Genomic DNA, 70,276 nt, shown 5'->3' with positions numbered 1-70,276 from the left:
AGAGAGACACCATTATTGGAATTTAAAGACTTCACAGTTAACATCTATAACGAAAAGTCCCTGACTTGACCACACCCATGCTTTTCCAAACAAACTAGAAAGGTGCAGTCAGGAGAGTGCAGATCTCCGCCAGGTGTGTCTGCGACTACCACTGCTGTAAGCAAAAAACACACTTCATACAAACTCCAAAACAAGCAGAGATGTAAGCAGGTAATCAACTTGTGTACATCATATAAGACATTTCATGCAATCTTGCCAAAACAAAGTTGTGCGCGAGGAGTCAGCAGGCAGTCAATTGCACTACAAAACAGACACTAAAAGCTGTTTTGAGAAAGTGTGAGTCGCCCTAACCATTAGAGGTTCTTGAGCATGCAGCCTAACTGGCTACCCAAAATATTGTTTTAGTTTGATGCAGCAGAGTGCTTGTAAGCCGTGGACAGACAGAGAGGTACACACTCCATCATGGATGTGACCGATCACATGATCGTCCTGGCGGAGATCATGATGTCAAAGCATGCTTGCACATGACGGCAAGCTTGTCTTCAGTAGCCTTGAAGGGAAACTGGTGAACCGCCTCAGCAAATATTTGCACTGTGCTGCATGTGGTGATGATTTTGGGGGAATTCATGAATGAATGTCCTCTTGATTAGCTTTGTTGTGCTGATAACCACTTCCCTTTTCCTTATGAGAGTGACGCAGTCAGGAATTTTTATTTTTTTATTTGTACGTTTGGTTTTAGCCTTATTTGGGCAGTGGCATTCCTTTCTACTGGCCACATGCAACTGGTTAACTGTTGATGTTGCACACCGCCTTGTTTTTATACTCCCACTTGGATGTTGCCATGGTGACTTTCACTTTTTACTTATCAACCTCGTCTCTCTTTGGGCGCCGAAACCGATCAGCCCAACAAAAGAAGACAGGTGAAAGAGGCAGAATAAGCATGTTGTTGGCTGCTCTCTAAAAATGACTCTTCACCCAAACTTTGACCCAACAGGCTCAGGTGATAATTTGACTTGTGTGATTTGGCTTTAACACACACCTCAACGATCGGTAGTGCTTGAGATCCTAACATTTGTTCCACTCTTCTCGCCCACAGCCCTTCACAGTCTTGTGGAAACTACTGTTGTTGATATGAGGAAGCGTTTTCAAAAAGCAGTTCTGTCTGTAATGGACGCAGGACCAAAAGATGAAACTACTGCTTTTCCATAATGTTGTATATATATTTTTATTTTCCATTCCTTTTTTTTTTTATGAAAGCACTGCTATCCATTTGCTGCCATACTGTTGCACTGTAAAGAGTAACTGTTAGGAATAGATAAGAGGGTTTAGAAAGCTCATAATCTCAGTCAGATGAGTATGCTTGTGTGTATGCATGAGGAAAATATTTTCACAAATATTTGCTGTTGTAGCCCATTTGGATGCCTGTATTTATTATCTGATTTGTAAACGGACCTCATGGTGGCTGGGCCACGCTGGAGAGTTGGAACATTCAGTTTCTTTCTTTAATTTTCAGAGGTTTATCAAAGGACAGGTAGAGGTGGCAACGCAAAAAGCGATATGTTCATTGTTTTATTCTGAGAAATACTCATTCTCTGAGTTTCTTTCAGGGTTAGAGATTGCTGTCTTGTAATAAACTTGAAATGAGTAGAGTACACTGGATCTTACATTGTACACTCACACTTGCTTAGGAATTTTGCATTGATTTCAACTGGTTTTTTTTATACTTATTTAGATTTGAACCATATAGAATTTTAATAAACTATGAACTTCCTAATCTGCCTTCTGAAGTCATGTTCATTATTTGTTTTACTTCTGTTATTAGGCGGCTTGATGCTATACATACTAAGCTCAGTGGTTGCAACAGGATTCATATTTTTATATTTTCTTTTCATGTCTTGTGACCAAGAATTGTACTTGGAAGTAACTAAATCACACCGCAAACACACATGTGGGCCAGGTTTTATACAGTTGGCAGTATTCTCAAACCTGCAGCCTCCTGTATGTACATCAATACCTGTTTGGTTCATTGTACTGCTGTTTTTCTCCCCGCACAGTTTGTATTTCACACAGTGTCTTGTTATGACAGAAAATGTTTTCTTTTAAGTTTTTGGTTGTGTCACCCATCATCTTGGCAGAAATGATCTTGTTCATCTAGAGATCTTAATAGTTTAATGTTTTTTTTTTTTTTTTTTTTTTTTTTTTTTTTAAACTCGAATATCGGACCTCTTAGAGCTGACACATGCTACTAAATGGCATTCAACCTGATGCAACCCTTTTGTAGCAGCGTTTGTGATTCAGTGTTGAAAGCTGTTTAAAGTTCTCTCTCCTTATTCAAGTAGAGATAATGTTCTATAAAGGGTTCCTCTCGTAGGGGAACGTGGATGAGTGCAGCGCTTATTGCCAGATTACGCTGGTTGTCAGTTGTGCTAATGATCAGAGTAGAGTTATCGTTCTTTTTCTTCACCGGCTTTGTTGTCCCTCAGTATTGTCGTATGTCGTCCAAATTTCAGAACCAGGCTCCATTGAAATTACCTTTGCAAATAGTGACAGAGCAGCTGCAGTATGAGTATTGAATGCATGGCCCCTGATCCTTGGGGTGATCATCACGTGCACACCGTTCATCACTACTTACTGTCATTCTGAATCAAAAGGTAAAGTGTGTCGAGCGACCCAGCAGGCCTGGATTTATCAATACATGTCATTATTTGTTCTCGATGTACATCTTATGATTCACTAACAACAGAATGTGGTGGTGATGTTAAGTCAAGCAAAAGTCTGTGTAAATTGGTGTCAAATGCGTGCTATTTGTCATACTATTTATGATTTAAAAAAAGAACATATTTTGTGTTGGTACCAGGCAGCACGGATTTCCTGATAGATATAGTCACAATTGTAATATCTTATTATTTACGGCCATAAAACTGCTGGTACAGATTTAATTATGCGATTCGATATTGTCACAGTGCTCATCTGTTCCTCTTTAAATGTTTCTGTAGTAAATCCTGTGTGAGATCCACATCTGTATAGATCAGTTTTTGTTTTCCCAGCTCTGCAGAATGCTGTGTGGTATGTAAGACATACTGGGATGCAGTATATTATGTGACCAGCAGGCTGTGCTTGTGGACTGGTTGAATGTGACTTTAAAATGTGTTTCCTTTTGGGATTCTTGTAATTGGACTTCTTCTATGATGATACTGTACATATGTAACATGAAAGTAATGGATCCATCGTTTGTATGTATTCCGAGTCATACATATTTTAGGCTATTTTTCTGTATAACATCACTGGGAAGGCAGAAAGTTGGAGCAGTTTTTGTTTGTTTTTTTTCTTCTTTTTTAGGAACTGCCTGATATGTCTTTACTACTTTTAAGGGAAGTTCATCAGTCTTTTTTTTCCTGCATTTTTCAGAATAAACAATGAGAAATAAATGTTAAATGTTGAAGTTTGACCAACTGTGTGTTCCATGTTTTCACTTCGATCCAAAACTCCCACATCTATTGGGTGAAAGGGGGCATGGTTGTGCTCATTCTGGAGGAAAGCACTAACAATTAATACCAAGAATTGAAAAAAGATTCTTGTCAATATTAAGCGGTAGAAGAAGTGCACAGATAATTTACTTAACTAAAATTACAAAACAATACAACAATGTAGAAATACTCCACAACAAGTGAAAGTCCTGTGTTCAAAATCCTACTTCGATACTAAAGAATCAAAAGTAAAATCACCCCTGTGCTGAAAAGTGGCTCTATTATTGCAGTCACAGGGCTAGTCTTACAACGTATTTAAAGTAAAGCGCTCACAAACATTTTTTGTTTTATTTAATTACTTTAATGTGTGCTGTGAAAAAAAAAATCGTTCTTAAAATGTTTAAACGCATTACAGTTTGGCTTCTTTCCATTAATCATATCAGTTGACGGCAGTATAATAATGACTGAGTGAGCTTTGGTCTGACGCTGCTGGTTATACAGTTTATTGGAGTAATCCACACGGCCACCATCTGAAGCCCTCGGGTCATAAACACGATACGTATAAAGACTCACGACAAGGTCATGTGCTTTACTTGCTTTTACTATATTCACGGCTATTTTAACAATACAAACGGGTTGTACAATATCACACAAAACAAACTGCACCATGTGCTGCATGAAAATATACAACATTTAGTATATATTTTAGAAGACTTAAAAATTGCTCTAACTAAAAGCTGTTCTGCACTAACTTGTATGTTAAATATCCAGTAAAACGAACAAAAGGAAGAGCAATAACTGATCCTGCACGACAGGGAAATGAGATCTGTTTACTCTGAGCTTGGTGTCATGTCGGTGAGTTTGAGGCATTGAACCATAGAGAACCCAAGTGATGATGCCAGAGAGAAAGCTTGGCTTGGAACAGGAGCTTCATCTCGGCATGCTCAACAGAGAGGAGGGTCCACCGACTGACTGACGTCCGCCCGGCCTCTCTCGTTTCCCTTCTTCAGTGGTCAGCAGACAGACGGCCAGAAGAAACCAGCTGACGGTCAGCAAGAAAGCCTGAAGGAAAACCAGCTTGTAATCGAATGTTGTGGTGACAGTAACACAAAGAGACGCAGGAGGAGTCATCGGTGTTTGCTAGTGCATGGGCCAATCGGAGAGCTCCTTGATGTAGTTTGGACCAAACGGATCACTGCCGGTCTCTGTGTGCAGAGAGTACAGGTTGTCTTCACCAGCGCCTGAGGAGCAGAAAGAACGTGTGAAGCTGAAGAAACACATGCGAAGACAGGAAATCTTAAGCTATTTTAATTAAGCGTTATAGGATTTTATTTAATTTAATATTCTTTTCCAACTGCAGCATTCATTATCACATACACACAGACACTTGGCCGACGCATCTAACTTACTTATGTAGGTTTCGATGGGTGGATCTTTGTGGCTGAAATATCTGCTTTTACTTCCTCTACGTTGGTCTTTCTCACAGAAATACTCCCCCTAAAATCCGCATTTGGTCGGCACTATATCTTTGTTGCCGGACTGCATTCCTTTGTGAACACGACATTAACCTGCTACTGATGCAATCTGCCACCATTGTTTTTAAAGAAATCACAAAACTATATGAAGACTTTAGAAGTTATATATGGTGTCGTACAGTGCCAGTTGTCCCACAGTGTGTGAGTTCTCCATCCTCTCTGCTCCCCAGTCTGGTTCCAGACGTCAGTGTTGCTTAAGTGGTCCATCAACTACAGGAGACAAGACACCTCCAGTCAGTCAGACAGACACCTAGAGCACCACCTACAGAACCCAAACTACATCCCAGGAATAAGTCAAATAGACTGAGAACTCTACTCCTTGTCTTTAGATTTCAGTCATTCTGCCATTGAGAGTCTCTACAATAGTGTCACTCAGTCAGTCTGTACATGAAAGGTCTGATACCTTAAACACAGCCTCATTCTGCTCCTGGTCCTCTGATTTGGCCTCCCAGGTCCCTGAACAACAACAACAACAACAATAACTTATCAGGCTACAGAGGCACCGTCTTGAATCATCACAGAACAACAACACACTTTGACAACAAGCGTCTCACCGTGCGTTTGCATGTTGCCAATCGTGTCTTCTGCAGGGCTCTCCGCCTTCTGCGGTGGGTCTGAACCGGGTCTTGTCGTGGGTTGCCGAGCATGCGCGGCGTGTGTATCATCACCTAAACTCGCCTGTCTTTCCCGAGGCCTGTCGAACAGCCGCAACCCTGAGAAAGGGGAGGACAGGACAGTACTGTCACATGAGGCCTGTCTGAGAACATTTCCCCCTTTGAGGAGACCCATGCATTTTGAGCTGTCTCGCCTCTCCTGCGTCTGTGTGCTTGTGTGCTGGCCAGCATCCTGTAGACTCTATAGGCGTTGCTGCCTCTCTTCTTGCTGTGCTCCTGCAGCTCACAGATGTCGGGCAGGGAATTCAAGGCACAGCGGAAGTTTGCCTTCCATGTCTTGGGATCTGGCTTGTCTTTGCCCGGACGATATCGTCCTGTAAACAAGTACAAGCATTGGTCTAACACAACGGAATATGACATTTGTACACACTACTGAAAAAAAAGGATTTTGATACATGAATGCATTTCATGTCGGAAGCCCTGAAGATGAATTAATAAAGAAGGAACCACCAAGTGGCCTCTCTCAGACACATCAGCCTACCTGAAAGAGTGTGTTTCAGCTCTGACCACACCCATCATCCCTGATGGCTGTGATTTGGTGTGGTCAGAGGAGTACTTTGTTGCACCTGTCGCCACATCCAGCAGTGGAGCCACGATGTCTTGGACTGAACCTGTGCATCGCTGCATCAAGTTTACCCACTGGAGGTCAGCAGAAACCTACAGGAGAGGTCCTGTGTATTTAAACCTAGTTTATTACCTATACATGTGGTCATTATGACCCGGTTATATGATACGTTGTTTGCACTCGCCACCTCCGTCGTGGAGACTTGCAGAAACTCTGCAGACTCATGAAAAATTGTTTGTTCAAGCATAACTGTAACAACTTGAACTGTGTTGCAATCATCAAGTAGGTGACAGTCCTCTGAATATAGCTACCAGTCAAAGTAATAAAGTCAATGGAGCTTCCAAACATCCACAATGGATCATTTACAGTCGACAAGGGCTAACAAGAAGAAAAGGAGCGCATGGAGCAGCAGCTATATTACACACAGGTTGCAACCACCCACTGTCACTGATGACTTAAGGAGCCATTGATTGTTCAGTCATATAATCTGTGTACTTTTTATGTTGTAATGTTTTTGTTATTTATGTATTATAAACCCTTGAATATTGAGCTAAATTTGAGAAGATACTCATTTACTTTTATTCAACTGTTGAATATGCTTTCTTAGATTTGTGAAGAGCAGTTCTGTTGTACAGCGATACGATCACCTGCACCTCCACAGCCCCTGAACTGGAGCTTTCCCATGATGTGTGTGTGTGTGTGTGTGTGTGTGTGTGCGCGCGGCAACTTTACTCAACTCATTACTCAGAACATACAGAAATGAGTTTACAGATAGATAGAAAAAACATGTGGTTATGACATTATGAATATACAAATACTAATGAGATATTCGTAATAAATTAGGTGTATACGTTTTCTTATTCTGTGGATTCTGGACATTTATGTTATTAGTTATTCATGTCCTGATTTTGATGAGAAAATGCCAAATAAATGAACTGAAAGGTTAAATAATAATTGTTACTTGATTGTTACTTTTATATCTTGTGAACTTCAAATGCATCAACAGGGAGAACCACGTTGGAAATGTTTTAGATGCTAATAGAAACAGGAACCGATCAATTATCTGTATACAAGTTTGTTCCTATGAATTGAGTTTATATATTTATTTTGGCATACACTGGCACTATCTAACATTCCTGTGCGATTATCATCACTTGGAAATGGAGGGTAATGCAAATCTGGTAAATTTAGAAAGAAGTGGACTGAATAATACAACTGGCTATTGTGCTGGAAAGACTAGAGCAGGAAAATGTCTTCAGGATAGTGGCAATAATCACCAAAGTTCAGTGAAAATGACCAATTTTTTTATTTAGATAACATTTAGAGAGTTCATTTTTACCAAAACCTTATGTAAATTCAACAAATTATACTCTGTTTCAATGATTATTCTTTGGACTTTCCTCATGAATGAAGTCATCCAGTAAAAACAATCTATTTTGTTTTAATTGACTGGAACAGTATTGAACCAGGAATGCAATGAATACCAGGACACCCTTTAAAAGTGAAAAAGTAATGCTGAACACTAAGTGAGGCAAGAGTTTAAAAAGTATGTCCTGCAATTTCTGTTTTACACATTTGAACAAAGTTAATTACATTTAGCATTGATTAATACATTTGACACACGTATTTTGGCTCCTACCAGTGTGCATGGCCCAACTCCTGAACAGTGTGGCATCTCGGTCAATACTCCATCCGTGACGAGCGGCGTGTATCCACGGGATTTGGAAGATTCGTGCTGACTGTGGAATAAAATAAGATGCCATGATACATTGTTGCCAAGAGTATTTCACGACACATTATTATTCTCTGTCGGCTTCCCAAAGTGATTCGATCTACAGGAAAACCTTTTTGCACCCAGGCATGCATGTGTTTGTGTGGGATGAGGAGGAGATGGAGAGGTCTACCTGGTCTAGCCAGCTGACTCCTGGATACCTCCCAGACTGAATCTGCTCCTCCAGCCACGGCCTCAGCCTCAGCCGGCCTGCTTGTTGCATCCTGCAGACCAAGCTCCAGGTGTGCAGAAAGGTGGAGAGGCGTCACAGGAGCTTCAGCAATGACAGAAACATTCTCAGGAGCTCAGATTTAAACTCAGGTGACTCCGCCCCTTCCCCCCTTTCTCCTCCGCTGCATTCTTCCAACCAAAGACCTCAAACCCCTGTAACCCTCCAATCACTTTCTTCACTGCTTAAGTGGCTCCTCTAATTACAGGAAGTACTGTACTGTATGTTGTTCTCTTCGTGGCAGACACTGAGGTGGAGTATGATTCATGATTGATGATCATACCTTGTGGATTAGCCACTGTGAACACTCGTTCAAAGCCACATAGTGGGTGCTAAAAGTTTGGCAATCCTATGGTTTTTCATGTGGTTACTTGTGTGGTTACTAATGTGGTTACTAATGTGGTTACTAATGTGGTTACTAATGTGGTTACTAATGTGGTTACTAATGTGGCTGTGTGCCGTGTGTATTCAAGTAAAACTACCAGGTGGCAGCAGAGTTCATCGAGTATGTGACACATGAGCAGCTTTGCATGTTGCAACAGTACTTTTGAAGTTCATAGTAAATAATAATAATAATGTTAAACTTGTAAGCCTCTTGTAAACACAGTTGCAGTTTTGATACAAAGTCATATAGTGCACATTAACAAATGAGCATTGAAAATGACTATGTACTCTATATTATAGTACGTTCTTTGTACATAACTCACAACACTGTCTGTCATGTCCAGGAAACTGTCATGTTAAATTAATCAGTTTTGTGTCCATGTTGTCTCGTGATTTCTTGTTATTATTGTTATGTTTCTTATTTTGAAGGTCAACTCTCCTCTTGTTTCAGGCAACTTGTTCCTTCCCCTGTGTGTTTCTCCTCTGGTCTGATTGTCTGCCTCGCTCCTGATTGTTTCCACCTGTGCCCTCACCCTGTGTCTATATTGTCTGTGTCTCCCTTTGTCCAGGGCCAGTTCGTCTTGTCTTTTGTGCCAGAGAACCAGCGTAATCCATGAAATTCACCAGTCACCTGGTCATGATATTTTGTTACTTTGTTCATGTAGATTTTCTGTTTGTTTGTTTACAGTTAATTAAAACTGCGATTTTGTTGTTGTTACTTTGCCTTGAGTCGTCTAGTCCTTGTTCGGTCGTGACACTGTCTTTATTTTAGTGGCATTAAAACAGTATTCTGTATTAAATCATTCTCATGGTAAAACTGTACATATACACTTGAGACTCTATAATGAAAGGACACAACGCTTACTATTTCATATTATATCAATATGAATGGATTGATTGATTAATTATATTATATAAAACATTGGTTAATTATACTAAAATAATATGATAATGAATATTTACATTTAATGATATAGTAAACAATATAATCTGATCTTTATATATTATGAATTATACAATTCTAGTTTTATAATTATATTAACCATTACTCATGTAATTAATAAAATAGCGTTAGTGGTCAAGTCAACTTATCTGTACTTCCTAACCAACTGACAGCTCATCTACCTGACAGTAAGAAGTCCCATCTCTCTGTCTGCCCCAAACTGTACCCAGTTTCATCAAAAGATACATCAAATTAAGGAAGGACATGTTTGGTAGTTTCCATGCCATGTTCCTACCGATGAAGCTTCATGTTGTATTTTAATATGACGACATTGTTTTGTGTTTAGAAAGATGGGACCCGATAACAAAAAATCTAACTCCTACGAGTCAATTTATCCAAATCACACACACAAACTCTATATCTAGCCATAAGGTTAGTTTGACTGTAATGGGCAGATCTATCTGCCTTAACCATTATTAAAAATGTAACAATCAGCAGCATTGTCCCTTTGAAGCAAACACAACTCAAGATAATATGGACAACTTTTATTTGAATGATTTTCTTCAAAAGAAATGTGCCATTTGCAATGTGCATTGCATTTTACTAAAGATATATAGTGCTGATTAAAGACAAGAATACCACCAGTTCTTTGCATATAGTGAATGCAATATGAAATAGTAGGATGTATTTACGTTTCACATTTTTGTTGGAACTAATATGGCCTGAAGTGAGCCGTGTTTCTTTGGAAGTGACTCAACAGTTCCAGAGAAGAGCAACGAGGAAGTCATTTCACAACCCTGAACAGGACGAGCTCATTAGGACAGCTGTGTTTCCGAAACAGCTTGGATGGATTTTTCCTTGATGGGCAAGGAGGGATTTAAATAATCTACCATAAATGACGTTTCTGTTCACTCATATTTCACCAAAGTCTTATTAATATTACAGCATTTTACAGCATATTACAGTTGAGATAGTTAGATTTACAGTGAGTCCTCTATGCTTTATACAACATTTGTCCTTTTAATACATTTGAACTTACACGTAACATAGTTGGATATGACACGTGATTTACGGATATGAGAGCTGCCTGTAGCTCAAAACAAGTGCATTCTGTTTATGACAGAAGAAATGTAGTCATACAAAGTTGCAACACATTCACAACTCAAAGTCCATTTCGTAAGTGTTCTGAAACTTTCGTCGTATCACATGATCTTCATCTGCAGATATCCATGACAAAGGTTTTAAAAATTAGGAACACCATTCACAGTCCGTTACAGCCACCTCAACCTCCCTCTCATCTTCTACATTTCTCAGCAATGTTTCTCAGTGGTTAAATTAAAATGCATAAATTACATACAATAAAAAAATGTATACAAATTCAGCCCTACACACTCTTATAGCCGATGTCTGAGATCGGTGGCATAGACTGGTCAGCAGGTATCAAATGGAGAAAAGGTCTTTGAAGCTCAGAGAGACACTGGCTTTCCTGGACATTGTTATTGAAACATGGGATGCTTTGATCCATCTTGGTGAATAATTCCTCTGGATACATATTGAAATGTTCCTCTTTCTCATCAGTTCTCTTCTCGGAAAACCAAATATCAGACTGCCCCACCAGATTCTGAAATGGCTGGTAGTCGTCATCCATTGGAGGAAAGATGTATAAGCTTGCAGGTTTTTCATCCATCACAGTTGCCCCTTCAGGTTTTCCATGTTGCTTTGTCGCACCACAAACCGCCTCCTCAGAGCTCTGAAACCTGGCCTCAACTCTAGATACAGGATCAGATGACGCCATTGTGTTGGTGCCACTGAAGACGCAGGACAAACTGGAGTTTTCTGCAGATGAAAATCCAACAGAATCTGCATTGCACGGCTGATATGACATGTCCGTTGTCATAAGGGTTAGAACCCCTGGTGGGGAATTAACAAGTGGACAAGCTGGTGCCTGTGGGTCAACACAGGTCACAATGGCACCCGCAATGGGATGGTACGCAGACTCACAAAGCATTTCAGCCTGCGTCTGGACCTCAGAGCTGTCCGTCACAATCTCATGTGGGCAGCTGGGAATGAGGATGGAATAAGTTTTGTTGACAAAGTCGGATGATTCACAACTCATTCCACTGTCATCAGCGAGGTTTGCAGGGAGAGGAGAGCAGGGAAAGGAGAGCAAACCACTGTCTTTGTTTAATTTTTTAGTGGTCAAATGTGACAACGTGCCGGCAAACACTTTATCAAGGGCATCCTCAACACAGGCTTTAATGTCAGCAGGTTCTGCATTAGCATAACTGAAACAAGAAGAGCTCAAACTGATTCCACTGCTTTGCTGAAGGCTTCCACTGCTCGTGTGTCCTGGTGAGCCCTTCGACCTGAATAGAGAGGAACAGATTATTTAAACTCCCAACAGCACCACATATAAATCCTGAGGGGAATATTCTAGTGCAGCCACACTAACCATAGTTTACTGTCATCTGGGACAATAGGCTCAATGTAGACAATGGAGAAGTTGGTTGTTCCAGGTTTCAAGACCTGCAACAAGGAGAATAAGAACAATTTAAACTACATATTTGAAACATTTTGGTTAAATGGGTCAATTTGGATTACTATTTTCTAACAGATTGTACATTCATTATTTAGTAGTACTTGTTTGACACATTTCTGAAAATATGTGGAGAGGTTTAAAGTTATCATTAAGATCTAGGTCTTGCCATTTGCCACAAATACAACACACAAACAACTGGTATATATTGTTTACAGTGCAGCCATACAAACTCTACTGTATGGAAACATTTCAATAAAAGAGAAAGTAACTGATACTTGTAACTACCGACGAATTTAACAGCAGGATTTGTTTTATAAAATGAATTATTTATCATATATTACATGCTGTATTGTTTCCTATTAAATGCAGAATGTAAAGGCATTGAATAGCATTTATTGAAAAATACCCAAACTAAACAGCATGGTTTTGTGAAATTGCAACTTGTTCTTTTTTTTAAGGCAACATCGAGTTTACATTACTAACGTTAGGCGTCTCACCTTTTGCTCGCTTGGATGAATAACAAAAAGTTTGGGATTTGTCCATTTGGCAGCTGTGTCCCACCACTTGGTTTTTATTCTAAAATCAGATAAATACAATCCCAAACATGTCACATAAACACAACATAGGAGTTACAGTGTTTAATGGAAAAGCCTATCATATTATTCACTAACAGAGAAATGCAAAAACAATATTGTATCTGCTTTACTTACTTTACAAAACAGACAAAAATAACACCGGTGATGATGACTGCAGCAATACTGAGGCTGATGATGATAGCCAAGCGCACGGCATCAGGGGACGCAGCTGTAATGTAACATGTGGAAAATGTATCATAAATGAAAAAGCCCAACATGTTCCTTGTGAGGCATAAGGTGAAATAAAACTATATATATAAGATTATACTTACTGCTTGTGAATTCCCATTCTTTGCTACTGTCACTGTACATGCCACTAAAGGATGTGGAGCTTTTCACGCTGACAGCATATGTTGTGCTTGGCTCCAAGTTTCGACCAAGTATTTCATAGCTATTCAGACCATCAATTATTGTTGGTTTGAAAGATGCAGTTACCTGGTATGGAGAAACAAGAATTGTAAAAAACAAAGAAGCTGGTCCAGCAAATAGTCTCTTTAAAACTGACATAATCAATTGTCAAATGATCTCAGTGTTGTACCGCTTCATATGAAATTGCTCCCACCTTTTCTGTGTCTCCTTTTTTATAGTAAGTCACATTAGCTCTCAATCTATTCCTGAACCAGACTTTCATGTTTGGATCCCACTTGACTAGAAAATTGCCATTGGATTCTTTCACTGAGACGATTGTTGGGGGTTTAGGCTTTACTGTAGAAGAAGAGAGATACAAAAGGTGTGATAACCCCATTCCATGTTGATCTGGATCAGTCTATATCTGGCAGCTCCAGGTTAATGTAGGGACTTGCAAGTCAACTCACTGCTTTCTTGGACGCTGATGATTTTGGACTCCATGCTTTTGGCTCCTTTCCAAACTGTGGCATTATACATCTCCCCCAAGATCAGGGACATTTCTTCAACAGAGCAACAGCACTGTCCCACGTCACACTGTGTGAAAGTGCCTTTCCTCTCGCTGTGCAATACAAGATGGCAAACATGCTGTTGTAAATAGCCTATTTATACATTTATATTTCAGTTGATATGTATTATTACATAAGAAAAACAATGCCTGAATCGACACAGAAATCCAAAACCAAGCAATAAATGTACAATTTTAACAGAGTAAATTCACCGGTTCTGCAGTGAAACACAACATATGACAACAACAAAGTCCCTTACTTATACCAGTTATTGCACCGCAGAGTCAAATTGTATTCAGTGCAGTTTTGCGCTTCAAAGTGGCAAATGAATGTCTCGCAACAGTCGTTGGTACAGTGAAGATTTTTGCCTGAAAAATACATTACACGGGAAGATTAATTATAATAATGAGTTATTACATAGACTATAAAACATGTATATATGTCCACTATAGGCCTACGTACCGGAGAGAGTTGTTGCGATATTCCCAAGAATGAGCAGGACAAAAGATATCCTGTCACGGACGCGCCTGAAAGCAAACACAATAGCAGATATTTTCTTCACTTTAATGCGACATATTGGAGGATTTAAGTAACACAGACACTTTCCAAGACTCCAGATCACCTTTTTAACTCCATGCTGAAACAACAATCCAAGTCGTTTTGTGCGTGCTTACACGTCTCACATTCTTCCAGATATGGAAAGCTCTTACAGGAAATGTTGCGCCTCTAACTCAATGGAAGGGCCTCCCACGCCCATTTCCTCTAAGAGTGAAAGGAAGACAACACACTCCCCTCTGCCGACAGCATATAGCGATAAAAGTGTAATAGCTGTGGCCAATTTAAAGTGGTGATATAATGTGTGTGTATCTATCTATCTATCTATCTATCTATCTATCTATCTATCTATCTATCTATCTATCTATCTATCTATCTATCTATCTATCTATCTATCTATCTATCTATCTATCTATCTATCTATCTATCTATCTATCTATCTATCTATCTATCTATCTATGATATATTTATCTGACTGTGAACAATAACGTGACTCGCAAAAGTCTACAGTTCAACATGTGTGTTTTGTAATTTTATATAAATTATTTACAGACTAGCAGCATTTGGTTTTGACATTATAACTATTAGGATGAATGTACACAAGGTTCTCATGTTGTTTATGTAAATTATAAAATAAGTGGACGTTTCATATTGTGAGTGCAGCTAGTGCATTGACAACATGAAGTTATTGTGACAGACGTGAGACCAGCAGGTGGAAGCAGAGTGATGTAACAAATAAGTTGCTTCACATGTTGCTTTTATTTCTGGAGTTCACATGGCGTTGTTTAACTATTTAACAGCATCTTCATACATGTCCGTACTTTTTGTGAACAGTGTTCGCAGTATTACTTTTCAAAACCAGAAGAGGTGGATTTCACAATAATTGTATTTATATTGCAAAGGCTGTTCTATGGAATAATGTACACACATATTGCTTAATTGTGTCCGATGATTAAAGTACACCTCGTACTACACTGTAGGCTACCACACTGATCTACAACTGCACTGTATACTAAACAGACATTGTTTAAATTGATAAATGTGTGAAGATGCAAATCTTTTATACGTCAAAGCTTTAAACACTGAACACAAAATGTCTCCTGGATATGTATATGTTCCATGATCTTCCTTGATAGCTTTGTAACGTTAGATGCTCAAAAGCTGTCTAAAATTGAAGAGCCATGTAAAACACTAATGTGGACAAACTATCTTACAATCTCAAACACCGTCTGTATGTTTCATGAATATAAATTAGACTCACTGTTACACAACACAACACATGATGAGACATCTGTTTCTACAATAACAATGGCACTAAAAACCCACGTGACAGGCGGAGCTATAGCCTCCACTTTACTAAGGAGGAAACGCACCATATGGACAATAATGCAGAATTACATTCAAACATTTGTCTATAAAAACTGACCTGTCTTGGGTACCCAAAGTTACTTTAAATATGTTGTGCAGTTATCAGCCTATATCTGACTACACTAGGCACATAATGAATATATTAGATGGTTAAAGACTTATGTTGAAGGTCCCTAACCGGAAGTCGCACGTCGGCTTTACTCTCGTGTCTCGAGCTGCTGTTTGGATGATTAAAATGTCTAACGTCATTTTTCACAAATCACCGCGTGCAGCAAAGCCTTGGATCGCTCTGAGACGACTTGACAAAAACGGTTCGTAGGTTTCTGCAAGTATTATGACTTTACAACCAGTTATTTATTATGTTTCAGCCGCTGCTCTCTGTTTGTGTCCGTCTGCTTCAGTCTCCATGGCAACCAGCCTCATTGAAGACTTATTAAGCGCTCATAATGTTGTCATAGACATGGTCTGAGTCCAATATACTCCCGTTATTCATACATTGGTTTCGTCCTTTGTTTTCCCTTCAGCAAAGGGTTCAGGTGTTGCTAGTGAGGCTCACAGAGGAGAGCAGCTGTGTGTGACTGTTATCAGCGGCCCACATCTCAGGGTCACTCACCCAAACAGGGAATTAAACACATATGTCATCTGAATCTGGGATTACTGTAGCCTACAACGAAATGATTGGATGGTGATGGCGTTTTATTATCTGATATGTTTTTCCACAAAAGAGAACATTCTGAAAAGTACATCTAGTCCTGCGCCCTTAATTGAAAAAGCCAGAATATATGAAGCTGCGAATATGTTCTTAATGTGAAAAGTGTACATACTGGACACAACATGTCTCCACTCTCTAAAGTCCATTCTTTATGGAAGTTTTACAGTTTCCCATCCCACTTGTATTAGATGTAAGTGGCATACTGGAGCATGATTGGCTTCCAGTAGCTGTGATGTCACAAAATTATATTTGTATGTTTACATCTGAAGCAGACAGATTTAGGAGATACTTTACTCCTCGAGAAGATTAGTGAGAAAACAACCTTTAAGTATCAAACATATATTATTTGGCAGAGCGAAGTTCAAACATCCAAAGTATGGCGTGATAAGACACATTTATCAGTAGAAGGGGACTCTAAAAAAGTGGTTGTTGTCCATGAGGTCAGGTTTATAGGAGTGATTTAAGTTGTTCTTAACAATGGCTTACAAATTCACATGAGCGTATTACCATGAATATTCCTGTTACATTATTGAGTAATTGATCTTTACACAAGAAAACTAAATAGATAATCACAATAAAGCAAATAAAATGTTGATGCAGATATAATCGATCAGAAATATTTACTGCAAAGCTTCTAACACCTCTTACTGTATGGCAACACTCAGCATATTTTGCAGCTAATCCGGCACATTGATTTTTTGCCTCACATATATATATATATATATATATATATATATATATATATATATATATATATATATATATATATATATATATATATATATATATTATTATTATTTTTTTTTTTTCAAAAGAACACTTTTAAGGTATTACAGTAAGAGGTGAGATTCTGTCTCTTTTGTGCCTAAATGAACCCGTCATGGCTTCCATGTGTAATCTGATCTCCCTGTGACGGACAGGCTGTGTTCACTTGGCCTGTACTCAACTTTATCTTTAGTTTTCTACCAGTCACAGTGGTCAGGTACTCTATTGTCTACTCTCTTTACTTTATGATTTACTGGTTTTGTTCCAATATTTGAAATAATTTCCTTTTTGTTTTGAGATGTCTTGGTTGGGCCACATTGTTTTGTGTCATTCTATTGTACCATTAGTTGCAAACATGTTTTAAAGGTCGGCACATTAGAAGGTGGTAGCATCTCATGTTGTATCCGTTGCAGATGACAGAGTGGTGGCTCTTCGAGAAGTGTCCATTCCTCCAGCAGCTGAGGCCACCATGATCTTCCAGGTGTGACAGTGAACGCCACCTGTTGTTTTTATTATTGTACCTACATAGTATGTTCTTGTTCACTTATTAAGATAATTGTTAAGATAATTAACAAAATGATAAAGAAAATAACTAAAGCTCTGTGTTTAAAAATAATAAAATGTATGCCGTATAATTTCACGTGAAATCTTTTTTTTCAGATTATCACCAATACCTTTGGGCTGAACTCCTCCGATGTCATATTCAAGGTACAACAGCTCTTTTGCTCTAATGTTAGAGATGCAGCCCTACTACTAAAATGATTGTGTCTGCAGAATATTGTTAAAAATAAATACAAATCAGTTTTTGGTTGTAGCTGAAATTATCAAATGATCACTTTTGCTTTGGTCTGTTTGTAGTTAAGGAACCACCGCGGCTGTCTGATCCCTCTGAACAGCTCCATCCCTGCTAACAGCAAGCACATGTAAGGAGTCTGTACACAGTTTAGTCTATACATCTATTCAGTGCATACTCTTATTAATTACTTATTCATGCTGACATGTGTTTTTCACCACAGCCCTTATGTGCTCGAGGTAGCCAAGATCTTTCAGCATGGTAAGAATGGAGTTTTATTTCTTCTTCTTGACAGTGTTTTCTTAAAGATCTGGACAGGGGCCTGTCATTGGGGCTTCTACATTATACAACGCTGTTCCTAGACTAGCAAAACGTAACAAGCATCTTAAAAGCGTGCTAATAATATATTTAATCTTGTATGTTTACTCCATTAATTTGTCGTTTTCTATTTACATTTTTGTCCAGATTAAACAAACAAGATATGACATAATCCGTTATTTTTAGAGATGCTGATGGGCAGATTGTAATACATTTGCCCAGACCTAGGCTCTCTGTTTGTCTAGTCTGACTACTAAGCTAAAATAGCTGGCTGTAGGCACCTGTATAAACAGATAATAAATGACAATATATCAAAACACAGTTGTAGTGAAAACATGTTCTCACAGGAGAAGTTATAATTGTTGACAAATACTATATGTTAACGGTTGTGATGTCTCTGTCCCCAGTGCGTCCCAAGACCAGAACTATTCCCATGACTGTGATCAACAAGAGCATGAAGACCAGGCTCCAGATTATTGACAGGAGGGTATGTTTATGAATGGTTCATTCAGATTCATTCAGCAGTGCTGCTCCAACATAAAATGACCTTTGAAATAGCTCAACAGTGTTTTTCTTAAACTATCAAAGAGGAGATCATCTAATGCAGAAAACACTGCTAGAACAATACACAAAGCATTTGATCTGGTAAGGGGGAAGTCCTTTCCCTTCAGACAAATGAGAAATTAACAAAGTATTAGCGTTAATCATTTTTTGTTAAGTTTTTAAGATTCATCATTTTGAATTTTGAATAGAGGCAAAAAAATAAAGTCTCACAAAAAAAAACATCTGAAGTCTGAGTGTTCACATCGAAAGATTAATAGTGCAAGAGATTGTGTGTCTCAAGTTTGCCTGTTTTATTGTAAATATATGAATTTTTATAATTTACAATTTATTCATGTCATTTTTTGTCTGTCTTGATCTTAAAACTGTATTACTTTCCAAAACTTACATTCAATGTTTTAAAACTTTTATTACAGATTCAGAGACTGGAGGAACTTCTGCCGCAGATCAAACTCAGATGCAACGAGAAACTGAATCAGGTATTTTAACTTTTCTCTGGGCCCTCAAAACAGTGAACACAATGATAACCATAACATATTAATGCATATGAGTGAAACCCTGGCCACTTAGTCATAGAAAAGGTTATTTTATTCATTTTTTTGGTACAAAATGTGACAATATCAAGTGATAGTGTATCTCCACATCCACTTGACCGTCTAACACTTTCGTGTCTGTCTTGTCGCAGGAGATTGAATGTCTCAACCAGAAGTTGAGGTTTCTTCATAAGAGAATGCAGGTGAGTCATTCTGATCATGACCTTGTTGAAGGTGTTGAGGGAGTTTGGACTTCTTGAGTCTTTCTGATCAAATATAGAAAACATAAATTAATCCAATTAACGTTTAAACCTTACACATTGCCACAGTCTCCGAAACACTCTCTAGATAATGTTTTTATGTATTCTCCAAGTCTCTACATTGTTTCTGCAGTCGTTGTGTTTCTTACTGCATGCCATTATGTTTTAATTTCATTTTTGCACACATCTTTTTGCTCTGTTTAAGGTGGCAGATTCTCGCAGCTGGAAGGGGGTGCTGACCAGGGCCCCGCTGTGGTAACAAACACCCACATTTCTGGCTGTTTTATGAAGCACAAACCATCGGTTGGACTATGGTTACACTCACCATTCACTGCAGAATGTATTATGTCACCATGTATTGATGGATGATCTGTATTTTTACAACTTATTTGTATAGTCCTATATCATCTTTCCTCCAAAGTATTTTCAGTGCCAGGAAATGTAGTCACTTTAGTATACACGAGGAACAACATATTTGTCACACTTTTGTGCTGTGCGTTATTAGAATTACTATGGAACCTATGGTTTGACCAAATGTCTGAATGTAACCTGTGATATAACCGTATGTTGTATCAATTAAATAAAGGAGATAGTGTGATTGTCTTTTTGTTCTTTTCTCAAATGCTATTGTATTGTAATATAAATATTGAATCAGTTATTACTTTATTATCTTGGATCTCTACAGTATCAGATGGTACAGCCACTCATAAAGCTGAATGTTTGCATAATTCTTTGCCAGACTTTACAGGACTAATTCAATTTGCATTTTGAAAAAAATGTATTAGAGAAATGTAACATATATGCTTTTAGTATGTTTAACGTGAACACATATATGTATACAAAAATACACAAACATAGATAAAAAAAACACTGCCTGTTTTTTATCTTGTTTTTATCTTGTTCGTATCTCTCAATAAATAAGTGAAATACATATGAATACAAAATAAGTCTCTTTTTAAATTCCCTCCAGATTATTTTTTTACTGCCAATCGTGTGATCAAAGTCCAACCCGATAGGGGGCGACAATGCCCCTCTAAGCCGGCTCTCCCACCGCCAGGAAACCAAAACAAGCAGAAGAAGTAGCTCACGTATTGGAGAGACCTTACGAATTAGAAATGGACCTAATTTGTGGGTGTTTGTGTTTTTTTTATAGCTCTGTGATGGGCCGTTTGTCTTGTTCTATCTTTATGAACAATTGTTAATGTTAAAGTTGCTGTGGTTACAATCCGCGTTACGTTAACGTGTCGCGTCGTGAGCAGTTTCAGTTGTCGTAAAGTTATCCCGCCAGCCGCAGCGTCCATGCTGCAGAGCGACGGAGAGACGTCGACTCAATGCCCGCGAGACGGGCGCTGGTGGACTGCGCCGTGTTGTCTCTGCAAGGTGCCGCTGTGTTTTATCCGTGCTGTAAAGACTGCTTCTCAAGGGCGGACGTTGAGCAGCACGACCCCACCAGGTACAAACACGCTTAACAACCAACGAAGAAGATGTATTTCAGTTCCAGTGGGGAGACAGTGGGCTTACGAATTGTATTTCCAAAACTGTACTGTAACTAATTAGTCTTAAAAGTTGTCCGACGTTATTACCAGCGCTTTAATTGCCTCACTGTGTCTGAATGAGCTTAACACAGGAAATGAATTCATTCATGCAGTGTAAATTAGCTCTATAAAACACACACACACACACACACACACATACATACATAACGCTACATACATACATACATACATACATACATACATACATACATACATACATACATACATACATACATACATACATACATACATACATACATACATACATACATACATACATACATACATACATACATACATACATACATACATACATACATACATACATACATACATACATACATACATGCACACACACATACACACACAAACACGTCACAATTTCTCCTGTGTTTTCTGCCTGTCCATCACAGATGCAGATGCTCCAAGTGCGGTTCCAGCTGTCTGAGGGAGCAAGTGGATTACAGGTATCGTCTCTCACTGAGGGTGTCCCGGGACAGCTGCATATTTGGAGTAACAGTATTTGGAACCTGCCTGAACCCATTCTTTGGCATTCATGCAAAGGGTTTACACAGGTGAGCTCAGGAAATTATCTTTCAACCAACTCACCATGTCTGCACTTATTACTCCACATACGTATCCATATTAAGTATGAACATCTTTTATTTAGGTAAGATTTAGACTTTAGACACAAAGTTGCAGTCTACGCAGCCACATAACACAGATTAGTCTCAGTGTGGTTTGCTCACTTGAAACCTCCTGGTCCACACGCAGCATTACTTTTGGGTGGTAGTATACTGCAAGTTGCAGTGGCTCCCATGGAAAAGGTTAAGCGGGGGTATTAAGCCACTTAGATCTTTTAAAGTTTCAGTTTTTAGTTCTCTTGACACATCTTGTAGTTAGAAGATTCATGACTGTGGCCTAAACAACACTATTATTAGTATTACATATCTGGCAGTTGCAGTGTGAAACAGTGCATCTGCTCTTTTGTACCTGAAGGTTAATGTTTAAATGTTTTAAAGTCTATTAAATGTTAGTAGAAGTGCTTTGTGTCAGGTGTCTGTGACGAAACTCTGTTATAAAACCCTGTGTTAAACCCTGTGTTGGTCAGAGGGAACACACACGTTTATTTCTCATCTTGTTGTCAGTGTCTTGTCTCCAGTAAAAATACAGTGTGGATTTCTTTTGTTTCTGTAATGTTGTAGGTTGGTGGAGAACTCAGATGGAGCATCGACCAGAGCCGCACTGCTGATGAAGGCTGTCAAGGATTGTTTCATTGGCAGACATTTCATCTTTGGTATAAAGGTACAATTGTGATTATTTATTGTACTTAGCTGATATTGGCTTATTACATATATATATATATATATATATATATATATATATATATATATATATATATATATATATATATATATATATATACACACACATTGGCCAATAAGTAACACACAATTGCAGTTTAGAAATGCCAAACTAGGTTTCTTTGGTACATTAGAAACAGAAATCAGAGAGCTCTGACAAGTTATTATGTCAACTGATAACAACCTGTTTAGTATTTAACTCTTTATTACATTACATTACATGTCATTAGTCAGTGATGGGAAGTAACTGAGTAAATTAACTCAAGTACATTTTGATGCTACTTTCTAATACACAGAAAATATAGTACTTTTTACTTCACAACATAGATTTATGAGTATGTTATATGAAATAATATACATTGTTATACAGTAAATTAAACGTAAAAAAAAAAAGAATCTAGGCGTATCTGTTAAAGAACTAGCTTAAAACAAAATTACTATTGGTTGATATATACAGTGTATATATATATATATTTTTTTTTTTATACACCCAAATGTTCCAGTTTTTGTCGGGCTATAATAATGCATATTCGAACAACATTTAAAACATGTGTACTTAATTTAATTGGTTTTGTATTCAGGCTGCTTGCTCTCAACCATCCCTGGTCCTGTCTGTCCTTCTAGGTAACCGAAACAGAAAGTCTGCCTTGGTTAGGAGGGCCAGTTGCGAATGGGTCAAGCGGTAAAGAAGCAGTCCACTTTATTGCCACTCAGATGATTCTCCCAAACAGTAGAGGCCTGGAAGGCTGCACTGTGGTCCGTTATTATCAGATCCTTCTTCAGAAAGCTGCAGAATATGAGCTGGAAACCACTGATCCCAGCAAAACCTCCAGACCCCCAGCAACAACCCTGCTGCTGATTCCTCACCATTTTCCAGCCAGCAGCTTCAATAGTTCCATACTTTCAGGTCTTCTTTCACAGTCACCACAAAGGTAATGACATTAAGAAGCTAATGATAAGTATTGCTTTCTCACTGATAAATATCTCCGCTAAGCGAAGCCTAAGAATATTATGTGTTTGTGCGTGCATGTGCTTGTGTGTGCATCTGTCTGTCTGTCCATGGCTAATGTTGCATATTTCTGGACCCATCAGACTAATATTTTTGGTGCTCAATTGTGACTGTATGCTTAAAGGCCACTCATGTTTGCGGTGATGAAAAACATAATTTTGTGATTGTATTTTGTGGTTGTGTTATACCGTCATCAACTGCTGACTACTCACTACTCTTAACTGGCACGTAGGGTTAGGGTCACCAGGCAAGTCACCAGGAGCTGCTTTAGTTTTGGGATCTTGTTCTGCAAGGGATTATAAATTGTTCCTCTATTGTACTGTATGCATGTACGCATGTTCGGGGTGTAAGAGTCAGTACCCCCAAATCTGAGGCCATGGTTATCTGGATGCTCAAATATCTCAGGGTCTTGTTCACGAGTGAGGTGAAACATGGAGTTGGAGATGGATAGGAGGTTTTCTGCAGTGTTATGTGAGGTCTCCTGGATGCCTCCCTTTTAGAGGTTTTCATACAACTGGTATGAGGCCCTGGGGAAGACCCAGAAGATGCTGGAGTTCTTATATATCGCGGCCTCAGGGTCCCCCAGGAAGAGCTGGAAAATGTTGCTGGAGAGAGGGACGTGAGACGAGAGATAAGGCTGTCTCAATATGGACAGTCCAAAGTGACTTGAGACCTTCTTTAAGTCCGCTCCTGATTCTCTCTACTGTGAAGAATATGGCTTGTTATACATGCTTTTTATCTTTAAACTTCACATGTGCCTTTTCATTTATTTTAATTGCTTTTGTTTTCATCCTAGTTCTCAATACCAAGATGGTACCCTTACTCCCACCCCTCAGTGGGAACAGTCTCTTGGACTAGTTACTTCATCAGCAGAGCAGGAGGAAGGCTGCAGTATCCAGTGCAGTGGAGATGAGAACAGCAACAAAAAAACACTACATCGTGCACAGAGAGGCTGCCTGGAGAATCATAAAGTCACAGAGGAGCTGTCGCCTCTTCTCTCTTTAGAGTGCAGTACTTCCAGTTCATGCTCATCAGCTGAGGAAGCTGTTGGAAACACATCCATCCTGAACACTTTTTTCAGTCCCCCCCCAGCTGGCCACAACATCTCCAAGGAGAAGAGGTCTTCTACCAGACAACTCACCCACACATCTTTGTCAAGCTCTTTGACTTGGGAAGATTTTCCTTTCTCTGAGAGTCTTTCTGAGTTTTTGTGTGAGGATAACAAACATTTTGACACGGTTGGTGAAACAGATCTAAATGTGCAAAATAAGGAAGAAACGAGAAACAACCTGGAAATCAGTTTACAAGACAATAATGTATCACATGAATCAACTTCTATTTGTCAAAGTAACAAACAGATTACAGACAGTCAATCAAAGATATTACTGGAAATCACAAATACACCTGTACCGAATGGAGGTGACAGTCATGAGCTACCTGACCAGATATATAAGACCCCTGTTGGATGTGGATTGACGAGTCAAGCCAGAAACATTTGTACCCAGGAGTGTAATCGGGAGGATGATAAATCTCATTCTCTGTCTTCTGAAAATGAAGAAGAGCAGCCTGAAGGGGATACCTACAATTGTTCAGCAGACCTATTCAGTAGCTCACTCCTTATCGAAATGAGCACAAACAAACTCAACACGTATGCTGAAACTGTCAGGGCGACCACAGAAGCTTGCCCTCTGCTTCCCAAAGCTAACCAACAGCAGTGGAGGAGTGAAAAAGATACACATTCAACACCAAACAAACAGAAACGGAAAAGTAAAAAATGCATTGACAGAGACGGTTTAATTCCAACAGGCACACAAGATCTTGAATTCATCCCTCCCTCTCAGTCCACCCCCATTGTAGCTGTTGTGAAAGGCTCCCCTGCCTCCTCATACAGGAACTTGACATTGGCTGAATTCAGTTCACAACTTGATGGTCAAGATTTGTGTTCTTTTTACAGAAATCTGCCTGAATTTGACAGTAAAGAGACAGCCAGGAGCACCGCTCCTCTTTGTAAAGTAAACTGTGTCAGTGCTAACCAGCTGTCCCAGTATGGCAGAGAGTCTACAAAGGAAGTCGTGCTGTGGAGTAAGACTTCCAGCAGACACAGCCACAGATTTGCCCCTGAAAGTGGGTTCTGGACACCAGACGAGCATAAAAAAGGTCTGCTGGCTCAGCAGCACCCAAGGGTCCAGAGAGGGGCTCTAGGCACAGGGTCAACCGGAAGGATCAACCACAGATGGGACTCAAGTGATTGTGATGTGACTGTCTACGATTCTGAGGACAATGAAGTAATTATTCCTCCGACTCCTGTTGTGAAGCTCAGAAGAAGAATGCAGACCGGAAATGGCAGCAGTAATTTAGATTATTCTGGGGAAGGGCAGCCGGGAGATGGAGTTTGTTGTAAAAGAGCTCTGTTGGATCAAACTGTCGCATCATCACAGAAAAGTCTGGCTCAAACAGAACAATGTGACAGTAAGACGGTTGATGAGGGGATTCTGGATGAATCTCATTGTTACCTCCTTGATGATGAGAACGAGGCATGTGATTGGTCTAGAGATCTTTTCTCCGACTCGATCTGAGAGGTTCTGTTGCAGATGGCCTTGACACATTGATCCAAAAAGAATTAACGTTTTAAAAACGTATGTCAGCTCGTACTTCTAACTGTGCAGAAGGATCTAAGAATAGATCACATATACTAAACATAGGAAGCTGTCAAAAGGCACTACACCTGCACCACCTTCTGCTATTTGCACTTTATCTTTAAAAATGTATCCATGTGTGGGTTCACAGCCTCAAGCACACCGATTGCAATTTCCATTCACAAACGTGCAGTAAAACGGGTGATTCTGGCGGATCCTGTCGCTGAATTGTAGCCAATCATTGCACCAAGTTACTAAATCCTGGGGAAAGCCTCACCAGAAGAGTGAGTACTCTTACGGCAGCAGCTGGGGCAACTTCCTATTAACGCCAAAAAATGAATCGCATATGGATTTATTGTCTGGATGTCCACATACTTTTAGGGATTTCTATTCGCTCTGCACTTAAATAATCAACGTTTTTTTTATTTATTGGAAACGTCTCGCTAACTCAAATCTTCAGATGAGATTAACTCTTAAACATTCAGGTGTGTAATTTTCTTTTACCTTGTTTGAGGTATTTGGACCGTAACATGTAGTTTCTGCTGCGGCGCCCTCGTCATTGCTGCATTATACTCGTAACTGTCTGTTCTTTGGTGGTTCTAAAACCTTGAATGCTATTAAAGGCTTATCTAATAAATTAACTGCTTTAAATAATTTTAGTCTTAGACTTTGTTACAGACAAACAACAAATACTGCAAATGGAACACAAATCCCAGTTAGTGTCTTCCACTTGCAATACACGGTATGCACCTCGAGGCCAACAAGGCTCGCTGTCACTTTTTGAATGCTGTCTTTCTGCTACTGTGTTTGCTTTTTGAGGAGGTGTTAATGTAGCGACGAGCGTGTACTGTCATGCCAGGGAGCTAAGAATAGCAGTCACCAAATATCATATCTACAATGTTCTAGATGTGTGAGTATCAAAGAGGGCATGAAATGAAGATTATGTTACGTGTAAAAATGGAACAAGTAGTTGACCGCTGGAGTGTTTGTACTGTATGTGTTGCAGAAGGTGGGTTGGTATGCAGTCTTCTAGGTATCGAGTGATTTGTGTCTATGTGGAAGTTACAGCATCCCATTTCTGTTTAAGTGCCACATGTAGCAAGTGAGTGTTCAGGCTCTTGACATTGGAGGTACACATGAAACATAGCTTGTTATGATACGGGTCATGAACATGTGCAGAAAACCAGTTAAACTTGATCAAGTAAAGGCTTTCGGGATTTTTGTGTTTTACTACTGTAGCAGGATGGCTCTGTTGAACTTGATCCGTCCCTTTTGGTCCACTAAAATATCTCAACGACTGTAAAATGTATTTCCATAACCTTTTGGTACAGACATAGAGGATGAATCTTAATGACTTTCCTTTAGTTTTCCTCAATTTGTAGTTCAGAGTGAAATTACCCTTCAACTTTTGCTTGTATGACCATGAAATCGGGTGTAGACATTGGTGATCCCCAGCGCCATCATCCTGTTCCTAAATAGGATGTAATAGTACAAAAGGACCTGCTTGACCTGCTTCTGCTGGCACAGAACACGACCCTGTGCTGCACCTTGTGCAGAAAGGTAGTCCAGAACATTTGTACTCAACAGCTCCAGACACATAAGCGTGAGCGCCAGAGAATTTTGGCTCAGTTTCTTCAATAATAAAAATAGTAAAAATATCCTTTGAGTGGTAGTAAATATAACCTCAAGTGTCAATTCATGTGCTTTGAAATATGAAGTACTGTATGTACCAAGTGTCCATTGGGATTTTACAAGATCTGAATGTAAAAATCTACTTTTTCGCTTGCCCTTATTGCAAAGCAGATTGTCAGCATATACACCTTTTCTGACTTAGTTTTCTTTCTTGATAACTTAGGCGTGTTACCAACTATAACTTTGGTGTAAAAATAAGATGACTGGTTGCTCTGTATTCTCAACCGTAACTTGAAGAGTAAGTAACAACAAGGAAATAACTATTTAAAACTGTGTAGTGGCTACATCATTAAAAAAGCCAAACAAATTGTAACACTGTAGATCTAAATTAGTGTTAATAACACACATAAAACATGGGTGTGGCCTCACCTATATAGTAGCAACAACCATGAGAGGCAATCACATGACCCGGATAATAACATTACAGGTGAAACACATTTAAAAAAGTCTACATCATACATGTACCCATGTATTTTTTTTATATATAGACAGTGAGGAAAAAAAAGGGAAGACAATACAAATAAAAGAAAATAACCTAATTGAGACCAGGATACAAGCTTCGTTCGGTTAAGTTTCCGTTTTCTGTCTTACCTCCTTTGACCAAAGGTTTATTGTGTTGGGTAACGTTTTAGTCTTATGATTTAGCCACTATAATATAGGCTTTTTAATATTGTTTTCCTTATTGTTACATGTTTGACGGAAAATGCTCTAAGACCTATATATGGTACTTTAAAATTGGATTGACACAATGTGGCCTTTAGCCTTTACGAGGTTTATAGATACAGTCCCGGAGCATGATGCGTTTCCAAAAAATCCAACTGTATGTGTGCCCAAGGAAGACCCTCTGTCCTTAATACACAGATAGTACACGTGCGCTATGTCATCAAGCTCCCACTGATGTAAACAAAAGTGGTGTGCACCATAACCTCCTCTGTTTGACCTATATTACATTCTGGCACCTTGCTGCCTCACTATACATTCATACTTTCATTAAAATACTGAAAGCACTACAGTAGATACACTAAGAAATGTGGCATCTACAACTATGGAAAAAAAAAAAAAATGTCAGTGTTACTCGCTCTGTTTTTCTCTGGATTGTTAATGCATGGCGTACTTCCTGACTCGATGCTCACTGTTCTGTTAGTGCCAGTAATCAAAAATAAAACCGGCAAAATATCCAGCATTGAAAATTACCGACCAATTGCTCTGGCCAGTATAATTTCTAAAGTATTAGAACGAATCCTCTTAGATAGGCTTCAAGATTACATCACTACCACTGATAATCAATTTGGTTTTAAAAGTAAACAGCACAGACTTATGTATATATGTACTGAAAGAAGTTTTTAGTAAGTACAGGAGACATAACACCACAATATTTATGTGTTACCTAGATGCATCTAAAGCTTTTGATCGAATTAATCATTCCAAATTGTTTATCAAATTGCAAGAGCGAGGGGTCCCTCCGTATTTGATTAGAATTTTGCACTTTTGGTATTCACGTCAAACCATGCGAGCTAGATGGAGTAAGAGTGTATCTGCACCCTTCCTAGTGACCAATGGGGTCCGACAAGGTGGAATACTGTCACCTGCTCTTTTTAATCTATATATGGACAACCTTTCTAAAGAGTTAAAAGAGTGTAAGACATGATGTATGGTGGGGGAAAGTCTTATTAACCATCTGATCTACGCTGACGACTTAGTGGTCCTGTCCCCTTATAGCGCTGGTTTACAACAATTGCTCAGAGTCTGCTCAAGATATGGGGTGCACTATGATATCAAGTTCAACGCTAAAAAGAGTGTTATCATGATAGCTAAAACCAAGGAGGATCAGAAGCTACATTTTCCTTCCTTTTTTTTGGGAGACCAGGAGCTAAATGTGGTGCAGAAAGTCTGATATTTGGGTCACATCATCAGGAACGACCTCAGTGATGATGACGATGTCCAGCGGCAGTGTTGCAAACTTTATGCACAAGCCAACATGCTGGCACATACATTTCATATGTGTACAGAAGATGTTAAAACTGCTCTCTTCAGAGCCTACTGTACTCCTCTCTATACAGCCCACCTGTGGTGCAGTTATAGTAAAGCGAAAATGAAAAAGATTCAGGTGGCATTTGATGATGCTTTCAGAATCTTGCTCAAGCTTCCCAGATGGACAAGTGCAAGTCATATGTTTGTGACTCGTAATGTTCCCACTTTCCATGCTGTGTTGAGGAATTTTATATACAAATTTAAATGTCGATTAAATGACTCAGAAAATGTCATTATAAAAGTCTTAACTGAGCCAACACAAAGTGATACAAGGTATTTTTCCCGTTTCTGGGAACATTGGAACAAGTGTTTGTATGTTTTTAAACCACAAGTGACTTTTTAACTGCAGTAATTGTACCTATGTCCCTGTATTGTATTTTATATATTGTTGTTATATTTGTGTTTATTGCTTTATGGACTCATGAGTCTGGAATAAAAGAAATATAAAAAAATATGGTCAGTATAAAGCTGGTATTCCTTTCTATTTAATTTCTGCATTAAACATTTCAATAAAATGTTGTTTAATCAAAAATGTAATGTACAGTAAATAAATGACTTTCATTCTGATGTGTCAGGGGTTTGAAAAGATAGCACACCTACAAATTACAGTTTTTAAGTAATCTGATACATTTAGTTAAACACACATTGTGCTATGATGATATACATATTTGTGATATATGTACATATTTTATACATATACTTATTTTGCTCGAAGGTTAGCTGAGTGAAATGAGTTATTATTAACTTGCGGTTCATGATACATGACCCATTTTCAATGGTTCACGATGTGATGGCCTGTGTTGCAGGAGCATTTCCATTGCACAGTTGCCAAAGAAAATGTCCTACTGACCAGGGGACAGCTAGATGTGTGGTGGTAACATTATAGTGCTGTAGAGATCAAGAGGCGGGACAAGCACATGGTGTGGCAGGGTGGAGAAATGGCTTCTTATGGAGTTGTCAACAAAGCGTCAGACTCATTATCCTGGCACCGGAGAAGTTTCCCCTGGTAGAATTAAAACACATAGAAATGTTCAGATACGTCACAGATTTATTCTTCAGCGCATCAGCAATGTCTTATTTAATGTAAACACAATACTGCGGATCATTTTGTATATGACCTCTGACCTCTCGACAGGAGACAAAAAAGGGAGTTTCCTAAGAGAATGAAGTCATTATTTCTAAGTATGAATGATGGGCACTGTCCTGTACTCATTTCTGTCATAATAACAACTCTTAATTTACTGCATATTTGGATGCTTAAGAAAATGTCTCCCCTGATACCATCTTCTTGTGATGTGAATATTACATTACATTACACTACATGTCATTTAGCTGACGCTTTTATCGAAAGCGACTTACAATAAGTGCATTAAACCATGAGTCCAAACTCAGAACAACAAGAATCAAGCAAGTACAATTTCTTCAATAACGTTAAACTACAGAATACTATCTGTAAGTGCCATTTAAGTGCTACTAAAGTGCTAAACAACAAAGTGCTATCGGTAAGGGACATTTAAGTGCTACTAGAGTGCATAGAATAGAATAGAAATACTGGCTCTGTTTGCTACAGTTCTGTAGTCTCCTGTTGGTTCTCTGTGGGCCGGTCTCAGTCCTCCTCCATTACAGGCCATGGAGAGTATGACTGTAGACGACAGCGCTCCTTATAAGCACCTGTCGCTCCGCGTCATGCCAAGCTCCCAATATGAAAAGCGTGTGATTTTTTTCCGAATGAGACAGTGTGCGTGGATAGGAGACTGGGACTATAAAGCCTCCAGCTTTTCTCCATTCAACTGCAAGCAGACCTGTGAGGACACTGCACATCACATGGATAGTGGGGGTTTGTAGCTCCTCTCCCTATATAACATGGAGGTAAGAGAATATTAATTTATGATGTATATGTCTGTATTACTGTAATGACCACTCAGACTTACACAGAAAAGTTAAAATGATCAAGTAACAGTATTGTCATAAATTATTTATGCTGATTGTAAACATTTATTGTCAATTATGCATATTGAAAGTGCACATGTACTGTCTTTCTAATGTGTTTAAACTACAAAACTGGTAAACCTTGACAATGAATAACTAATAATAGAATCATGAGGTTTTAATCAGCAGTAGCATGCATTGTATTGCAATGTCTATACACCTGTTGAATGGCAAGTCGGGGTTAAGACAGATCGGAAAGCTCTCAGAGAAAGCACTAAAATCTATCAACCTTACAACACAGAAAAGAATGGATCAGAATGGAGTTTATTTTACCTTTTTATGTGCCATTCTTATGTTTAATCTTTCCATCCAAGCAGCAATAAGCACTAATGACTGAGCTCTGTGCTCCCTAGGTGGAACCCTGTGCCCAGGAAGCTGGCAGCCATGCAGTATCGCTGCTGGCGAGTCTGAACCTTCAAAGGGAACTGGCTCAGTTCTGTGACTGTGTGGTCAGACAGAGACAGAACCCTGGTCAACTCCACCCTGCACATAGGTAAGCCTCATAAACACCAACCAGTACATATTGACATCATATTAAAAATGATTTGTATATTGGGAGCTGTATGTCTCCCAAAGAGCCATGTGATATGATGTTGCATAGAATCATTTACCTCATGTAAGACATTGAGGTAAATGACTCTATGCAACATCATATCACATGGCTCTTTCCTCTCCCAGGTGTGTGCTGGCAGCTTCGAGTCCGGTGTTGGCATCTATCTTGTCCTCTACTGGCGTCCTGGTGGAACTGCAGGCTCCATGTCTGTCTGATGCTGTTCTGGCACTTCTTTTGGATTACATGTACACAGGGGCTTTGCCGTACAGTAGCAACCAGCACCAGTACTACAATCTGCTCACTGCCGCCAGCTACCTGCAGATGGATGAACTGCAGGAGGCTCTGAGGGCTTGGCGGCAGACTGAGGGGAACGTTACAGACAATACAAATGGTTCATCTGGAGCTGAGAATCAGCCTTATGAAGACATTCACACTATGTATAGTAAAACTGTGAACAATTTTAGTATGTATCTGCCATTATCACTAGGGAAAGAAGATCATCAATATTCAGCCAACGTGGACACATGTGATGACATAGATTCATGTAGGACTAGCAGTAGAAATGGTGCAAACCACTGCAACAGAAAAGATGCAAGCTCTTTAAGCAATGCACACACCTGTTGTAGTATATCTCAAAGTAGTGTAAATACAGGCAACTGCAGACAAGTAATTTATCTGACACCTCAGGATTTAATTCAAAATAGCCCATGCATCGTTCAAGTGCATGGGGTATCTGGAGTGGACAAAGGGGAGCACACGGATCTGTTACATTCAGCTAATTCAGATTCAGCTGGCACAGAGGAGGAGCTAGAGAAGACAGTTGATGACAGGAGGAGCTTGTTTTTAAGTCGCCCTGCTGAGGTGCAAGAGGAAGAGACGAGCAGAGCAGAGAAGAAGCAGCGACTGGGTTTAACAGTGAAAAGTAAAGCAGAGGAGAAGCAAACTAACAGAAACGATGAAGACAAAACTCTATTTCATCATCTCTCGATCCCCCACTTTAAGGACAGTGTTTTGCCCTCACAGTGCTCTTCATCCTCCTCTTCCTCATCACCACATCTGTGCTCTTGGGCAGTGCCTGTCATACGTCACAGCAGTAGAGCAGCTATGCTCCAGCTGGCAGAAGTGTCAACAATTCCTCACCCTTACCATCCAGTATCCAAGACCTTAGGGAGCTCCAGCAGGGCCCCGGACTCACAACCGGGAAGCTCAGATAGTGACAGCATTGTTGAAGGTCTTCATGGGCAACTGAATCAGGATTACAGAAACAGTAAGGACCATATTGGGACAGAGATTTGTGATTACAAGGATAGTTCAAAGCAATCTAACATCCTAAAACAGGGTTACAACATCAGCAATAAAGATCATTTGATAGGACAGAATGATGAACATATGAGCAATGCTTTATCCCACGGTACAGACCATAATGATTGCCATACTCATTGTGATTCATTAAGTAAGAATCACACAACACATTTTAGGGATGATTCAGTGTCACTAAATAAGGATTGCTGCCATTTCACCAGAGGACTGCAGTATAAAACTGATCTAAGTTTTGATGATTTCTCCTACAAACATCGGCGACTGGATTGTTCTGATTTCCACAATGTATGGATGGCAACTGCAGCAGAGGAGAAGTTAATTCACTCACAAGATCCGAGAGCTGTTCCATCTCCTGTACACAACTCAGACATGGAAAGTGACGCGCACTGTGAAGTTTTGTGTTCAGAGAGAGAAGCCAAAGAAGTACACAGTTGCTCAAGGTGTCCAGCTGAGACGGATAGACAGGACAGCCACTGTACTTTCTATGGACTCAAGACTGATTGGTACCCAGACCTGCAGAGAGCTGAGACCAGCACAAAAGATGGTGCCTCGAACCAGCATGAACACAACCGAGACCCAGCTATGACAAACAACAGACATAGGCTTGATTTGTGTCCGCTTGTCTCCACCACACCAGAAACATGCTTTGATAGAGTCACTGGTGGTCTCTCGGACTTTGAACGCCACACATCTGTGAAACTTGAAGAGATGTCAGGCATTGAGATCACAGAGCCACACTTAACTTTTACAATGTCTGTGGACCACACTATGCCTGACTCTACGTGTCGAGTTGTGGGGCCGTCCTACCGTGGACATCTTCAATATCACTGCCTACCACAGGAGGCAACACACTTATCACAGAGGTACTCTGGGAGCAAACACTCCCAGCCGAGCCACCCTGATCTTTCAGACCAGTCCAGTGATGAGAAGGAGGTTGATACCGTTGCCAGACCAGGTTACAGCCCTCTGAGGCAGCACTTTGATACAAAGACTACAGATCAGGTTCTACTGCTGGACATTAGTGCCAAACCCGCTGAGTTGCTAGTTGCTAATGCATTCAACCGAAAGGAAACATTTGGAAACGGATTTGGGAATAACGATAAAGAGCCATGGAATGAAGTAACATCTGCAGCAGGGGTTAACACTAAATATTGGGTTGGAAAAACAAATGTTGAAGGAAGACAATCCGTTGGTACAGACCAGAGCAGGCCAGGAGCTGAAGTTATACATTCAACTGGGGTTGTGGAGGGGGTTTCCAACCCGATAGACTTTGAGAACCAGGCCACTACCTTGACAGACTGTTCACCTCCTATTGTGCCAGACTCTGTACAAGCCTCCGTGTCATCTACCTTGTCAGTCTGCATACCTTCTTCTCTGTCAGCCAGTATGCCAACAAATGTATCAACTCGTCTGTCAATCCCTGTTCAACACTCTTTCCTGTGCTCTCTGTGCGACCGCTCCTTCAGCCAGCGAGGCTCTCTGAATAGACATGTGCGGAGCCACCTTGGCGTACGGCCCTTCTCCTGCCCCCACTGCCCTATGACCTTTTCACGTCAGTACCGTGTCACAGAGCACATGCGTGTTCACCAGCGCTGTGTCCTCTGGGGTGACTTTCAACCGCCCCCTGTTTCTTCAACGTGTGACAACGAAAGTCCTTAAAAGTTTAATTTTGATTTGATCGTGTGTGTATTAGTTTGTTTTCAATAGTTCAGGATGATGAGGATTTTCTTTCATAAAAAAAATATATGGAGTACAAGGAGACAGACAAATGAGGTAAAGTTTTGAGATTAATTTCAGAATTCATGGATATCTTTGCCCTCCAGAAGCCAACAATAGTTAACAGTATAATGCTGCAGTGCTGTAAAAAGTGTATATTCTAAATAATAAGTGAAAGGGCAAACAGGCAAAAAAAGGTATATGCATAAACTATTTAAAGCATCTATAATCAATTAGCGCATAGAACCACAGATGATTATCACCAGATGCTTCTTCTTCTGCTGCACCCAAGTGGCCAAAACAATATTTGCAAGTTTAATTTGCTCCTTATCAGCTGAAACTGTAAATGGGTATTTGTGTGCTAACAAGTTAGCCATATAATATATAAACATATAAGGTGATGATACATGAGTTTTGTATTTACAGCTTGTTTTTGTGTGCCTATATTGACCAGACAATCTTTTAAATATGGTGCATTTCTGATTGCTGATTATCCTGTTTTATTGCAGCAGAATCGATGATCATGGTCAATGCTTTTTAACCCACATTTGCACAGTTTCTCAAGGCTAATTATTTGTCAGATTTGAATTTTGACTCCATTCCATTCAGAGCTCAAGAGTGTAATAATAACACTTTTAAATAATACAAATCTGATTATGGATTTTTCTTTTGCAAAACATAAGCTACGAACACAATCTGAACCCACTGCAGCATAATTGTGTTACTCTATATTCAAAGTGAAAATCTGAAATAACCTTCTGCTGTTATTACTGTTAGAACTACTCCTGAACTTTTAAAGACAGACTAATTTTAAGCCTGTTTTATTTATTTTGGTTAATTGATCCAAAATCTAAATATAATTTATTGCTAATTTATGGGGACAATTAAACAGGAAGGGTACGGACATGTCCTGATTTGAATAACATCATCATACTCATATCACAAAATGTCTTAGTGCTGTGTCTGACATGCTGTCCTCTGTAATGAGCCCAGTTTATTGGTGTCTCAGAGTTTGTACTTGAGGCTGTTGCTGCTGAAACACGAGCTGGTAAAAAGAAAAGGTCAAGGGCAGCCAAGCTTCTGTTTTCAGGGACAAGAAGGTGTAAAGGATCACATCATTCTGTGTTTCAACACTTTATTTGAAAACATCTTACAGACACTTTAACAGTTTATAAGAGGTGAAAGTTTATGGTTTGAGTGAAATGTTCCCACTCGGTTTTTTAAATAAAAATATATTCTCTATTGTATTAACGTGTTTCCTTTGGTGATAATGCGGTTATAAACATAAATAACTCGATAATGAAAAATATATTGTAATAACTCATAAAAACACTTTTCTGGGGTTATAAGTGGAGATATATAGAGATATTTAATGGTTAATAATAGATTTTTATAACTAATTCTGCAGTCAGGTACAGATTTTCTGCAAAACCTTTCCAAAAGGAAATGATTTGATGTGTGGGAAGTGATTCAGAGATCTGGAACCACGGTGGTTAAACCGTCCTTTGGAGTGGTTTTCCTTGTGAATTAAAGCTAAAAAGACTTAATTCAATTAAATTCAGTTGATTTTGTATGGCCCAGAATCACACATTACAAATTTGCCTCAGAGGGCTGTATGTTACAATCTGTACACATACGACATCCCTGTTCCAGGACCTCACATCGGATCAGGAAAAACTCCCCAAAAAACAGAAAATACCCTTTCATGGAAAAAGAGGGAAGTAACCTTCAGGAGAGCAACAGAGGAGGATCCCTCTCCCCGGATGGAAGAATCATTGAAATGTTAGCCCCATATTAGTCAGCTCGCAGCCTTAGATCCTCCGGTGTTACCTTCTGGCCGTTCCAAAGTCAAGGCTTAAATCAAAGGGTGACTGTGCTTTTGCCATCAGAGTCCCTCGACTTTGGAACGACCTACCTGAAGGGATAAGGCTAGCAGAATCAGTAGCTTCTTTTAAATCACTTCTTAAAAAACATTTTTATAGAACTGCTTTTAAGTGATGTCGTCCTTTTATGCAGTTTCCAGTTGTTTCCCCTATTTTAGTTTGTCTGTTCTGCTTTATTTTGTATTTGTAATTTTCTATTCCTCTATTGTGTTCATTGCCTCATGTATTTTCTGAAATGTTTACTTGTATTGATGTTATGTTTTTACCTTGCTTATATGTAGAGCACTTTGTAAACTCTATTTCTAAAGGTGCTATATAAATAAATGTATTATTATTATTATTATTATTATTATCGCCAGACTGCAGAGTAATAGTTGTAAGTTGACCATGCAGTGGGGGAAGTTCAATGCTATCATCCTGTCAAGTCTTGTGGCAAATGTTCAAAAGATAGAAATATAGTGCTCACGTGATGGTATTAATAGATCACAGAAACACCACAAGGCAATATATATTCTTACATAATATCTGTATTGCATTGTATGCAGCAACCATGGAATCACATATCCTGTTATTCCCACAGAGATAAATACTTGTCTGTCTTTATGTGCTTCATGTTTCTTCTCTAGTCTCAATTCATGGCACTTCAGACCTTCCACTTGTGCTCCTTATTCCACTTTCATCCGGCGTAGTAGTCATCACTATCATGGCCTAAAGAGAATAGAAAGATAACTTAAATGCTTGACTTCACTGGTTCTTACTCATGTTGCAATTATGTATAAGTGAGCAAATATGGAGAGCACGAGTGGGACATGCACAGCTTAGCACAGGGTGTGATGCATGTGGAAGTAGTTTGATGTCGTTCTTTTCTTACCTGGCTCTTAGTGGAACGCAGGGCAGTCACAGCCCGACATGACATTACAATGAAAAGAATTACACCCACAACACTGTAGACCAGGAAGATCACTTCCAAAGACATGACCATGTCCTGGACAAACACATAAAGAAATACACATGATATCCATGACATTGATCAAATTCAAATATCTTATACTGTAAGCTGGTTATACATTTTTGGCCACAGTGTATGGAGACCTAGAATGTTCATTATTAAGCTTGTTATTATGACTTTTTTGTCTGCTTCTTCATTTTTCCAACAATTCTGTTTGTATTTCATAACGCAGCTTTAATTACAATGTATTTATCTGCATTCAAGACAAATAGGACATAACCGGTTGAATGACTGATTCGCGTAAAATAATATACATAAATATCATAAATAATTGTATATACATAATATAAATAATGAATATCCAACACATTTTGGTCTCTGTTCATAATGATGCAGTTTAATAAATAATAGATGTATACGTGATACCAAATCTGGATGCAAATTAGGCTTTTACTAAGAAAATAATTGATGCAATAGTAAATATGTTTATTGGTGTAACAGAAGGTTGAACTGCTTAGTGCTGTTGATCTGTAGTCTTTTGTATAATAAGGTATATAACCCAACAATAAATGAAACATTTAAAATGTATTGTGTTACATTTGTTAGCCTGAAAGAGTCACACACTCTGAATTGTTTTCATTAGATTCCAAGATACACAAAATGTGTGTTGTTTATCAAACAATAAAGTGTTTATTCAACACGGAAATGTAAAAGTTAAAACTTGTTTTAGATGTGTGATCAATAGAATAATGGGCAACACCACAAATAAAAATAACAAATAATGATAAAAAAAAAATGTAAATCACCTCATATGACATAGATGTATTGTAAATGAGAACATATTCATTGTCCCTGTAGTAATTGTAGTGAACAATACCGGGCAGGATGTGCATTACAGACCAAGCTGCCCCCAGTATGGTCACAACACTCAGAGCCAACGATATGGTTACCTATGTAGGCACAAACAGAGGGAGATGAGAAACAGACAGAACAGACAGAAACATGGATCATTCAACAGCCCAAACATTTATTAATTCAATCATTAAATAAAAAAAATAACATTGGATACAAATTATTATTCTAAGCATTATTTGTATAACATTTTAAGATTGTATATATATATATATATATATATATATATATATATATATATATATATATATACAATCTTAAAATGTCTGGAGGGGACCTTTAATATGTATACCTCTCGTGGTCCTATAAATACATCTGGAACATGTGCTATTATTGTTTTTAAAAACGACAATAGAGCTTACTGTTTTCTTGGTCGGGTTGTGTTCTGTCAGAATATATAGAATCCCACATATGATGAACTATAAGGAGAAAGAAAAAAGCTGTTTTTTCATGTATCCCTTAAATGTTTGGGAATACCACCGTGCTGCACAAGATTGTAATTACTAAACAGGATAGCAAAAACAGCCAATTGTTTGAGTTGTGTATAGATGGTAACCCATTATTTGCTAAAATACTGCTCAAGATATCCTTACCTCAATCATTCAAGGTCAAAGCCTAACCTTATCCATTTAAGGCCAATGCCTAACCCTAACCATTCAAGGTCAACGCCTAACCATAACCATTCAAGGTCAATACATAACCATAACCATACAAGGTAAATTCCCAACCATAGCCATCCAAGGTCAACACCTAACCACAATCATTCAAGGTCAATGCTTAACCTTAGCCATACAAGGTCACTGCCTAACCGTAACTACCGAAGGACAATACATAACCGTAACCATCTCAAAGTCAACGCCTACTAGCAGACATTCAATGGCAATGCCTAACCATAACGATTCAAGGGCAATGCCTAACATCAACCATTCAAGGTCAATGCCTAACCATAACAATTCAAGGGCAATGCCTAACCCTAACCATATAAGGGCACTGCCTAACATCAACCATTCAAGGGCAATGCCTAACCTTAACCATGCAAGGTCAATGCCTAACCTTAACCATGCAAGGTCAATGCCTAACCTTAACCATACAAGGTCAATGCCTAACCTTAACCATACAATGTAAATGCATAACCTTAACCATACAAGGGCACTGTCTAACATCAATCATTCAAGGTCAATGCCTAACCTTAACCATACAAGGTAAATGCATAACCTTAACCATACAAGGGCACTGTCTAACATCAATCATTCAAGGTCAATGTCTAACCTTAACCATGCAAGGGCAATGACTAACCTTAACCATCTCAAGGTCAAGGTCTAACCTTAACCATGCAAGGGCAATGACTAACCTTAACCATCTCAAGAGAGTTTCGCAAAATGTGGGGGACCATCTTGAAACAACTTATTGTTGGGGCTTAACTTCTGAAGTGAGTTAACATTCCCATTGGACCATGATCAAATCCTGTAAGAATGTTGGTTATTTGTGGTTTCATAGTTCTGTAATTTGGCTATTTATAAAATAATGGAATCCATAACCTGCTGTGATCCACTGATTAATCTCTTGTTGTGCCACTAACCATTGTTCCAAGCAAGAAGCCAGGCGGGACAGCTGTCATGAGGAACTGAATAGAGTTGTCTGGCATGATTGCGATGGATATGATGAAGAAGGATGAGCCCAAGACCAGTGCAATGATCTAATCAAAAATCAAAAAGAACTTCAAGCATGACCTCACACAGAATATAATTATTAGTTGTGACTGTCAAATCTGTGACCTTGGAAATTCCGGTAGTACATCATCGTACATTGTAGTAAGAATTTGAAAACGGTAATTTGAGTACTGGTGGTGTGTGTGTGTGTGTGTGTGTGTCTCACGCCAATAATCTTGGGTTGACCCTGAATGAAGCGGTGTAAAGGTTTGCTGCCCCCCACTATGGTGCCTTGAAGACTTGCATTATTTCCCCCTGAGTCACTCGTACAGTAGAGATCAGCAGACATCTTATGGACAAACAGTCACAGGGAAGAAATAGATTAAAAATATTAGTGTGTTTGACTTAACTTAAGGTATTGCATGTAATTCATAAATATGTAAAAATGCTATGAACAAAATATTATTGTCTAATATGCCATAACAATATTGTCAAACATTAAAGTATAATAATAAAGTCATAGTAATTGCCATAACAAATGGAATATTTGTCCCAAAAAATGCCACAAGAAATGTCATAGAAAGTCATAGTATAGTCATAAAAGTATAGAGATAAATGTAAAAAAAATCCTATTAAATGCCATAAAGAAGATTCGAGAAAATGTTGGCATGCAAATATCATAAAAGAAACCCTATAGTATGGCATAATAATGTTTGAAAAGTAATTGTATAGTTTCTCTTAAAATGTTTAATAATTTCACAAAAAGGTGATACATTAATCATTTATATTATGCCATAAGAAATGTTGGACATTTTTTTAATACATTTTACATTTATGTTAACGTCACAGAATATTCACATATGTTATGAATTTGAAAGGCATTCAACAACAATGCCACAATGGAGGTCTGACAGCTGGCCAATGGCTGAAAGATTCATTGGATGTGTAAATATTGTTTAACATAACTTAAGTACAATAACCACAAATATAGTTTAAGCATGTCAAAAACACCAACAGAGATAAAGACAAAACAAGCTATGGAACAGGAAATGTTTCTGACTTGTATGTCGGTCATATCTCCAACATGTTGGACTAATCCTGATGTTGAGGCCAAGAAAAGTTGATAATCACGTAGGCAACTCAGTAAATAACTCGCCACACATTTGTCATAAAGAAAAAACGTTTTTCCTCCACTCGCAGAATAAAAGGTTTTGATGTAAGCAATAGGCTACGATGGCAATTTGAACTGATTTATTACATAATAGCCTAATGCAACGTGGAAAAGAGTTTCATTTATCTTTTAATTGTCAAATCTGAAACAAATCTGTCACAAACAAAAGAGATGAGAACAAAGAAGAATACAGACCTTGTGTCGTCCTGTGCTCGGTGCTGAAGCTCAGTATTATCTTGTGACTCACATCCTGTTCACATCTGGAGTACCGTGACGATTGGGGATTATGGGACGATCGGTTCATTTTGAACACAACCAGTACTATATGTGCTTATTGGAAAGGGTTTACTAATTGTTCAATGGCTTAGCTTGATGTTATTGTATGACATTATATTTAATTCTTCCTTTTGTAGATCTACTTCCTTTATCGACATGTATTGTGATGAAGGACTTCATTGTAAAGGATGACCATTCATACTTCCCAAGGCCAATAGATGTCGTTGTCATTGAAACGTAAAACATATGTCATTCTTCATTTGCGGAACTACTGATGCTATCAATTTCCTTGGGAGTGCGGCCTCTGTAAAATATAAACATTTTGTGTCTCTTTACATTTACTTTGAGAAACAACCCAAAATGATTTGTAATGCATATGTTGTAGTTAACTGTTAATATAATCCAGTGCTGCATTATGCATAATAGACATTGCAAGAATAACTGTTAATTTGGGTTTGGCCGAAAGACATGAGCAACTCTAGTTCCAGTCCAAGATGGTCGACTCCTAAAAGAGGGGCACATTTCTCTTCCCTCGTGTGCGTGGTGGGGAAGCTCCATTCACACGAGGTTATGAGGGGTAGGAGCTGAAATGGAGATGTGGAAGGAATGTGAAGAAATAGTTTGAGAGAGAAAAAAAGGAAGAGAAACAAAGTTTCCTGTAATCTGACACAGCTGTGTGCCCCTGTGTTTCTTAACCCATAAAAAATGGTAGAATAAGTATTCAGACCCTTTTTTTTTAAAGTAAAAGATGTACATTCGAAAGTTTACATGACACAATTTCAAATGTATCAAAAGTAAAATATATTCATTATGTAGAATGGAAGAGCAAAACAAAGTAGCGATGACCTTTGAGTTTATTTAAAAAATGTGTAGATGTTTTTCAAACGTTGATGTTTACAGTATCTTGCACGGCACACTGCTCGGTAGGCTGCTTCATATTGCATAATCTTTATGCAGGACGGAAAACTGGATCAAGATTCATGTCAACACAGAGACAGACTGCTTTACTGGACAAGAGTTTTTATACATCTTTCACAGAAAGAATCAGGTGATAATCATAAAACAGATGATTTCATTTAAACATTCGGGAATCTTTGTGTTCCTTAAGATGACAAATCTTCTCTTACTTTTGATTTCCATATTTTATCACACAAGTAGAAGATCTTTGTACTGTAATTACAAGACTGCAAGGCAGAAGGATCTTTCGAGTATAAACAGTGACTTCACCCAGATCAGTAAATAGTTACAAGGTAACATGTCTGACATACTGAAAACAATAATAAAACAATGCACTTCCATACAAAGATCAGGTGACAAGGCACTGATCCTCATATCTACATAATTATGTATCGGAGCTTTACAACAGCATGTGCCCTTTGCATCTTTTCCTTTTACACAATTTACACTGGTCTACCCAAAGGCATGTGAACATCAACAGTTTAAAAGGTTAATTCCTCAATAGTTTGCAATCACAGTACAGCATCAGACATATATTTATATATCCTGTGCACAAAAAGTATTTAGCAGTATAACAGAATCAGTCACTGTCTATGTTATCAGTATTCTGGCATTTTGATCTCACTTTCTTTTCCATTATAAGACACATTAATATCAGACTACAAATATCCATTTTAAATTCTAACTCAAATTTGGGGAATTACCTAGAGATTTTTATTTCTCAATCATTTTCAGATTATCGTCTTTTTTTTCCTTTTCTGCCTGGCATTCAAAGCTGCATTATATATTATACAGTATTTTTGCTTTAGTGGTCACATGCTGTTTTAAAAACAGATTCACAGTAAAGCATAACATGGCTCTGAGTGCATATGTTATTTTGTTTAAAGTTCACTTCATACGGTCTCTAAAAATTACGCTTCATCATTATTTACAGTGGTTTCCCCTAATTTTAAGTTAGACATGGGACAACAAATAAACAAGTGATTTATAGTCCACATTCTAGCATATCACTGGAGTTAACTTCGTTGCATGTACAAAAAAGAACACAGACGGAGGTTATTTGCATTGCCCTGCATTTATCTTGTGTATTGTCACTGAACACGAGAAGATGTGCCAGAGCCACATCATTCACAGGAGCACGGTCAGAAGTCCACACACACATTTAGCTGGACCTGCAAAGGTGTTTGGCACAGAAAGATGATTGGATACACTATTTGTGCTATTTTTGCATGTCCTGGATGGCTTTATTGTAACGTGATGTTATGTTACGCAGTGTTTATGTTGTGCTGTATCTATTGCACTTGGGGTCAGAAAAAATGACTACAGCTACATGCCTGGACCAGCTAAAACCAAGACTCTCAGTCTCCTCTTACTATTTGGTGAATACATTGCATTTGATGAGTATAATTGAGAGTATTCTCACTTAAACAAGGTACAAAAACGAGTGATGCACCAACAGGTTTGAGATCTAACAGCTGAATTGTACATGTCATTTATTGTTTATTAGCGATTGTGGAAGCCAGTTAGTTGTGCAGGAAATCTGAGCAGGAAATGCTGCTGGGGTAGAATCTCTTCAGGGTACAGCAGAATGTCTGCAAAGTTATTTATTATCTAATTTAGATGGTGAGTACTTACATGTTAGCAGACTTTAACCGATGCTGAGGTCGACTTACCACGGTTAATTATTTTAAGATGGACTTTCTTTTTTTACATCAAATTTGAAGGCGATACAAGAAGGGATGACCCAATATTGATACCAGACTCTGTAAGCCACATTGGTGCAAAATAATAATAATAATAATAATAATTTTCACCATCTCACATTAATTTACTCTGAATCAGTAGTGCGAGCCAGGGGTTCATTCATTCATTAGATAAAGTTCTTGGTTACATTTTTGATTTTAAAATAATCAACACCATCTCTCTGAATCTGGGCTGCCGACTTCACGATGAATCACGAAATCACTGACCAAAGTTTTATACGCAACATCCTCAGTGACGAATTTGATGGGGTTTTCTCAGCTTGTCTCAAGTGGCAGTGGGTCTTCTTCTTCTTCCTGGTTGGTGGCATCAGGAAGTTGTTCGCTCCAGTAGTTGACCTGGTCAAAAGTGTCAGCGCACGGCACGTCTGGTTCCTCGTCTCGAGCTAGGACCGGGAAGTCATGGTCAACCATCTCGCACAGACGCCCAAAGCTGAGAGGGAGACACAGAGATGTTTGCAGACTTTAAGCATAATTCAGACATCAAACATCTGTACACACGCGTGTCCACAGTCAGATCACATGGATGTAGATCAAAACAAAACACATAAAATAGCTTACGAGGAAATATTTGTTTTGGCATGCTCCTGAATCAGCTCTCCCTTGGGATTGACAGTGAAAATCCTGTTCAGAGGAACGCCCACCTCCTTATAGGAATAAACGTCCTAAAAAGCCCACATAAACAAACAATCAGCATCACTACCAAAAGTAAGAAGTACCAGCACGATACAGAGAAAGAACATGCTGTTCATGTGCAGCAGGCTCACCGTCGCTCTGTTGCCAAAAGCAGCGTAGAAAGGTTCAGTGTTGGGGTAAAACAGCTGCTTTATGTCTGTGAGACACTCAATCTTAAACTTCTCCGGTTTCTTCTCAATCACCTCCCTGCACAACATGACATAACACATGTTACACCTCCACTGGAAAGACGTTTAAGTTTCCCATGCAGTTGGGTTTTGAAAGGGATTCATTCGGTCAGAGATGAAAAACACTGAGTTAAGTAAAAGCATATATATATATATATATATATGTATATATTCTATTGCTATAAAAACATAATTGTATTAAAGTAACTTTTATTCAATACTGTTAAATATTTTAGGTTGGCACCAGGGTCATATGAATTCTGAGTACTCCAGAGTAGCATTTTTGTAAACGTGGTGTGTATCTGACCTGTGCAAGGCAGAAAAAAGGCTGCTGGGACTGAGCAGCACCGGGCCAATGGGCAGCATGGTACCTCTCTCATTGACCCAGTGCAGGTAGCCTCGGGTCATATCCGCCATGCCGATGGCCCTCGCTGAGCAGTACATGAATTTATATCCATTCCTGTGACAGAGAGAGTCACACAAAGAGAGAGATTATACTTAGCTGTGCACTCCAATTTAAATGAGGAACAATTACAATAATGCCATTACATATATTTCAGTTAAAAAAGTAAACAATGAATTAAACCAGGGGTAGCAACGCATGACACAATTGCAGTAACTCAACGAATGGCACACAAGCAACAACTGTGCAAGAGAGTATTTTGATGTTGACTGCCCTCTCATGCAATTAAAAAAAGGTCTCTTGATATTTAAACGGGTTACCGACCCATGAACTTAAGAAATGATATCATATAATTTAGCCATATTGCCATAGCTTTACAAACTGTAAAGTAGCACTCACTGGCTGACTTTGTGGTAGAGCCGAGCGATACCCTGGTGGGTCCAGTCTTTACCCAGTGTGGGGAGGATGTGACCCAAGGTGTCTGACCTACAGCGTGACACAAGAGAGGCAACATCACCCGATCAATACAGACACACTTAAAGAGACAAACCACCAACACCAAATATTTATGAAGCCTAACATTTACTGGTGAAAAGTTGAACCTGAACGGCCTTCTGTTCGATCCTGGTTTGTGAATCTCCCATTGGCCAATAACAATGAGAGTGTGAATATTTCTATATATTGCTTTCTCTTACCTGGTGATGGTACCGTCTATATCCGAGATGACTATCTTGTCATCCCAGCTCCAAAGATAGATTGTGCCATGGCAACGACAGGTGCCCTGATACTGAGTGGTCACACTGAACACCACATCATTAGGACCTTCCTTCAGCTGCAGGCTTGCCTGTAAAGACACACACGCACCCACACACACACACACACACACACACACACACACAGATTGAAAAAAGAAAGGTAAAAAAGTATTTGATTCAGCGTTAGGCTAATTTTTATCAGGTTTATCAGGTAATAACACAACAATGTCTGGGGTATTCGCCAAAACAATATCTTAGAATTACACCCTTTCATTAAAAATAAAACTTAATGTTGCCAACTATCTTTCATTCCAGTGTTTGCAGTGACAGAGACTGTAATCCATAAAGCCACATGTTTCCATCCATTGCTACCATTTAGTGATTGAGAGACTGGTCCAAGGGGAGATAACACATCCATGCTTGTTATATAAGTAACAGGTAACTTTATCCACATTCTTGATTAATCATAGTGTGGAATATGTAATAAGTCACTACATAACTTCAAAGCTTCCATTAACTGACTTGTCTGCATGTTTTATCCTCATCAGGTCAATAAAACCAGCAGTAATAATATTTACCAGTTGCTCCGAGGTGAGCCGAAGAGTCTTCTTATAGCAGACGCTGCCAGAACTCACAAGGAGCTCAGACTGGCAGGATCCTGATGCCTGATTGGACGATCTGTGGTCCTCATCACTAGAGGATGACTCATCCTTCATCCTGAAAAATCAAAGGCAACCAACATGGCGGAACTTTTAAAAACTGTTGCAAACGGGAGTGTTGAGAGATATGTTGAATTAAAGAGGGAAAAGAAAGAAGAAAGCATACCTGTTTCCTGAGGGCATAGTGAGTGAGCTCTCTGCACTGTCTCCTCCTGCATCTGTCACTGATTCCTGAAGCGCACAAATGTCAAAGATCACAAGTGGTTTAATCAACTGAAACGCTGTTGCATGTGTTGATCTGAGGCCGCCAGTCTTTGCCTCTCTCATTTCTCCAATCTGACACTCTTTACTGTGTAGATAATAAAAACAAAAGACAAATTACAATTTTTTTTTGTAAAAAGCTCATTAATAATGTGTGTATTGCTGAACTTACTGATTTGGAGTCGCTGTTCCGGCTCCTCCATGAGAACCACCAGCGTCCTCCTTTCTTTGGCATCTTCTCCTTCATGATGTTCTCCACTGAGGCCTGGAGACAACCATGCGCATACAACTCAAAACTGACTGAAAATGTAACTCAAAACTGAGAGAAAAAAACTCAAAAACAAAGTGAAGCACAAAACATAGGTAAACCCATAGACAGATGAAAAGACCATTATATGAAAACCACACACAGCTCCAACTAATTCACCAAAATGAAGGCAAATACAGGTGGATTTTCAATGGCACACAAACAAAGAGAAAAGGTTGCAAAATAAAACCTGAAAGGAACTGAAGATTGTGACTGGATCAGTGGGGAAAATGCACCAAGAAACACCACAAGGACGAATAGAGAGACGTGGTTGCCGCTGGTGAAAACTGATGGCAGAAAACAAACAGACGGACAGACGAAGACCAACACTCAAGCAAAGCAAGAAAACTTCATACAGGTTGGGAAGAGCCAAACAGACCAGGGAGGCAGTATGAGAAGAGGCCAAAAGCAGAAAACACGTAACTCAAACACCAACACTTGGTACAGACAAACATTGAATAGATGTCAGGAGACATGTTTAAATAAAATGGAAAGAAATTAGGAGGGGGATAAAGACATGACATTATTAAAGTGTTAGGAAAACAGATTTAAAGCCATATTTCACTGTGGTACAAGACGAGCAGCTTTAATGTGAGCATCCCCATTTTAGTATCCATAACAATGCTGTCAGCTTCGTCCACTGTATCAGTGTAAATAATTAAATATCATTTGTATTGTACAACAATAACTGAAAAGTTAGGACTTTGATTATTATGACGGAAACAAATGTGAACACACATCATCTGGTGGCATTTGCTTTACTCTTTCATGAAATGACATGGACACTGACAACACTGACCGGACACATCTGATTAAGGAGAATTAATAATGATTAATAATTGCAAACTGCTGGGAGTGCACAGGAGGAAGTGATGCAGGAAGTTGGGGAACACTTAAGACACCAAACACCACCCAACAAATTAATGCGAACATAATCAAATTTAAATAGTTCTTTAGAAATTCAAAATAATCATTATATACTGTATAACTTTAGTACAGATATGTTGTAGCCCCAAGTGTTTCATTTTAATACCACAATAAAAAGAAAGAGGACATCACAAACATATAACAACAACATTAAAAAAAAGATTTAAACGGTACTGACAAATGCTCATGGAACAGAAATGACAAATAACGATGTAACTTAGGGGATGCTGTGATCTTTTCCACTGCAACCCATAACAGTAACCCGGCATAACAGTTTTGAACAATTCTTTTTACTCATCTTTACTTGTTTTCAGCCCAGATGGGCGACCACACTTTTATATGATAGATGAAAAATATATAAAAATAGTAGTAGCATATAATAGTGTATAAAAACAATTATGATAACCACTGGTTGAATGTAACTGACTGGGCATAATTATAATTTGAGGCATTTGTAATTTATTTGAGTTGTTCTACGTCATACTCCAGTACTTATATTTCAGAGATAACAATTTTAGTCCATTGCATTTATCTGACAGCTGTAGTGACTAGTAATTTAGCAGATTCTGATTTTTAATATAAAAGATTACAAAAATAAAAGCATTTTATCGATTAAACTACCCAACAGTGTGAAGTACTGCAGCATGAAAATGCTGCTTACACGGTATTGCATCAGTAATAATAATACAGTAATATAATATACTGTATAATACTATAATTCTGTGTCACCTAAATTACATTTAAATGACATTTAGGTGACACAGCTGGGTAATTCCAAGTTAAATAAATATCAGAACTTGCCCCGCCACTGAATCCACACAGTCAACTGGGAACAAAAGAAAGTATGTATTACTGCGGTGGTCTTACCTGTGGCAGTGGTTTCTGATAGACCTGCATGGCCAACATGACAGGAGCCGCCGTGTTCCAGTTGTAGTACCTACAATAGACAACAGAGGGCACTATAAGTGCTTCTTTACACCTTAGTGAGACCTGACAAAGACAGGTATATATATATATCATATATGATTTTATATATATATATATATATATATATATATATATATATATATATATATATATATATCTCAAATAAAAATATATTAAATATGCATCATGGTGCCAGTTTGAATGAGAATCACACTTGGGTACTGAATTAAGTAAAGCAGTACATACTTGCTTCCTATCTTGACCACCAGGTTTGGGTCGTCGATGATAGAAGGGTTTTCAGAGAACTGCTGGTAGGTAATTGCCCTCTCCTGAAAGTGCTCTGTGGGTGGAAACACACACACACGGTACATATTGAGGCAAGAACATACACAGATTGACACAGAGGAAAATCGTTACAATTGAAAAGCACAGTAACCTTGTTTCTTTCCTTCTTGCACATATCTTATCCTACCTCTTGTGATCTCGCTGTTGTCAGTGAGTCCTCCGCACAAAGATATGGAAACATGAGGCAGGTCCCCTGCTTGGTCGGACAAACTGTCGACGCCACTGTCCATCCCACTGCTACCCACTGACTGGGGGGACTGATTAGCGCTGCGCACTCCCATCATCATCATCATCTCGGAGTCCACTCTCATCGAGCTACTGCCTCCGTCACTGAGGAACGAGAGAAACAGATACATCTCTAAAACATATTGTTGTGACAGTGGAGGTCAAATAAACACCAGCCTCAAGGGCCTTAAAGTAACTTAACAGTTTTGAAAAGCAGCAACTTTAATGTTCACATCAGCTAACTACGGTCACCATAATTGTTTAACTGTAATAATTATTATTGCAAGTATTTACAGTAAGTCCCGAACTTAGAATTCATCTGTTCAGACCAAACAAAAACAAACTCTTTCTCTGTTTCCTATTGTTTCTGAATGTAGCACTAGAAGTAGATCAGCATATTTGATAACGTTGATGTAGTTTCATGAATCACTTTCTTTTCTCGTACCCACGTGCACAAATGTAATCATTGTTAGTCACTTTAGACAAAAGCGCCAACTAAATAAATGTAATGTAATATAATGCAGTGATGGTTAACTATAGCCATATATCACACATATTGTAAGTCAAGAACTCCATGGTGGGTAAATTACAGGAAAGCCCTTTGTGTATTTGTAGGTGTGTGTATTTGGATTGAAAATGTTTTGTCCTCATATAAAGGCGTGCACAAACATGTTACGTATGTAAATGATCGTTACTGAACTTTTTTGGGAAGTACAGAGCAGCTACTTCAGGCTCCAGCTGTGTAATGTCGTCCAGGTATATGCCATCAGCACCAAGGTGTTGGCTTCTCTTTTCTGATAAGAGACAATATTACACATCATCAGAAGCAGTAGCATGATAAGGGAGCATATAGACACTTTATGTTCATTAAAGTCTTTTTTGTGTCCCCTTCTCCCTGCCTGCATTACTCCACGCAGCTTTGGCTTCAGACAAAGCAACAATAAAAACATGAAAGCAGTTCTTGCGTCACTATGGATGGCGTAGGCCCAATATAATTACCCAATTCATGCAATCCATATGTTTGCCCCCCTCTCTGTTTTTACAAAGGCATACAAAAACTTCAGGACCTCCTCATAGACAGACTGTTGGTCTCTTTTTTAATAATTGCGTAAAACATGTCTCACTCCATATGCACACTTTTGTTCTTGTATGGTTAATATGGAGCACTTGTACCTTTCCTCTTCGATGGCGAATCCGTTCTTCTAATGGGACTTCCTCTATTCCCACCTTCATCAAGATGATCAAGGAGCATCCTGGGAGACACTGAGCAGGCTGTCAGACCCTCCATCTCTGGACATGATGGCCCAACAATATCCACCTCTCTCACTACAGAAACCAGCAGGTAAAGAATTAATTGGTGCATTAAAACAAGCTCATGAAATTGTAGAGAATACTTTGTCAAAGTCAAAGTCAGCTTTATTTGTCATTTCTTCGATGTGCAAACATACAAAGATCTGAAATTGTGTTTCTCCCCTTGTCCAACATAAAGTGATAAAAGTGATAATAATAATAATGATAATAAAGTGCAAAACAGATAACAACAAAGAACATGTAGACAACATATAAGTTAAGATACTATAAAAACTATGAGACTTTACATGTGTATTTTAGCAGCAATCGGACATGGAGTATTAGCAGCATAATTTAGACATATGTGTCTAAAAGGGGAGTGGGAGAGTGGGGAGAGAGTTCAGCTTCCCGACAGCCTGGTGGATGAAGCTGTTTGACAGTCTTTGCACATCAACATCATATTTCCCTCTCATAAAGCTTCCATGCTCACCTTCAGCCCTGTCCTCAGTGTTAGTGGGCAGTCTCATCATGGCGCCATGTTTGCTTTCTTCCGTGTCCCTGTCCCCGTCATGAGCAGTAGTTTCCCCTGGCTGGGGGGCATAGAGAGTGAAGGAGGGGGGTCCGGTGTCACTGATGGCTCTGAAGTGAGTGCTGGCAGACACTGGGATGGAGAATGCTGTGGCAGGGTCCTGCTTCTGGTGGGAAGTCAAGAAGGACGGCTGAGAGAGAGAGGGAGATAAAATATGTTAATTGTCCATTGGTAACAAAATCCACCTGCCAGTAACTTTAAAGCTCACTAATAAACATATTATATCTCATTTGTTTAATTTGTACAAAAACAACCGCGTATAACGTACATCTTTTTAATTTTTATGTCTGGCGATGTGCCTGACTATTTCCTGGTCAAGAGTAGCTTTCTGGAAGCTCCACTGGCAACTGCTTTTTAAATTATTAATGTTAAACAACGAGCTTTAGAGTTGCGGGTCGGCGGACCGCTGTGCTAACGGTTTCCCGTCTTTACGCTAAGCTTAGCTAACAGGGTTTCCCATTAAATTTCTAACTTTTCCTTTATTAGCAGTGAAATATTTACAATACTAATGTGTAGAACCAATACAACATGCATATGGTTTTGAAATCTGATTACAATAAGTAAGCATGCTGAGGTGCTTTCTGCTGTGTGTGAATACCTGAGCAGCTTGTGGCAGCTCCCCCCACGTCCACAACATTTCAGGGTTGTCTTTGTTCTGAGTAATTAGCTCTGAGTCGCTCTTTGGTGTTGATGACCTAGAATTGTCGGGGCTGCTGGGAAAGTGAGAGATACTTAATTTTATCCATTTATACTCCATATTTTAACAGATAAAGTACCTTCAACATACATAAAAATGCAACAAATAATAGCAGAAAAAATAATAGAAATATACAATGCATATTTAATCATTTTTAAATACTGTAACTGTTTCCTGCAAACGGTGAGCTTTTTTTTCTTCCTGAATGCATTATCTCATTTACAGTATTCAGAGAGGGTAAGATTGTAGGTGTTACCTAACAGGGGTGGAGAAGTGGGAAGTCTTCTGAGGACAAGAGATAGACAGACCACAGGGTGGAGCGATTGAGAGAGAGTCCTTAATCATGTGACTACAGAAAGATAACAAGAAAACACAAGCAGAGAATGAAGATGAAGAGACAGAAAGAGAGAGGGAGAGACAGTGAATCATGATTACTACAAAATACACAACTCAAAATATATTAAAAATGCTTTGTACAATATGACCAGAGCTGAATGGAGGATATGAAGACAATTTTATCATAAAGTGTGTATCTCGATGTGATTCTTGTCAAAGTAATACCTCTGTGAGCGGATCCAATCCGGGCTGTGGTGTGTGTGCGCGTTGGCTGTAGGCCCCTGATCTCCATACACAGGTCTGAACACACACACACACATATACATATGCAGGGAGATATCACTTATATGCATACACACATTACTTCACGGCCTGTGCACACACCATACAATATAAATGCATGGTGTCTCAGCAAGTCCAAATAAAGTAAAACAAGTGGTTTTGTTTAATGACCCGAAAGAACAGTTTGTTTATCTCATCCTTACTTGGAAAACTAGTTTTGCGGTCTGTTTGACTGTAACCACACATAGTACAGTATTTAGCCTTGCCTTAAGGAAGACACACATTCTTTCATGTCTTTAAAAGTTTGGGGAATCTTCCAATTTTAACATGTGGTTGACTTCCTAAAGAAAAAGGTAATTATAACATGACTGCTTGTACAAATTCCAAGGCATCAATCTAATAACTGTTATAGATATTTGGGTCTGGCCTCGAGGCGTCTCCCTTCCAGCCCACAGAGCCACACTGCTATAAATGAACAAATTACAATGTGAACATTAACAGAATGTCCTCAGGTATTTTTTTATTTTTTTATTCCTGTTTTTCCGATTCATGCGGTGCAGATGCACATGCCGTTGCACGCACACACACACATACACACACACACACACACACACACACACACACACACACCAACAACAACAACATACCAACAAAAAGACATGGGGGAAAGACCTTTTCAAACTCTTAATGGTCACAAAGATTTACAACAGACAGCAACTGTTGGCTCAAAGGTACCAGGTGCACCAAGGTAGTTTTTAGTTTTATGTCAATCAGTAAAACTTAAACTGTCAATCAAACAATTTGTCACTCATACACACCGGTTGTCACCCTCTCTGTCCTCATCCGAACTCAAGTCAATAGTAAACATATCCTGGTCCTCCGAGAACTCTTCCCCGCTCTCCTCTCTCCTCCCTCCTCCTCCGCCGCCTGCCTCTGGTCGGGTCTTCCTCCTTCTCTTTTTCCTCTTCTTGATCATCCCGCCATCACTTTGCTGCGGTCCTAGGCTCTGGACAGGAAGTGAGCTGTTGGGGATGATGTCTACGTGATGTTATAGAGTGACACGAAAACTGTCAAAAAAAGCCCAGACACAAATTCCCAAATGTATTTTTTCAACAGGGCCTACCATAATGCCGAGAACTGCGCCTGCCTAACTGGGACTCCATCAACTCCGCCCCCGTTGATATGATGGGTGACGTTGCTAGGTAGGACGGAACGATTTCCTGTCAACATGGAAATTTACATTATCATACAAGGTCATTGATATGATTAACTTCCTAAACAAACTGAAATTAAGCATATTTGATGTAAAATAGTGGACATTTGGAATGGAATCATGTGGGAACGAGTACAAAGATAAAGTGGAGTAAACTTATAACAACAAAAGTAAACATACTGGTGCTGCTGGTGGAAAAGAGATGGATGTCTCAAACAAAATTGTATTTGCAATGTATTTGTAATATCCACATCGTTGAGATAGATATGACCATATGATATGCATATGTGTATGTGGGAAAACACTTATGCATATCATATTTTTACACAATCTGTGAAGATTGAGCTCAAATTAGTGAAATCACACAGATTCACAGTCTCACCACAACCTGACATAAAGGGACAGAAAGAGAGAGAGAGAGAGAGAGAGAGACAGATAAAGAGATGATCCAAACAGTGCAGACTGGCACATGCCTCGCAGTGCACGTGTCGTGACGCGGTCCAGGGCACAGTTCACCTGCTAAGAGCATTCACTTAAATATTTTTGGATACTTTGTTCTCAATCTTTAACTAACTTAGTAAGATAACTCTTCCTTTCAAAACTAGACATGTTATTTCTATTAATATGGTTTTCTGCATAAAACATGAATCTACCTGCATCGAGGGAATAATGTGACATGTATGATGAATTCTATCATTTCGGACAAATCCACGTCACCCATGAAGCAGAGCAGCAATACAGTGTTTGTTAATAGATGACATGGTGTAATAACTTTATTTATTATTATTATTATTATTATTAGAGAACCACAGTGAGGGAGGAGTGAGAGAAGAGGCACAGAAGATTTGGCTGGATGCCAAATAGTTCCTTAAAAATGTTGTTGATCTTTTTCCATTCAAAACGGTGAGACAAGAACTGTGAGAGACAGACAGAGCAAAAACACTGATGGAAGATAAATCTTTTGATAATGAAATCGACCACTAGACATTCCTCAAGCTGCCATATCTGACCGCTTTTCATCTGGTGAATGTTTATCTGTGTTTTAGTCCTATTCAGTAAAGTTTCTATCGCAAGTGCTGTCTGCCCAGCATGAGTGCAGTCCGTTTGCAACCGACGATAGGGAGGTGAATTTGGCAGAGCTATAAATAGATTTTTGGTAGTTTTCCAGTCTGAGGAAGAAAAGTTAGGCCGAGGAGGCTAAAGGGAATTATTAAATAATTCTCAGTGTTTGTTTGAATTTGAAAAAGTGTTGAAGGCATTCAATTAACATACTTTATTTTCCCATCCATTGAGGACTGAGGCATTACAACCTATTCTTGCAGGACACACAGAAAAGAGCACCCATGGGACGACTGTTGGAGAAATACTCCCAATCTTTGACAGAGACAGTAAATCGGGTAAGCTGAATTAGAGCAATGTGATTCCTCAGATTAGGAATTAGATTTTCTCAGATAACAAAATATTCCTTTTAATTCCTAACTGTGAAACATAGCCAACTCTAATCATGCTCACCACTGATTCTTGTTTCCTTCACAACATGCCCCTGACCCTCCAACTTCCCGTGAATCCTCGCCGACCATTTTACAGTCAGCTGTCAACACAAAACTAAAGGTTCCCAGGTCAGATTAGTTTCTAAAGTATTTCTATTTTATCATTTCTGTTCATCCACAACTAAGATAGCATTCACATTGAAGAATGAAGTGATGAATGAGTTACTGCGTGTGTTTTCTGTGTGCATACTTCATAGTATAGTGCAGATCACATGATGAAATAAATAAATAAATATCCACAGTGGCTCCTGAGCTTCTATTGACAGTGCATAGGAAACAGCATATAACAAGATGCAGCTCAGCTGTTGTCTGATAGGAAAGATAGTGCCACAAGGAGACGTGTTGCTCCCTCTTGTTCTTCATCTTATATTTCAGCTGATATGATATTTTCTATGTGTTTTCTGTCTTCTCTTGCTGTCTCTTCCATCCCTACACGTCCTCCCTGGTCCTTACACTTTGTAATGTTATTAATGTTTGCTTGTCTCACTGTACTGCGTGTCTCGAAGAGAGAATGGCGTTGGTGCTCTAAACCTGCACTTTCTCTGCAGGGTTTTAATGGATCAGGCGTATTTGTCTTTGGAATACGTTAAAGCATGCACCTTGTGGCATCTTGATGAATTAAATGATTAGTGCTGCAAAGCAGTATAAATTACTCTATAAACTTTCAAACCGGCTCAATTATGCTGCCTCTGGGCTTGTCTGACCTGTAAAACTATAGAGATCTGAACCTCATAATTACAACGACATGTATTTGCAGGTTCAGCAATAAGTGGTGAAATCAGAATTACCACAATGCAAGTGGGCAAGCATTGAATGTATTCTCTATGAGGACCAATCCATTTCAGGCAATTTTAAATTGTAGCTCCACCTACATTTCAAAGACATGTTCCGTCCTATATTTGTTTGTGTTAGCTGACTCCGAGTAATGACTCTGAGTCAATTATTACTCACCATTGTGTTCTCAGTCTCTTCAACGAAGAAGGCCTCTCCATTCTCTCCCAACTTCATGTGCAAACTTGCTGGCTCTCCATTAATTTCTATGTCCACCTGCAGGAGAGAATAATACTCCTTAAAATGAGCATACTTTAAACCTCAATGACAAAACAATTGTGTGTACTGTCACCCACTTTTACTGTACTGTAATGCAGCATAGTAATGTATTACTGTTTGATTTTCAGCAAGTACAATATGGTTTCTGACCTGCTGAAATCCATTACTGTGTTACACATAAAATGTCATGTGCAACGCGTAAATTTGTCATGAATAAGTATATCAACACATTTGAATGCCGAGCTTTCACTTTTGTTATTTGCCTTTTTTATTTTATGCTGTTGTGTACATTGGACATGCAGATGCAAGAGAAAAGAATGTGAGTGAAAGTGTGAGGGAGGCAGCACACTATAATCTCACCACTTTTTCACGAGACCGCAGCACACCCATCTTGCCGAAGCGCACGTGGAAGGGGGAGCACTGCAGGGAGCCATCGGGCTGCTGCACCACGATGACATCTATACATCCAGACAGTGTTGCAGGGTTGAGTCCTCTGTAAAGCTCCTTGACCTGCACAAAGACCTGGCCCGCCAACTGACCCACATAGTTCATGGTCTGAAACTGGAGACACACAGGGAAGGAAAGAGGGAAAGAGAGAGTTTTGGTTGATTACTTTCCCTCAGAGAATGTCCATTAAATTAGGTTGTATCTACATTTGCATAGCAACACACACTCAGGCAGGACAAATCAGCTTCAATGGACCTATCCACTGTCGGGGATCAAACTCATAACAGATGAGGTGTTTTTTGTGAGGCCTTCCTGGCACATTAAAATACATTATTGATCCGATGACTGCCCACACACACCGGCCAACCTTGCAGTCTTTGCTGAAGCCATAAGAAATGACAGTATTCTTGTGGCGTTGCTAAGCGTGGTGTTGTGATTGGTATGTGGGTGCATGGGAATACATTGAGCTTTTCCTGAGAAATAAAAAGAAGATGGTTTGTATATTTTTGTAATGCAAATACACTCGATCTGGGACAAGAGTAAGCATGTGGGGCTGTGCCAGTCCCTCTGATCCACAGCCTCTAATGCTCTCTGTCTAGAATGCCAAACATGGCCCTGGAGAGAGACACCGACTGGGAAATGCTTTCACTGGGCTGCAAGATGGGTGGTTGTTGATTTGGTGATCAGAGAGAGAGAATAGTAATATAAAATACAGTGATGAAGAAATATATGCAATTATTTACAATGTATATGTTGGACTACATTTTACACCAGCCAATGGTCCCATGGGAGCAACTGCAGTTATGACATCAATAAGAGTTTGTGGGTTCTCTTCCTTTTTTTGTGTACATTGCAAAATATCTAAAACCACTTTCAACTGTTGTGCAATGCAACATAATCAATGTTGTGCCTGATCATGCCACATTAATTATTTAGCAAACTGCCAGCCATGAGTGTTACAGAAGCTTTCAAACAAGGGTGAAAGCATTACTAATGTGACACATCATAATGTGCTCAATGAGTTGGCTGGAACACATTCAAAGGAAAAGGAAACAACACACTAAGAAGAAAGAATGAAAAGTGAGGGCATGAAGATTTGGAAAGAAAGTAGGAGGAGACAGATAAAAAGGCAGAAAGAGAGGATGAAAAGATACAAAGATGAGAAAAAGAGTGAAATTCTGAAGGAAAGGGGAAGGAGGAGCACTCTGGACAAATGGGAAGTTAGTAGATGTTTAAAAAATGAATTGGAGGGGGGGATAAACCTAAAGCTTAACAGCACTGTCTTATCTCCATAGAAAAACGGTGCCTTCAAATCTCCACCTGCCAACCTTTTGTCCTGACTCAGATACTGGTCTCAGATACACACACACACACACACAAACACACACACACACACACACACACACATTGCACATAGGAGACAGATGGCTCTCTATTTTGGCAGACCATGTGAGAACTTTAGAAGGACAAAAATTATTGTTAAGAACGGTGAATTACTGTTAATCTCAGAATGGGACTCTTCTGCACTAAAGACGCAACATTATTGCCACTTAATCTCAACATCAGACTTGTTCAGACTCGCTCGCTACAGATACAACACACTACAACACGGTTATTAAACCAATGAATACACTGTGTCCAGACTTGGTACCTCTGCTTACATCACATCAAAGTATATTTAAAGATGTATTTACGGTTTACAAAAATATCAATCAATCACAGATACTTAAAATAAAACATCAGTTAAGTGATATCTAGCTGTGCAAATAGCTTTGCTTTTCTTTCATGTTCTACAGTACAATATATCGTATAAAGTAGCTCCAAATAAATTGTTCACACTGAGGTCTGTGGATTATCCACCGTAACCAAGACACTGTTGTTGGAATATAAAATGTTTTTCCAATGCTACGAATGAAAAAGTACCTGCATGGTTAAAAATACCACAGCAGTGAAAATATGCATGTTTGCTGTTTTGCCATTTGGATGCATTGACCCTGTAATCTCTAAGACGTATTGCTCAAGAACTAGGAGTGGGACTTTTTGACAATGCTTACATAATTGTTTGACCCCTTGGTCTTCATTTTATTTGTCTCACGAACACACACATGCACCTGCACTCATTCATGTGCATGCCATAGATCTGATATCCCTGTCAACATAGACCACGTGCAAACAGATGGGACCATTGATGCGCACGCACGCGCACGCACGCACACACACACACACACACACACACGCACACACACACACACACACGCGCGCACACACACACACACACACACACACACACACACACACACACAGCAAAAGCCTTGCCTAGTCGTCCAGCCAATCACAATGCTTCTCCATTATGTAATAGCCAACCACGAGAGAACGCATACATTCAATGCAATGCCGTTTCAGTATCGTACTACACCAGGAAAGGAACCGTGTCACTGCTGCTACTTCCGAGGCGAGTGAGCAACAACACTCAAACCCCACAGAAACTTCTTTATTAAAAGTGAGTCAATGTCACAGGCGGTGGGATCCTCACATGTGAACAGAGAGGCGGACAGAGGTCACAGGACTTACAGACAGATGACGTGAACATGTATCCAATTACATCAATTAAATGCGACTGGAGCAGCAGTCTGACACTTTGGGATTACTGACACAACCAAATGTCTTCAAGGGCAATCGAAGATCCTTTTTTTTCTTCTTTTTTTCTAATTACGTCTGACCATATCGTCTTTAAATAGGCAATTTAAATAGAAGGACATGTGTTTTTGCCTCCGTTGAAGCTGAATAATGAACGCATAGACATGCGGTTGTGATTGTAGTATCACGTGTGGCCTGTGAGGCGACATGTAAACAAGCTGCACACGGGGTGAGGCTCTGCAGTCTGCACAGGAGCTTCATTCAAACAGCGGCACGTTCATTTACGGACAACCGGCGTTATACCAAATACTGAATACATATGCTATTACGATGTGTAATAGTTAATTAACGTCCGGTTACTGTGCAATCGAGCAATCCTATACTTACATAAATTATTGATTTCGCTATTCGCTCCGAAATCTTTCCGCCATCCAAACGTTGCAGCAACACGTCCTCTGCAGCGTGAGTCCGTCACGTGTCCGTCTCCAGATCAAACATTGTCTGTAACGCTTTGCCGACACCTCATCCTGACATCTCTGCTCGAGGCTGCTTCGCTATTTAAGCCGTTGTTCAAATATTCCTCCCACCGGCCACTGGACTACAAATACAGAGCGATCTGGTTGGCTGAGGCGGCAATGACGTCACATCATGTTGACTGAACATGTCCCTATTAAAATCAATTAGATGCCTTTATTTTATTAAGGCTCAACTATGATTGTATGTGATGTTATACTATTTATGTTTTTCCTCTTCCTTGGGGGCTATTGTTTTAACTTATGTGAGGTCAGTTTTCTAATCTGGTTTTATAAAGGATTTACAGGTTGCAATTATATCATAAATCCATTTTACAGACTACGGTTGGGTTGCCATGTTGTGGCTGGGTTCATTCCTCACCCAGCATGACACCTGATTTTGGAATCAGGTGTCATGCTGACACCTGAGCTTGAACTAATCAGGAAGACCTCTCTGGTGGAATATTTGACCTTTGACTTCCTGGGAAAGAGCTGCAGGACATTTGGACCAACATTTACGTCTCAACAACATTAACACTTGCAGACCTGAACCATTAAGCCCCTTTTATTAATTATATATTATCCAGTTTTTTTAAGTGATTCTGTGACTTGATTCTATGAAATCTTTCACAGGGATGACAACTTTACCGCTGTGATGCTAAAGTTTGATTAAATCATTACATTCCTCCCATGTTAATGCTTTTAAATTACATTGTCTCTCATCAGAAGAGTAAACAACATGTGCACCCATGTTTATAAAACATATACAACAATCTTAGATGCCACAGAGTAGAGCAGTAAATGTTTGGGCATATTTCTTAATGTACAATTGAGAGAAGAGCAACAGTAACACATATTGTGTTCTTATTATAAAGCAATACAAGTCTAGTATGTGAAGCAGAGAAGACCAGAATAGCGCTGACATTCACAAGACTTGAAGGCATCTGTAGTTGTGCAACGTACCGAATGTGTCTCAGTTTTCCAAATGTAAATGTACCCGGCTGCCCTGACACATTGAGGCCAGACTAACACATTGCTCATTATTCTTAGTATGTTTTGATTCCCAAATAGCAGGTTTACTTTAAGCAAATTAAGAATGTTAAGCTCAAGCGTTTTTTAAGTAAATGTAGCAAGTCATTAAACGTTTACTTCATCTCTGCAACTGCAACATTCTACCCTATCTTTGTGGAGTACGATGCTTTCAGGAAGCTCCAGTTTGGCCACAACTGAAGGGAATAGTTCAACATCTTGGGAAATACACTTGTTTGCTTTCTAGCTGATGCTGTTAGATGAGAATATTGATACCACACGGAAATGAGAGTGATGTCCATCATCTCATCTAACTCTCAGCGAGAAAGCTCAAACTATCAAACTATTCCAAAGAGAGGAAAATATCACAGTGATTTGATACATATTGACCTCTACTGACGCAAAGTTACAAGGTTTTTATTTGTCATTGTACAACAGGTTTACAGAACAATATTTTGATTGTAGTCCCAATTTGCTACATATGATAGACAGAAATCCCCAAACTATATTATTTATGGAGGGTGGAGGATGAATTTAGGAGCCTCACAGCCAGAGGAAAGAAGCTGTTTTGAAGTCTGGTGGTTCGGCACTGATACTGTCTCTTTCCAGACGGCAGCAGGGGGAACAGGTTGTGTCCGGGGTGGTTATTGTCTTTAAATATCCCCGTAGCTCTTTGCAGGCTTCTCACAGAGGCTCAGTTGATGGGTGCCAATGATCTGGTGGGCGGTTTTAATCACCCGCTGTAGAGCCCTCCTGTCCTGGGCCGTGCACATCCCATGCCAGTTTGTAAAGTTTCCAGTCTGGATGCTTTCTCTTGCTCCTCTGTAAAAGTTGATAAGAACTTTGCACAAGGATTTTGCCTTCTTAAGTTTCACTAAGAAATACAGCCGTTCATGAGCTTTCATCAGCAGGATGGAGATATGTGAGGACCATGTCAGGTTGTTTGTGACGCTTATTCCCAGGAACTTAAAGCCGCTAACTTGCTCCAACTCAGCTCCATCATCTTTTTCATATAATCAACAATCAGCTCCTTGGTTTTACTGACGTTGAGCAGTGGGTTGTTCTCTTGTTTGGGGTAGCAGTCGTGGGTGTAGAGCGTAAACAGGAGGGGGCTGAGCACACAGCCCTGGGGGGCTCCGCTGTTCAAAATTAGAATGGCTGCCAATCCGAACTGCCTGCGGTCTGTTTGTGAGGAAGTCCAATAACCAGTTGCACAGTGAGGTAGTTTACCAATCAGTTTCATGGGGAGATTGTGTTGAAGGCTGAGCAAAAATCAACAAACAACAGAGAAGTGGTGAGCGCCATGGGCTGATGGTCATTTAGACTGGACACTGTAGACTTTTTAGGTACAGGAACAATGGCGGCTGTCTCCTGGGACAGTGATATGTTGACAATGTCAGTGATGACATCAGTCACATGTTCTTGACAGCATACTCTTTGTTGAGGAGATCAAAGTGAGAATAAAAGGTGTTCAACTCATCTGGCAACGTGACCTCACACATGATGGTGGTGCTCCCACTTTTATAGCCTGTGACATTTTGGATCGTCTGCCACACATCTTCAATGTTCTTGGGGTTGCGGTTTCTTACCAGTCTCTCTTGACCCCCTTTTGCCTCCTTGATACCAGCAAGGAGATAGAATGAAATAATATGTTGTGTGTATGTGCTGTATAGCCTATAGCCTTTTTTCTCAGTCGGTAGGGAAGTTGGCGTATTATGCTGACGGATTAGACATGTGTGGGTTTGAGACAAGGAGAAGCCTGAGAAGCATTTTGCCAGAGGACTCCTGGCATAATGTGCATGTACATATTTTAATATGCCCGTGACAAAAATAGAAGAAGGCTGCACACTGAAACTGATTAAGGGACTGTAATTGTAAACGAATAGAGACAAATGTGTGTCAGACGCAGAGAGAGAAGTTGACTTGCAGCAGAGCATGATGACAATAGATCAATCAGAAATACCAGAGCAAAATCAATAATGGAATCATTTCTACACTTTCAGTTTGCTTGCTTAGATCTGCTCAAATAGGTATGAAAATGTTCACTCACATTCAACAGCGATGATGCTGCAAGACCAAAATATGCTCCTGAGAATAATCTGAGCAGGAAAGTCAGTCGTCAGTGTTTTTCTGCTATTTAAAGGTTTAATGCATGAGTGCAAATCAAAATTCCTACAGGAAAACAATTAAATTAATGTTAGAAAGATTGTTGCTGCACAAACAGACACAACCGATTCAGTTCCACTGGACACATTTCAACTGTTATTATAGGTTGCTGACTTCTGTAATCAGATTTTAGGACGATTATGTAAGGTGCTATTCTTGACCTGAGAGTCAAGTCTTTTCTGTTGTTGTTGATGTTTCCCAATTATTCTGAGAACTAGCCCCCCCCCCCTCCCCCCTCCCCCCTCTCATTCAACACTCAACATAGTGTAATACAAAACGTTCACACACAGTTCACGGTTACTTGCTCAACTTGTGAGCATTAAAAGAGAAGTAGTTGGAATGTCTTTCCAGGAATTTGAGAGAATGGGTTTTGTGGTGTGTGTGGGTGTGCACACACACACACATGCATGCACGCACACACACACACGCACACACACACACAATCAGCAGCAGGCAGCCGGAGTGGGAACAAGGAAACACGTGTTGGGTTTTCTAAGAACTGAGTCATTCAACAGGGAGTAACAAGTAGCCAAGAGAGGGGGGGAAGGGCATGGCAGGGGAGGGGAGGGGGGAAAGGGAAAGGGAGGGGAGGGGAGGGGAGGAAAGGGAGGGGTGGACAGAGAGAATATGGAGATTGGACAGAAGGCGAGAGAGAACATTTGCAGAATGTTATTGTTTGTGTGGATGTGAGACAGACAAAGTTGAAGAGGTGTGACAGAGAAGATGGTTTATTTACTCCCTTGTGAGGTGGTTTTACTGAGACTATTTCAGTTGATGTAAAAACAGTAATATCTATATTCATCCATCCATCCATCCATCCATTATCACCCGCTTATCCGGGGCGACTATGGGTCAGTGGTTAGCATGCCCGTCTTTCAATCAAGGGGTTGGCAGTTCAATCCCCACCCTAGTCGATGTGTCCTTGAGCAAGACACTTAACCCTGCATTGCTCCCCGGTGTATAATGTAAAGTGTCTTTGAGTATCTAGAAAAGCACTATATAAATTAAATGGATTATTATTATTATTATTATCCGGGGTCGGGTCGCGGTGGCAGCAGGTTCAGCAGGCCGACCCAGGCCTCCCTCTCACCCGCAACACTTTCCAGCTCATTCTGGGGGATCCCGAGGCGTTCCAAGGCCAGCCGGGAGATATAATCCCTCCAGCGTGTCCTCGGTCTTCCCCGGGGCCTCCTACCAGTTGGACGTGCCCGGAAAACCTCTAATGGGAGGCGTCCAGGAGGCATCCTGACTAGATGCCCGAACCACCTCAGCTGGGGACATCTATATTCAAAGTCTTACAAGTCTATCATGGATAACACAATGTCATTATGCATCATGGCTGTGTCTCCTTGTTTCCAGTAGTTATGCTAAGCTGGCTGCAGCTACACAGTTCATATACAGAGAGTGATCTAATCTTCTCAAATGCTTTTTGGCATCAAAGCACTAGTTTATAAAATATTTCCCAAATGTAAATCATTCCTTTCAGACTGTAATCAAAAGAAGTTTGCTGCATGAGACCTTTTTGGACCCATAAATGATAACCGGTAAATTAGATTCCTTCCTGTTAGTGCATCACATTGACTGCATGTCCCTGAATTCAACAAGTGTATTATTGAATGAAAAAGAAGCATGGTTAAGTCTGAAGGAAATTAAAGTGTGAACACCGACACAAGACTTTTGCGCAATTACAGGAATTTCATTGATTACAGTTCATGTGCTTTGTTTGTAAATGTGTTCATGTAAATGTGTATATATGCATTAACTGTCTGTGTCTTTATGTGCATGTTAGTGTCTGTCTGTTTTCTGTGAGTGCATGTGTTTGTGTGTGTTCTGGGATTTGTGTCCCGGATAGAGCGCTCCAGGTACCGCCCTGCAGTGTCAACCCATTCCAGACACGTGAGAGAGAGAGAGAGAGAGAGAGAGAGAGAGAGAGAGAGAGAGAGAGAGAGAGAGAGAGAGAGGGGGTGAGGCGCTTTGCTGAGACCGCGGTTGTCTGATCTTTTCCAGGAACTCTCTCTAGGAGCAAGAATGCATTTTTTTCATTGCCACACTGAGGGGAGGGGGATGGACTAAATGAGCCAATCAGAAGGCTCCCTGAGCCACGCATCACAACTGAACTTGAATCCACCCCCAATGTAGAGTCCTAACAGGCATGCTTCATGGCTTTAGAATAACATCTCTTTAGTTGTGTTTCCTGGGCCACACTTGACTGCTTAAAGCTTTCTCACCACTGCCACCAATCATGTTATGACCTTAATAAATAATGCTGGAAAACACATCTGCCTTATGATATATTAGTAAAAGAGCAACTGGGCTGTAATTAACCCCAAAAGAGGACATGTCTTCCCGACTTCACCTTTAGAGAAAGGGACATGCTGCCTGTGTGGCCACCAGCTGGCGAACTGGAGTAACAACTCCTCTTATATAATGTGTAGTAGTTGTTAGATTCCAATGTTATTAGCATCATAAATAACTCATCATTGTGTCTATACAGTGCATTTAGACATTGGGTTATCCTGAGCAGTATACAACAGGTGACACACAAGAGGCTGTGAACAACAAAGGTTTCCAAAAAGCCAAATAAATGGACATGGAAGTAAACACGACACAAAAGAGAGTATTTCCTTTCTTTCTCATCCCAAACAATCTTTAAACATATGAGATTATAAATGCCCATATATCATACATATCAATGAACATATAGACTAACATATCTGGACAGAGGGGGATGGTAACCAGAAAGACAATAATAATAAAAATAATGGCAGCAATTGACTTCAGTTAAGGATGAAGCTCAGGCAGATATAAAGGAGGTGGAGGACATGTTGATGTGCTGCATGAGCCCACAGAGACACTCACTACCTCTGTATTTTGGGACTGTTATGTAATTGCTTGGCTCGCTGTGGTGTAATATGTCTCTATAAGTATCCATGTGGGCTTGAGGTCATGCAGGTAGATATGAGCTGTTGATCTAGCACATGGTTTTACTGGACAAAAACAAACACAACAGACTGTTATGTACAGCCGAAGCGCACAGAGACACACTTTCTCTCACAAACACACACGCACAGAATGAGCGTGTTATTTAATTGCGTGTTTTAATCTTTAAGATTTTCATCTGTCAAGTCACTATGTAGTGCCAAAGGACTCTAGACTTCTAAACTCTAAGCACAACTATACTGTTTTCACTCCAATAGAAATCAGGACCGCAAACTTAAGGATTTCCACTTTAAGGTCACGACCTTGTTCTCAAGGAAAGCAACTGAAGCCCCTCTGACCAGGTGGTTCCTCCTCACATCCATCTCTCCCTCATGCCTTTCTCCGTTACATACAGGCCTTCAGGTCAAATTAGTAAAAAGTTTGTGTTACAGCACACTTTTTTAAACTATTCTCCATATAAAGGCAATTCCATCGTTGAAATGTTTCCACCTTTCTACATAGCTGTTATAAAGCTCAACTCTGCTCAATATCTTCCACCAAACACCTTGCGATCCTCATCTATCATCAATAGTCTTTCTAGAAACTTATCTTTGAAATTACCAAATTGTAACATGTTATTATTATATTGACAAACAAAATGAACCCTTATTGATTTGAAAACAAAATGAGTATATATACAGCACAGATTTCGTTTTGTTACCAAGGACCAGCTGTCGCAGGGGCTGCCATCCTCTCCGTGGCTGCTGAAGTCCAGCTTATGCTCTTCCACGGGCCAGGGCTCCATATGACAGATACGCAGGGCTGCAGTTTGAAGTTCCTACTCTCCGAATTCTGATTGTAAATGTGTTCTTCAAGGGGGTAGAACGCTCTTCTAGGAGTCCTTTGACTCTTAAATGTGCGTTGTTGATACTTGTGCGATATACTGTGAGCGTTTTAGACTAAATTTATCAGCAGTGTGTTCTGGGAATGGAGTACTTAGAGGAAATCTGAGAGGGTCCAGAGCTCCTGGACTCTACTGCTGCTTCAGGTTCCCCTTCTGATGCCACTGAACCCCAACAAACATGTGGAGTTGTGCCAAATGACTGCTGCATTCTGAATTACTCATAAATTATAATATGTTATGATTTTGTAATGGTGGTTTTTTTTGGGTCAGTCTTTCAACATGTTTAGTAACCCTGGAAACTAGAAAGTCCGAGATTTCTAAAGCACAAAAACACACCGCGAAACAAAGCAGTCAAACTTCTTATCTTACAGTTGATGATGAACCTATGTGCTTGCCAAAATATGTTATGAAGGCCACAACGGTGGATTTTAGTTTACTTTGAGTGAGTCTAAAGGAGTCAGCCAGCAAAGAGGGCGAGCTAAAATGACTTCAGAAATAGTCATGGAAGCTGTGTTTGCTCAGTTATGTAATCAAGAGTGCAGGTCAAGTTAAAACCCAAACAGAGAACATAGGCTACTTGGATATAAAAGACATTGCCATTGAAATTTAGATTATAGGCAAGGATGACAAATTGTATTCCTATTTATTCTGGTTACAATGGATTCATAATATGCTTCTGACCTTACAGGACACCATAAATATGTATTCAAGCCTTATGATTGAACAGCCATTCCAGATTTTTTAAAATATGTTATTTTTGTGTTTTTTTGTGGGATAGGGCTTAGGAAGTAAACCAAGAAGTTCTGAAATCACCTTGTTCACACACCCACCCACAAAGATACACATGACAGAGCTTCAGAGGGAGCATCTGGGGTCAGGAGTGGAGCCTCGAAGGACTTCAGAGGCTGCACAGTCTCAAATATCTCCTGAACAGGTTCTGCAGGACACAGCTGACAATATGCCTTTTGTGCACTTCAGTCGGTTTCTGCCAGGCTCCCTTTTGTTGTCTCGATTAAAGCAGGTATGGCAAACTGAACTTGTCGGACCAAGTTTACAAGCTATTTTAGTAAGATTAGTGATAAAAGTCATAAAAATAGCAAGTGTGCAAACAGACTCATTTGTAAAAGGTACCCCACTGGCTGCAAACCTTCAAGTCCTTATCTGTGTATCGGGGAGTTCAGAGCGATCATTTAAGGTTCACTTATGTATTTAAAAGATACGAGAGACAAACAAACAAAATAAATGTAAAATGTCTGTACATTTATACAATAAAGCCATACAAAACTGTACATTGTGAAATGCTTAAAACACACAGTGGATTTGTGTCTCTTCAGTTAAAAGTACAATTCTCATTTAGTCTACTGAGCATAAAGCATAACAAATGTTCTACATCCAAACACAAAACTATTTCTTGTACACACTGGATAAGTACTTTTTTTTACATAAATGCCAATCTGACGAAAATATATTCAAAATATTTCAGATCCAAAAGCAAAAAACATAAAAAAGCACCCAATAAAAAAGTTTGTTGCCAGAAATCGGCTACCATTGCACACAAATGATTGTGTCTACCCTTATGTAAAGCTTCTCATATTGTGTATTGTGCAGAACACTGTAATATTGCAATATGAACTTGAATGCAGCTAAACCTGCAAACACATATGAAGATATACAAAAGCAGGAACTGAGTCTAGTGAGTTTCTTCTGAGGGAAAACAAATGGTTGATTAACATCTTCCTCCTTAAAAAATACAATCAAGATGCTGTGTATTTGTCAATATATTCTAAGATTAATCCTTTAACCTTTTTATCTCCGCTTAACTCTACAATGTTTTTGCTTTTTTCAGATTATGATTTTTTTTAATATGGGATTTTAAAAAATTGTGGATCAAAAATATGACTTGTGATTTATGAAGCGGTGCATAAACCACACTCATTATCAGAAAAAGGTTCCTGGAAAACTCTTGATGTTTCCAGTACAATGTTTCACTAACTCACAGGATAACCATGACTCAATAAAGGCCACATCAAAAATATTTAGCAAAATGATTTCCTCTTGTT

At 39.3% G+C, this 70,276-nt stretch overlaps 8 protein-coding genes across 12 annotated transcripts in view; 3 read left to right on the top strand and 5 right to left on the bottom strand.

Moving 5' to 3' along the window:
- cdc42se2 (CDC42 small effector 2) overlaps positions 1–1,779 on the top strand; it is a 5,069-nt gene extending 3,290 nt beyond the window's left edge. The window contains exon 5 of the mRNA XM_034557378.1: positions 1,097–1,779. The gene's annotated coding sequence lies outside the window, so the exon portion shown is untranslated. The remainder of the gene's footprint in view (positions 1–1,096) is intronic.
- Positions 1,780–4,124: 2,345 nt separating this feature from the next.
- Positions 4,125–8,277, bottom strand: LOC117727543 (interferon regulatory factor 1-like). The gene is made up of 7 exons (XM_034527913.1): positions 8,146–8,277; positions 7,881–7,980; positions 5,811–5,990; positions 5,557–5,715; positions 5,406–5,458; positions 5,122–5,212; positions 4,125–4,708 (listed from the first exon to the last, which is right to left on the bottom strand). The coding sequence occupies exons 1-7, from the start codon at positions 8,233–8,235 to the stop codon at positions 4,608–4,610; spliced, it is 774 nt and encodes a 257-aa protein (XP_034383804.1). The 5' UTR covers positions 8,236–8,277; the 3' UTR covers positions 4,125–4,607.
- Positions 8,278–10,098: 1,821 nt separating this feature from the next.
- On the bottom strand, positions 10,099–14,412 carry LOC117728748. Of its 2 annotated transcripts, none has more exons than XM_034529573.1 (10): positions 14,279–14,412; positions 14,119–14,183; positions 13,916–14,024; positions 13,558–13,709; positions 13,305–13,447; positions 13,015–13,177; positions 12,818–12,911; positions 12,605–12,683; positions 12,021–12,094; positions 10,099–11,934 (listed from the first exon to the last, which is right to left on the bottom strand). In XM_034529573.1, exons 1-10 carry the CDS (start codon positions 14,290–14,292, stop codon positions 10,953–10,955), a joined length of 1,875 nt encoding a protein of 624 aa, XP_034385464.1. In that variant the 5' UTR covers positions 14,293–14,412; the 3' UTR covers positions 10,099–10,952. The 2 variants fall into 2 exon arrangements, with proteins under 2 accessions (XP_034385464.1, XP_034385465.1); XM_034529574.1 differs by having other exon boundaries at positions 13,922–14,024.
- Positions 14,413–15,587: 1,175 nt separating this feature from the next.
- si:zfos-1056e6.1 (uncharacterized protein LOC107988029 homolog) lies at positions 15,588–20,364 on the top strand. The gene is made up of 9 exons (XM_034528038.1): positions 15,588–15,890; positions 17,470–17,537; positions 17,717–17,764; positions 17,915–17,979; positions 18,073–18,110; positions 18,575–18,654; positions 19,145–19,207; positions 19,414–19,464; positions 19,727–20,364. Exons 1-9 carry the CDS (start codon positions 15,740–15,742, stop codon positions 19,778–19,780), a joined length of 618 nt encoding a protein of 205 aa, XP_034383929.1. The 5' UTR covers positions 15,588–15,739; the 3' UTR covers positions 19,781–20,364.
- A 213-nt stretch (positions 20,365–20,577) lies between these two features.
- On the top strand, positions 20,578–29,672 carry ddias (DNA damage-induced apoptosis suppressor). The gene is made up of 5 exons (XM_034529424.1): positions 20,578–20,974; positions 21,470–21,631; positions 22,262–22,361; positions 23,045–23,352; positions 24,226–29,672. The coding sequence occupies exons 1-5, from the start codon at positions 20,853–20,855 to the stop codon at positions 26,003–26,005; spliced, it is 2,472 nt and encodes an 823-aa protein (XP_034385315.1). The 5' UTR covers positions 20,578–20,852; the 3' UTR covers positions 26,006–29,672.
- A 7,832-nt stretch (positions 29,673–37,504) lies between these two features.
- On the bottom strand, positions 37,505–42,231 carry LOC117728769. 2 transcript variants are annotated; one of them, XM_034529613.1, is made up of 7 exons: positions 42,126–42,230; positions 40,986–41,108; positions 40,690–40,806; positions 39,473–39,529; positions 39,005–39,148; positions 38,121–38,234; positions 37,505–37,957 (listed from the first exon to the last, which is right to left on the bottom strand). In XM_034529613.1, the coding sequence occupies exons 2-7, from the start codon at positions 41,106–41,108 to the stop codon at positions 37,883–37,885; spliced, it is 630 nt and encodes a 209-aa protein (XP_034385504.1). In that variant the 5' UTR covers positions 42,126–42,230; the 3' UTR covers positions 37,505–37,882. The 2 variants fall into 2 exon arrangements, with proteins under 2 accessions (XP_034385504.1, XP_034385505.1); XM_034529614.1 differs by lacking the exon at positions 40,690–40,806 and having other exon boundaries at positions 42,126–42,231.
- Positions 42,232–44,219: 1,988 nt separating this feature from the next.
- lpin1 (lipin 1) lies at positions 44,220–61,236 on the bottom strand. 3 transcript variants are annotated; one of them, XM_034528162.1, is made up of 23 exons: positions 61,074–61,236; positions 57,963–58,163; positions 57,504–57,599; positions 54,913–55,009; positions 54,608–54,827; positions 53,733–53,807; positions 53,428–53,520; positions 53,073–53,187; positions 52,376–52,604; positions 51,769–51,921; positions 51,296–51,389; positions 50,498–50,700; positions 50,272–50,365; positions 49,966–50,035; positions 48,037–48,129; positions 47,770–47,834; positions 47,523–47,661; positions 46,885–47,033; positions 46,589–46,675; positions 46,094–46,246; positions 45,691–45,805; positions 45,485–45,588; positions 44,220–45,356 (listed from the first exon to the last, which is right to left on the bottom strand). In XM_034528162.1, exons 2-23 carry the CDS (start codon positions 58,152–58,154, stop codon positions 45,182–45,184), a joined length of 2,811 nt encoding a protein of 936 aa, XP_034384053.1. In that variant the 5' UTR covers positions 58,155–58,163; positions 61,074–61,236; the 3' UTR covers positions 44,220–45,181. The 3 variants fall into 3 exon arrangements, with proteins under 3 accessions (XP_034384053.1, XP_034384061.1, XP_034384069.1); XM_034528170.1 differs by having other exon boundaries at positions 53,073–53,184; XM_034528178.1 differs by lacking the exons at positions 57,504–57,599; positions 57,963–58,163; positions 61,074–61,236 and having other exon boundaries at positions 54,608–54,795; positions 54,913–54,994.
- Positions 61,237–69,488: 8,252 nt separating this feature from the next.
- The window catches only part of greb1 (growth regulating estrogen receptor binding 1), a 16,813-nt gene continuing 16,025 nt past the window's right edge, over positions 69,489–70,276 (bottom strand). Inside the window, exon 33 of the mRNA XM_034525439.1 lies at positions 69,489–70,276. This exon is cut by the window's right edge and continues 310 nt beyond it. The gene's annotated coding sequence lies outside the window, so the exon portion shown is untranslated.

Source organism: Cyclopterus lumpus, chromosome 3 (assembly GCF_009769545.1).
Source record: "Cyclopterus lumpus isolate fCycLum1 chromosome 3, fCycLum1.pri, whole genome shotgun sequence".
NCBI classification, from domain to species: domain Eukaryota; kingdom Metazoa; phylum Chordata; class Actinopteri; order Perciformes; family Cyclopteridae; genus Cyclopterus; species Cyclopterus lumpus.
The sequence above is the reverse complement of the archived record's forward strand: the minus strand, read 5'-3'. Positions and strand labels throughout refer to the sequence as shown.

Excerpts from the sequence above, each read along its gene's own strand:
- LOC117728769 (XM_034529613.1), bottom strand. The coding sequence starts at position 41,108 with ATGTCTGCTGATCTCTACTGTACGAGTGACTCAGGGGGAAATAATGCA. Across the intron at positions 40,807-40,985 it reads GTCAACCCAAGATTATTGGC|ATCATTGCACTGGTCTTGGG; the intron begins GTGAGACACACA and ends ATTTTTGATTAG. Across the intron at positions 37,958-38,120 it reads TGCGTTCCACTAAGAGCCAG|GCCATGATAGTGATGACTAC; the intron begins GTAAGAAAAGAA and ends TATTCTCTTTAG.
- lpin1 (XM_034528162.1), bottom strand. The coding sequence starts at position 58,154 with ATGAACTATGTGGGTCAGTTGGCGGGCCAGGTCTTTGTGCAGGTCAAG. Across the intron at positions 55,010-57,503 it reads AAGAGACTGAGAACACAATG|GAAATCGTTCCGTCCTACCT; the intron begins GTGAGTAATAAT and ends CCATGTTGACAG. Across the intron at positions 53,188-53,427 it reads CACTTCTCCACCCCTGTTAG|CAGCCCCGACAATTCTAGGT; the intron begins GTAACACCTACA and ends TCACTTTCCCAG.
- LOC117727543 (XM_034527913.1), bottom strand. The coding sequence starts at position 8,235 with ATGCAACAAGCAGGCCGGCTGAGGCTGAGGCCGTGGCTGGAGGAGCAG. Across the intron at positions 5,716-5,810 it reads AGCACACAGACGCAGGAGAG|GGTTGCGGCTGTTCGACAGG; the intron begins GCGAGACAGCTC and ends CCCCTTTCTCAG. Across the intron at positions 4,709-5,121 it reads ACTGTGGGACAACTGGCACT|GCGCTGGTGAAGACAACCTG; the intron begins GTACGACACCAT and ends TCTGCTCCTCAG.
- ddias (XM_034529424.1), top strand. The coding sequence starts at position 20,853 with ATGCCCGCGAGACGGGCGCTGGTGGACTGCGCCGTGTTGTCTCTGCAA. Across the intron at positions 20,975-21,469 it reads GAGCAGCACGACCCCACCAG|ATGCAGATGCTCCAAGTGCG; the intron begins GTACAAACACGC and ends TGTCCATCACAG. Across the intron at positions 22,362-23,044 it reads ATTTCATCTTTGGTATAAAG|GTAACCGAAACAGAAAGTCT; the intron begins GTACAATTGTGA and ends CTGTCCTTCTAG.
- LOC117728748 (XM_034529573.1), bottom strand. Across the intron at positions 13,710-13,915 it reads CGGTGCAATAACTGGTATAA|CGAGAGGAAAGGCACTTTCA; the intron begins GTAAGGGACTTT and ends TGTATTGCACAG. Across the intron at positions 12,684-12,817 it reads ATTTTTGTCTGTTTTGTAAA|AATAAAAACCAAGTGGTGGG; the intron begins GTAAGTAAAGCA and ends ATCTGATTTTAG.
- si:zfos-1056e6.1 (XM_034528038.1), top strand. The coding sequence starts at position 15,740 with ATGTTGAAGGTCCCTAACCGGAAGTCGCACGTCGGCTTTACTCTCGTG. Across the intron at positions 15,891-17,469 it reads GAGACGACTTGACAAAAACG|ATGACAGAGTGGTGGCTCTT; the intron begins GTTCGTAGGTTT and ends TATCCGTTGCAG. Across the intron at positions 18,655-19,144 it reads TCCAGATTATTGACAGGAGG|ATTCAGAGACTGGAGGAACT; the intron begins GTATGTTTATGA and ends CTTTTATTACAG.